This window comes from Amblyomma maculatum, chromosome 4 (genome assembly GCF_055883805.1).
Source record: "Amblyomma maculatum isolate TAMU_Amacu chromosome 4, ASM5588380v1, whole genome shotgun sequence".
Classification (NCBI taxonomy): domain Eukaryota; kingdom Metazoa; phylum Arthropoda; class Arachnida; order Ixodida; family Ixodidae; genus Amblyomma; species Amblyomma maculatum.
The window spans coordinates 176,728,258-176,800,346 of NC_139347.1; the positions used below are offsets into that span (position 1 = coordinate 176,728,258).

The 72,089-nt window shown below is 44.7% G+C and overlaps 1 protein-coding gene and 1 pseudogene across 1 annotated transcript in view; both read left to right on the top strand.

The window, feature by feature from the left end:
• The first annotated feature begins 21,152 nt into the window (after positions 1-21,152).
• On the top strand, positions 21,153-27,699 carry LOC146193540 (uncharacterized; annotated as a pseudogene).
• A 42,512-nt stretch (positions 27,700-70,211) lies between these two features.
• Positions 70,212-72,089, top strand: part of LOC146193541 (ionotropic receptor coreceptor Ir8a-like) — a 7,057-nt gene continuing 5,179 nt past the window's right edge. Inside the window, exon 1 of the mRNA XM_084600575.1 lies at positions 70,212-70,257. Within this exon, the coding sequence (XP_084456701.1) occupies positions 70,237-70,257 (21 nt within the window). The 5' untranslated portion in view covers positions 70,212-70,236. The remainder of the gene's footprint in view (positions 70,258-72,089) is intronic.

The window sequence follows — 72,089 nt, forward strand, 5'->3', positions numbered from 1 at the left end:
GGCAACAGTCGATGTCCGACCCAAGGATGGCTGCTGGATGTCGAAGGAAGTTCGGAATCGGTTCAGCAAGTCGAAGAGCTTGGCGCCTTGATCTGGAGCGAGAGCACTGTCGATGGCTTTGTCAAAGGCAGCAAGAGGCGATGGAGGAGACGAGGAACGAGGTGGGCTAAGGGCACTTATGCTGTTGGAGATTGTGTCGGCACAGGCGGAGAGAAGCGGCGGGACGGTAACAAAATTTTCTGATCGAACAGGGTCGGCCTGCCTAATGCACTCGCCACATTGCAACGTGAGTGGGTAGAACGAATCATTAGTAATGGCTAGTTCAGTGCAGCCGCTTCTTACACTCAGGACGGCGAAGGGCAGGGAAGACAACGTCGTGAGACGAAAAGGGAAGATGGGGTGAAGGGCACTGTACAGTTATTATTAGAGGCACATTTTATAGGCCCAATAGCGGCAGATAAAGGCGGGATATCAGTAGCATCCGCAACGTGGCATTTGGCTTCCCCAAGAATATTAACAGTGGTCGGTGTGGTGCACAGCGGGGAAAGCTCTACTTCGGCACGAGCGCAATAAATTACGGCGCGATTGCGACACAAGAAGTCCCACCCTAAAATAAAGTCATGAGAGCAGTCACGAAGAACGATAAAACTGATGACGTAGAGAACGTCCTGAATGGTGACTCGAGCCGTGCAGGTACCGAGCGGTTTGATGTGCTCAGCAGTGGCGGTGCGCAAAGAAACTCCACAATACGGCAGAACAACTTTTCGTAACGAGCGGCACAGTCGAACGTCAATAACCGACAAAGCAGCACCAGTATCTACAAGCGCAAGAGTACGAACATTTTCAATGGTAACGTCTATTAAATCGTTAGGTGGCGAAGCAGGACTTTCACTGTTCGACGAAAGCGCAGTTCTTGCCTGCGGAGCTGCGTCTAGTGGTTTTCCGGCATTGGCGAGGTAGAACGGCGGCGCATCGGCGACGGAGAGCGACGGCGCGGAGAGGTTGAGCGGTTATCATAGGTTGAGCGGCTGTCATGCGAGAAGTGGTCAAAGTGAGACGAGGGCTGAGGGGGCGCACGGAGAGGGGACGGCGGCTGCGCGTAGTTGACCGGGCTCTGATCGAAAGCGTACGGTGCAGGTCGACGGCGGCACAGGCGTGCAACATGGCCAGGGAGACCACATGCAAAGGAAATCGGCCGATTGTCAGCTGTGCGCCAAGGGCGTAGAATAGGTGGCGCACGACGCTGAATGAAAAATGCCCACTGAGGCGAACCGTACGATGGAAAAGGCGCAGGAGGGGGTGGTTTTGCGGCAACCTCAGCATAAGACAGTTGACTGGGTCCGGGCGTCGGGACAGCGTCGGCATGAATGAGCGGAGCTGTGAGTGGAGCGGCATGAAGAGGTGGTTGTCGAGGGGGCGGAAGTGCTTCGGCAACTTGTTCCTGAATAACCTGGCGTATGTTCGATGCGAGGTGTGAGCTGGATTGCGGAACGTTTGAAATTAATGATAATTGCCGGGCAACTTCTTCCCGTACGAAGTCTTTAATTTCCTGGATAAGTGCCGAGCTGACAGTGCCATCAGACATAGCCGCGATCGTGCCTTCAGGTTGTCGAGGGAAGACGCGTTGGCGACGAAGTTCGTCGTAGCTTTGACGCATCGTCACAACATCACTTACAGTGCGGGGCTCTTTGGCCATGAGGATGTTGAATACGCCTTCATGGATGCCCATCATGATGTGGCGAATCTTCTGAGCTTCAGTCATCGATGCATTTACACGATGGCACAAATCTAAAACGTCTTCGATGTAGCTTGTGAAGGTTTCGCCTGTCTTCTGCACCCGCTCGCGCAAACGGTGTTCAGCGCGAAGCTTCCGGACCGCAGGGCGACCGAAGACATCCACAAAGCGAGATTTGAACGAGGCCCAAGTTGGAATGTCAGCCTCGTGATTTGTGAACCACAACTTTGCGACTTGCGTGAGGTAGAATATCACGTTGTTAAGCTTCAAGATATCATCCCACTTATTGTGGGTGCTTACGCGTTCATACGACGAAAGCCAGTCCTCCACGTCTTGATCGTCGGTACCGCTGAAAACCGGTGGGTCCCGCTGGCGAAGCACCCCGGAGCATGGAATAGAAGGGGCCGAGGTAGCGGGGCCGGTGGTTTTGCTGGAGTCAGTCATTGAGGTAGGAATTCGGAGGCTGCGGAGCTCCAGGGCGAGGAAATGGAATAGAAATCCCCTCCACCAAGTCTTAAGCGGGGATCCAGGCACTGGTAGCGGGCACTGGTAGTGAGCAGGACCGGAGCGGGGGTGGCCTAGCTTGCCGTCAGCTGGTTCGCAAAATCACTTCCTCTTCCTCTTTTTCGGCGAAACGCCCACCTAATCTGAACTTCTTCTTAACACTGCATTTATTTAAGGGTGAATTCGTATCATTTTGCCCTACATATAATATGCAGAATAAATACGTTATAAATATACTAGGAGTACAATACTGCCTAGTTCTTAAAAAATCCTAAATATAAATATTTGGCAGCTTAGTGTATTTTTGTCATATTAAAAAAGTATTGCGTAAAGTTCGGCTTGTTATGCAGGGAGGAAATATGTCCTGAATGTAGACTAATAGTGTACTTTCAATTATTTATTAATAAATTCATAATCTTTGTTTCTTTCATTCAGTCAGTCAGTTCAGGCGTTCAGTCGTGTCCGACTCTTCGTGACCCTATGGACCATGTCACGCCACGCTTTCCGGTCTCTCACTATCTTCTTATCATCACATATTCATTCAGAATTCTTGAATTCTGAATTCAAGAATTATTATTATTATTATTGAATTATTATTATTATTATTATTATTATTATTATTATTATTATTATTATTATTATTATTATTATTATTATTATTATTATTATTATTATTATTATTATTATTATTATTATTATTAATATTGAATTCTTTCATTCAGACAGTATAAAAAAATGTGCCAAAAGTAAATTTCTAGCATGCTTCGAATACACTAACAATTCATCAGAATTACGATGCACTTTTCGAAACAGAAAAGAAAAAAAATATCAGGAGAATGCACCATAAACATACTCATGAATGCTGTAAGAAACGAAAACGACACAAAACTCTTCCTGAGCAGACAAAAAATAAACAAAAAGCTACCATTCACTAATGTTCCTATAAGTTACCTTGCGTGAGGAAATGTAAATGGAAGCTGAAATGATTTTCAAATTGCATGAAGTTCAGTGGTTGGAAAGAAGGGGCTTTATTAATCACGTGCGGTATTTATTTCTGAATTCTGTCGATAGGAAAAGCTCAAATCAGCTATTAAAAACGTGCCACGAGCACGTCCTCTTCCAAGCCGGGAGCGGCAGGGGCGGGACGTCGAAAACGTGGAACAGGAGGATGTGACGTCAATGCCGGAATGGCGGCGGCCAACGCCGGTCCTGCTGTTTGCACGCTTGCTCCGTTCCATCCAGCGGTTTTGTTATCGACATATCAGCACAATCTGCTGCTGGTGAGGTTCGTTTTTTTTTTTTTTTTTTTTTTGTACGCAAGCTTGCCATAAGGCATATTGTAGAAACTCATGTAAATGGTTTTCTGAGAGGAACCGGAGCAGGCTCCCGCTCTTAGCGTTGTCGGTGAGCCATTCAGAAACGTCCTCTTTCCTTGTGGTCAGTTCCACTTCGCGCAGAATTTGTGTCCTTGATGCCCTTGCCCTGCACAAGTCCATAGCAGGTGGCGAACATCCACTTATGCAGCTGGTGTGGAACACTTCGGGCATGTGGTTGGTCCGATGTCTGCTTGCGATTCCCATCGGCATTTTACCGACGGGGTAAGGGCCGCCCCAGCTCTTATCCTTCTAAGGGAAACCTCCTCCAATCTCGTTAAGTTACGAGGGAGTGGGAATGTACACGGGGAATGAGGGCACGTGTACTTTTCCTTAAAGAGGATGCTAAGATGGGAACAGCGGGGGGTGCATTAGTGTTTGGAGGTTCGTTTTCTCCAGTTCGGTCCTTATGTACTAACGATTCCGCGTATTCAAAGGTTCTACGAGGTCGACCAAAGAGAGGCGGCTATTGTCGAGTAGCGCGCTCCGCGCTTCGAACTCTTCCGACGAGGGTGCCTCTTGTATTTTTGCTTAGTTGTAAAATAAAGTTCATTAGATGTTCGAGTTGTATTTCCCTCTGTCATTAAACAAACATTCTGAGTATGGACGTAATTCAACTGGTAATGTATTATAGTTTGCCAGAAATTAAACTTTCAGCGCAGTGGTGGATCTCTGAAATCAAAAAGAAAACTTTCCTGCCTTTAAAATCATCTGTTATGTGCACTGCAGATTTTCGTGCCGACGACGGTAATCCAAAATTGGCAGTGACTGCGGCCACTTCGGATCCTAATTAAATCAGTGCAGTGGTTATCGGGTGCCGCCCTTTCATTGTTCGCGCACTTATTAAGTTAATACCCTTGCAGCACGGCTAACTTCACCGCCGTTTCGCTTAACCGAAGGTACTGAAATTAAAACGCGAATTGCGGGTCACTATTGCTACACAGCCCGTCACCGTTCTCGGCCACGGCAACAATTACCAATTAGGTGGAGCAAACGAAATGCACAATATGGTCGTCATAATGAAGCTGCATTTGCAGTAGTCATTTGTAAAGCAGCGTTTTGAATGCGCTACAACTCGCACGGTCACAGCAGGCTCAAGGATCATCCGAAGGCAGGACAACATGCCTTCACGTGCCGCGCTGGCTGTGTCTCTCGCAAGCCGTACGCGGATTCCTTGCGCTGGCTTCAGAAAAGCGCGCTAAGATTTATTGTTATCCTAAATAATAGGCCCTGGGGTAAAAGAATATCAAATATGCACTGTTATAATGGAGGTTCGCTGAACGGAATTACTTTCTTTCCATTCATTTCTCCGACCACAAAGCCTCTTTCATGACAGCCAAGAACTGTTGTGGATTCTTTCTTGAAGGAATACGTGTGAAAAATAAAAAAAAAAAGTTGTCTGTAATTGTAGATATTTGTCTTGGTCGAAATCGTTGCCTCAGTCTATGAAAAAGGTAAAACAGCTGATGAGCTGCGCTCAAGTGTCGCATTCGGACCCTGCTGTCCGAGTTTATTTCTGAAATTTTTAATCATGATAGTCGTGTTCAGTGAACTTAAAAGTGTTCAAGTTTTGCAAATATGTTTCAGCTTCCCTTTAAAGACGCATAACGTGAGCACTAGGCATCCTGTAACAATGGACGTCATCCCTAGTGGATGTAAATCTGGTGCTACTTATGAGAATTATGTGTCAGGTATTGGTTCGTCACCTATTGTTAGCCCAGCGTTCCGAGTGCTGCCATGCAATTACTCGTTTAATGTAGCATACAACTGTTACTCAAGTTATACATTGCTTGCGACAGAGATTATAGCTTATAAAATAAGTGCGCATTTATAAATATAAATTTTAGTGGCGAGCAATACTCGAAGTGCACTTCACAGGACTTAATTTCATAAGCTAAATATTACATTTTGGATACATTCCCGAGATGCTAAAAATATGTTTTTTTTTTTTCACGTAGTATGCGAAATATGTTCGAAGCGCACTTACAGGTCTAATATTTTTGACATTTTAAAAATACATATTGAGTACCGGCCTCGATATCGAGCAGAGTCGCCAACTTGCGGCTCAGCAGCGAAACCTACTCAGTGTGGATGCGTTTTCGCGTCGCGTGCCAGACCGCAGCGATTTATGCGCGCGCATGCGGCGTGTACAGGAGCGTTTTGTTTGTTTCATGGTTCCTGTGCTCTTTTGTTTACCTATATGCCTGTTGCAAAATAAATATGAAAAGTCTATAACCCCACGCTTCATTAAAAAAATATATATATACTTGTCCGTATCGAGCATGTCATGCTTGGATAAGGACATCATCCATCGCGGTCTTAGCGCTTGAGATCCTTTGACATGCAATGTCTCAAACGAAGTGGTACTGTCGTTACCGCCGTGTCAAAGCAAAACAGGTTGTTGCCGTCAATAAAAGTTAATGCAACGCTCAGAAATCGCATATTCCCGTTTCTGTTTGGAATACCGCAGCTACTAAAACATATGCCACCGCAGACTGCTTCATATAGCAGAATGCAGTTTGAACAGACCACTCTATGCCTACTATGCCGTTTGTATGCACGATAGAGTTGTGTGAGTACTTTTTTTTAATTGCTTTTAAACCTCTGTCGCGGTGTCTCAATGGTAAGGGTGCTCGACTGCCGATTTCGAGAACGGGGGATTCAATCACAACCGTTTCGAAAGGCGTTGCCCTGCTGTGGGATTTGACTGCACAATAAACAATCCCACGTGGTAAATGTGGTTTTAATAATTAAAAAAAAATGAGACAAAAAACAGCCTCTGCAATTATCCGTCATAGCCGATGCCGCTTTCATGCGTTAAACCCGGGCCAATATGCATTTATTTTATTTTATTTTGTTGTGGAAGGCTTCTGTACACCCGTAAAAGTTTTAGTGAGGACATTTAGCTTTAGAGAGAAATGCTCGAATGTTTGGGAAACATATTCCCTGCACCTAATTGTTACCCTAAATATTATATAATACACCTAGATCAATGCTTTTTACTGGTAGCCTATTATAATCATTATAATCCCTTTTCGTCCAAGTGCTGTCTTCCGACAAAACTCGTCATTTCTGACAAGGGGAGTAAAACCGCTTCATGCTGGCTTAAATATCAGTGTTTAGTTCGGGAATAAATACATTTTTATTGTCGCATGATAAGATGACCTCCATTTCTTTTGGAATAGTTTTATATCCGGCATCTGTTTTGGAAGCAATCCTAATATTTTAGTTCGCATAAGATTTAGTCACTGCTAAATAATTAGTGATAAAGAAATTTTCAGCCTGTAAAATTGCTTCCCAGAACATGACAGTGCCCATGCGCAGTTTATAACGATGTCTTCGCAGCGAGTAATTCGTAGCTTGCACTTTAACGTTACTGAAAATTAATCGCTGATAATTGTAAATTCTGTCAAGTGTGTAAAAGTTCGCTCACACGGTAAAATTTATTCGCATTGCAAAACAAAATAATTACAGTACTAATTTACCGCTATATATTAACATCACACACATCAGAAATCCCTTATACTTTCCTCGGTTTCAGGAAATCATTTACAGTTAGTGGCGCATGCATTAATAAACTATCACATTCTATGACAGTGGCCGCAAAAAGCATCTCGGCAAATTCAATCCACTCAGCGCTGTACACGTGAACAATCAGCTTTCCTGTGTGGCGAGGTTTCCTGCATAGTGTCGGCGTGACCTCATTTTTGGGGAATACTTGTGCGTGGTTGTCTAGCCAGAGTTGATGTGCACTCAGTCTAAAGCAACTCGCCATGCAGTACGCTGCCAATGCTACAATTACCCTGCTTAATCCTCGAGTCAAGTACAATATAATGAACCAGGCTTTCTCGATTCAATCTAAATTACTGCAGGTCAGAGCACGAACCTTGTATCTGCGTGGGCTTGACACTCATGCGGTCTCACTCGCATGAGACACGCGCAAACTGTTTAAAAGTCCATAAGAAAAATAAAGCTGTCATTAGGCAGGCCCAAGCATTAGGCGCGTGAGCGCGGTACAGCGCAAGAAAGGTGCAAAGTAAATATAGAAGACTGGTGATTGCGTGCTTTGTTTTCCTAAAATCCGCTCTTAAGAGCGGATTTAGGAAAACAAAGAAGAATTCTTCTGCTGCATTGGCAAAATCCATGGATTTTGTTTCTGCAATATTGCAGAAATACTGCAGAAGACACGTTTTCATCGCCAACAAACCCGCCGTAAACTCGGAACCAGACCTACGCAGCGTGCGTTTCTGCGAGCGCTGCCGGCTGCCGATCCACACTACCGGAGTGACGGTGGCGCCACCTCTAGGTCGATTTCGCGGCGAATAGAGCAAGACTTGAAAGACACTTCAAGAGAATTATTTTATATTTACAAAGCTACATCTCAAATACATTCGCAGTGTGCTAAAATCACATATCTATTTTTCACTCTTGGAAGGATGCTTGAAGCGCACTTTCAGGTCCAGAATTTTCGGCAGGATTAAAAATACATTTCGTACATCGAACAAGACATGAAATGTACTTCAGGGCAATTAATTTTGTATTTACAAAACAATAATTTTAATGCATCGCCAACAGGCTAAAGCGAATATTTAAGTACCTTTCCCTATTTCAAATAAGCTCTAGTGCACTTTCATGTATGTATTTTCGACGTATTTAAAAATATATTTTGAATATTCATAACAAATTTAGCAAACCTATTTCTAATTTATTTTGAGCGCATTCTTGAGTTCATAGTGCGTTTTAAATACATCGCGAATATACCGCGCATGCTCCAAACCTATTATCTATGCTAATGGAAAACTTACCAACATATCAGTAACCTGCCTTTAGCAAAAACGTTTTAGCTTATTTGTTGACATCAGCAGTGGCAAAAGGGCATAATTTGGGAGTGTCCACAATCTCCAGGGATAGGATAAAATATTACAAGTAGAGAAGCCTGGGATACCCTGCTGCGAAGCGCGGACCCTTCGATCCAGCACCGCACCCTCCATCTGGCGGAAGAGGCCGCAACAAGCCAAGGGCTACCTGCCAGCCTCTAATCCGCAGGCGCACGACTTCCCGTCTTCCCCGGCACGCGTGCTGGGGGCGGGGAAGAGGACGCCCATTTCCGCTGGAAATAAAAGTTGTGCAACCAACCAAGGGCCCTGATGAGTTACAATGTATCATATTGGTCATATCAAGCGCGATGACGTCAAACAGGTTTTCTAAAAACTGATGGCACCAGAGAATGGTCTCGAGAATGCGAGGTGGTCACCGAGCCTGCTATAGAGGAAAGAAAAACGCTAACATTTCTGAAAAATCAGAGGTCATCGCTGCCTTCGTCAGCACGCAATATTCACATGACAGCGGTGCGCCGGAAGTGTGGGAGGAATATACGATGGTGCGCTCGCTCAGCGAAACAAGGAATGAAAAATCCAAAAAAATCACAAAATGAAATCGCAATAATCTTAGGTAGGAAAACTTAACAAACACTTTGCTTTGTTTTACACGAAATAATTGAGTGCCTTGTGCCACCGCCGTGAGGGTTCCGAAGCGGTATAATGTGCTGCCTTATGTGAAAGATGTTTAGTGCCATGTTTTGCTATTATTCGCATTGCCATTTGTCTATGAAACGGTCACAACGTCATTGCATCATGACTTTCGAAGGTTATATTTGCCGCCTGATGTTACTATCATATATTCCTTCCATTGCATATGTAGGCTAGCTATAAAAAGTATCTAAGACCGAAAGAATAAAAGTCAATTTAGAGAAACCACGACACTTACCGAAAGCAGAACATACAACCGCCAGAAGGATGTGCGCCTTCATTTTTCCATATGGTGGCAAAAACATGGGCACTTCATTCGCAGCTGCCACCTTTATGCTCCTAAGAACAATGGGAGAGATAAGTGGCTTTTATCAACCGCCACAATATTTCCGCCTTGGGCAGAGAAGATAAACCCAGTTCGTGTTAAAAGGCGTTCATGGACTGATACTTTGTAACTGTTTTCCAAAGAAGACACTTAGTCTTATTAACTATTAATCGCCTATAATTACCTTGTGCGATATAATTTCTATTGATAGAGCAATGATGTTCTTTTGCACAAAAAACCAAAATGAGGTTGGCTAATCAAAACGCGACCATGCTGAATCATACTAAGTTTCACCAGAATAGTGTCACTTGTGCCAGGGGACTAAATAACTTGGTACCTTTGCCATTTGTATAAAAATAAAATGTTTTGTTATGCTCAAATATTTGAATCAAATACATAAACTCTTCTCAGCCGGTGGAGAAACGCAGCTTAGCTTTTTTATTAATGTAGTTTACAAACTCTACTACAGCTATAAAGTAAACACTTAGGAGGGGTGTTTCGCATGTTCTCTGAGTGGTTATGCATTCTTGTAAAATAATTGTATTATACCTCAAAGCTGCCATAAAGATTGATGCATTATTTTGGAATATCTTTATCTCTACGAAATGTACAATAGACACGTCTGAATTCGCCGGATAACAATGGTTTCGTGAACAGTGTTTAATGATATGAAAATTCACAGGATTTATCTCCATTTTAATTTGTGTGCAACAATCCCAGGCATCACGCCAATATAATACCCGTATTATTGTTATCCGTGATCGCTTAATTCTCCCACGACAGTTTCAACGACAAAGCGCTGGAGGCTATCTCCGCAACCTTCAATTCCCATGGTGAGATCTCGCTCTCTACCTTGTGTACTAGGTTTAGGCTCGACAAATTGACCAAGGGCATTCAAAATAGTTTACGGAACCACCTGGAAGTATTTTTCCGTGCGAAAACGCAAGAGTAACGTCCCCTTAAGAATGATTATTTCAAAAAATGGGGCGTGGCAGAAGAGCATGGCCTAGTTTCTGCAAGAAAAGCTGAACCTGCTGAGCATTGTCGACTCTTTTGTAGCTGAAAACTCAGAAGTATTACACTTTCTATCATCCCAGCCCAAAAAGAGCCTCCAGACTTTCTAAATCGATGTCAACGACTTGTAATACTCACTGTCGCATGCCTCTCTGTTTAATATGTTCAGGACAGCATCGGCCACTTCGGTGTTGTTTTCTTCCAGACTGATTCCGGGGTTTCATGCGGTCGCTTTCTGGAACTTTTGCAGTTTTATCTAAAAAATCCCTTTTTGTCTTAGAATCCCGTTTTGTCTACAGAAGGAAGGTGTGTGCATTGGATCCTGTATAGCAACGGTATTTAGTGATCTGTTTTTAGGCTACCATGCTAGAGGCCTCCATCGCTACCTTGAGGGTCCAAAGGTGTTTAAGGTGTTTAAGGTTTTTAGATTTGTTGATGACTTTTTTATTATTTATTGACTGCGACCGAAACTCCCTTAAGCACGACGCTAGGCAGATTTGTGCAGCCTTCCAGAAAAATCGCAGGGCACTAAAACGAACCCATGAACTACCATCTGACGAGGAAATACGCTTTCTTGACATTACCGTTTCAGTCACCGAAAACCACAGTTGCTGAAGCTACGAACATCGTGGAAATAAGCCCCTCTTAGCTTTTCGCTCTGCCCATTCTAAGCTGGTAAAGCGGGGAGTCATTGCAGTTTGCTTTAGAAACGCATTGACAAAATCTTGCCACCACTGCATGCCCAGTTGTTGATTGTAATTGTGTTTGTTGCGCCGCACTTCTGGGTATTATGCCCAGTAGTTTCCACAAACAAGTGAACCGGTTATCCGTCGCGGGCTACCCCGTTACACTTCAAGTCTCGGTAGAAGATCGCACTCTTAGGGAACCTTCCCGCCCGTGAAGAAAACGCACAGAAATCTAGCGAAAGGAAAAAGGCGCCTGTGCTTCCTTACGTGTGAATTGTTTCTAACATCTTAAAAAGTTAGCGACGAAAACAGATGTGACCGTTGTGTTCCCGGCCCCTCATAAGCTAAACAAGATTTGCAAGCTGATGAAACCCAACCCTTCATCCGAACGAGCATGTGGCATTAAATACGAAAACGCGTACCTGAACTGTGTAGATTGCGCTGTATATTGTATCCCTTTATTGTGCTGCAAACAGTATTTTGGATCAAGAAGCTATTAATTGTCTCAACTACCGGCAACGCCAGCACAATAAGGTTGTTGAAAGACAGCGCTCGTTGTGTCGTCTTCTAATCTTGTGCTCCCGTCCACGTTCCGCGCTGTTACCTCAAGATGCATGACAAATATGCCCAAGCTGCTATTCTAAATAACGTTAAGAATTCTTACACCATGCGACTAAACATAGCGGGCCGTCTAGATCTTGTTTCAGAAAATAATTCGCAGTATCGTGTCTGAATATATTTCAGGGTGGACTAATAAACCACGTATCAAGGCAAAGGAGGAAGGCGGGAGTGTCAGAAGCAAGATCTTCCATAGAGGTGTCACCGGATTAACTTTGACTACCTGGGGATATTTAGCGTGCACTGAAATCACGCACCACAGCGACGCTTTTGCGTTTCTTCATCGAACTGAGGCCGCCGCAATCGGGATTGAAGGCGAATGAACGTGTTGTGATGTTAGTGCAGACAGGGCTGGGCAAGATACTTTAGAAAAGTTTCTTCGATACCAATACTGAATACCCTGAACATTTGCATTTTAGATACCCATACAAGATGCATAATCGAAATCGATTTTCGATACAGATACTCGGTACTGTACTGGTGGCGAAATGATTAACGGCGTTAGGCAATTTACCGTGATTTCTGTAATGTTTAGTGCATTCCTAAAGCGTAGTTTTCCAGAAAAGGCAGAAACGAAACCTACAGCGCGGAGTTATTCAAGCTCCTCTGTCAGAGCATCTGGTCTTGTAGGAACTTCACACTGGACTGAAGCCATGGTTTCAGTGAAGTGATCGCTTACACAAGCGGCCCAGCGAAAATTTTATTTAGGCTACCGATCTTTATAAAAACCGAACTGCGGACACTTGGCTGTATATACAAATATATCGGACCCTTTTTCTGTTCCTTTACATTTCATACGACACGTTACTTACCCGCTGGCCCCAGCGTTTTCCTTTGTGCTAAAAGGCACAAATTCGTCCGTTTTAGAGAACTGAGCAGTTAGTCTGCCATTAGTACGATAGCGGACTTTAGAAGCTGTGAATATTGTTCAAAGCTAGACGGAAACGACAAAATTAAAAGGCTGGACGTTTTTATTTGTCCGGAAAGAGCCCGATGTGGGCGCGCTAACATGAGGTAAATGAGAAAGCCTCTCTATATACGCACACCACAGTGTTATAATGAATGAAAATGCCTTTTACCAGCGCCTAAGGCTGAGCCATAGACGCATCTACTCAAGGACACTGAATGTAGTCAGGTAACTCAAGTTTCAATATTGTCGCTTGAGAACTACGGCTGGTTGTACAAAAAAAAAAATAGAAGTACTTTTTTAACCAAGTGGCTAATATGCTGTCAATCAACCGCGTATTTGCATTACAAAAGTAGCGGTTCCCGCCTTTTAGATACAAACACATCTTTAAAAGTTTGTCATGCAAAGTTTGCTAAAAGGTTCGACAAAATAAAGATGCTTGACAGAGCATAATTTGTTATTCAAACTTATGTGCTGAAAATTACATTCATAACTTTCGTGTCGTCTATTGCGTAAAATTTTAGACGTAATATGCTTTCAAGAAAGAAAGTCCAGTTCAAGTCTAGTGCGCTGTTACAATGTTTGATTTTCAAACACTGTAAACTACAAGAACGGCCGACTGCGTTGTGGCCGACTGAGGTCATGGAAGCTCGTGTTCTTGCCGCCACGCAGAGCCGACACGTGGAGCGCAGGGCTTGGAGAAGGGTTTGGTATAATTTACTGCGTTCAACAGTACACCGAGCACACTGCTTGACGAGAATCAGATGCCGCAGAGCCGGACAGTTTGATTTTTTTTTGGTAGGGGAGGGGGGATGGCAAAGGGTGGGAGAGTGGCTAGGGGTACAGGAGTGCGCATATTCCTTAGTGCGTGTTTGCCTTCCTTGCCGTTTGCGCTTTGTTCATTTCTTTCTGTGGGTCCGTTGACGGCTGAGCGGTTTTGTGATACGCACTCAATGCTCACAAGTAAAGATCCGCGTAGATACCTAGCTAACTTTGGCTCTTTTATTCTTAAATAAAGGGAATCTTGAAATGTGGTTGATTCTGAGGGCACGGGGTATTTGTAGGTACGTTAGGCAGTAGTAAAAGCCGAGCTGTCTCTGTGTTTGTACTACCGCCTGAGCTCACGCCCTCAACCCAACGTCTCACAGCAGTTTCAATATTTGCAGTTTTGTTTAGTATCGAGTATCGCTGAAATACATGATACACTAAATAAGTATTTTCGCTACCGATACTTTTGTTTTCAGTACACGACACCTAAAACAGATACACAAAATGTATCTAAAGAAAATATCAAAGATACATGTATCCTCGATACTGCCCATGACTGAGTGCAGTTTAGAGATCCCCAGATGGTGGAAAGTATTGCAGAGTCGTCCGCTACTGCGGCTCCAAATTTTACTTGTTGCAGTCCCGCCCTCTTCCCTTGCCTTGCGGCGCTGGTCACATGTCCGCTCAGACGTGTACCAGGTACTGCGCCTTCCCTTTCCCATAACTCAATCAACCGATTTGTCAAATGAAATGGTGGCATTTTAGCGAGAAATGTGTGAATAAAATAAACATCAAAACCAGCATTGTGCCCTATTTCAACCGAGCTATTTCTGACATTCAGTTCAACACTGTTAGCCTCCTGTAGTATGTTCTCGCGGCCATGGAAGAATTCATGTCGTTCATCCCTAAATTACGACTAATAGTCTTAGTCAAAGAGATCTTATTGGTTGAAGATAACACAGTAATAGTATTAGTATTTATTCCTGATTTTCAAAGGAATTTATTGTTTTCTGTTGTTATTTGTTTTATTGACGTGCTGCTTGCCTAAATTATCAGAAATAATGTGTGCGCAGATATATATGCGCCTGATCACGCCCCCTTGTCCATGGCTAACGTACTGTACCTGACGTTTAATTTACTTCGAAGTACATTTTAACTTAGTATTTTCCAGCACAGCGGAAAGAGTGGCTGAAATATTGTTTGCATTAACATCAACGTTTCTCACAAATTTAGGAGTGAAACTATCTTGATACCTTCATTAGGAATGTGAGCGAATGCAGGCTCCACCCTTCTCAGTAACAGCGGAAAAGTGTGTGTAAAACGTATGAGATGAACTCCAAGAAGCTGCATCAGTTGTCGCATTAAATAAATCATTAATGTGTTAAACACATTCTTGTATATAGTCAACGGTTATTCACTGTTGTGGCGATAAAACACCTATTTTATTTTGAAGACATCAAGACATTTCTTCTTAATGACATAACGCCAGTCACTCGTATAGTACACAATTACCCGCCTGCTACGCGAACTCGCGGGCGGGGTGTCTCACAAAGGCGATAGAGGTACAAGCCTTCTTTATTGAAGGAATCTGTGAACAAATGAAACACATTGGGCAGTATCTTCCTTCTATCTTTCGAGAATAGGTTCCTCGATCAGCGAGGTTGGGCTAGCTGCATTGCTTTCGTACCACTCACGATAGATAATATACATATATACAGGGACCACATTATCCGGGCACTTGTAATATTTCTGAAAAGATTGTACAGGGTAATGAATATTTGGGGGCTGGGATTTAAGAAAATCATATGCAAAATCTACTGCCCCATTCGGGCTGAAATAAAGTTCACAAAGTAGCAAAATATAGTCTACGTTATCTAATAAGTGATTTAACATCGGTACTTGCCTAGATTTCCCGCAATCGAGAAAAAACTGCTCTCGGTGGCGTGCACAATTTTCGCAAAATAGAGTCGAAAAGCTATTTTGACATGATACGTCATCTTTCGAGCGGTGAGACAAGCTCCATCCCGGCCGTTGGTGCGCTTGCCCCGCTGCCCGACAGATGACGCACCATGTCAAAATAGCTTTTCGACTATCTTCTGCGATAATTGTGCACGCCGCCGAGAGCAGTTTTTTCTCGATTTCGGAAAATCTAGGCTGGTACCGATGTTGAATCACTTATCAGATAACGTAGACGATATTTTCCTACTTTGTGAACGTTATTTCAGCTCGAATGGGGTGGTAGATTTTGCATAGGAATGTTGGAAATCCCAGCCCCCAAATATTCAAGACCCTGTACATCCGCAACTTCCGATGCACTATCAAGCGCAACAGGTAGACTTCGAGTGCTCTCCCACTGAATAAAAAACAGATGTAAAGCTCATAGTAGCATCTTATTGTTATCGTATTTGCTTCAAATTATCAGAATATTGACGCTCTAGGCTATGAGAACGTTCCGGCAATAGTAAGATTTAGAACTTAGTGGCAGAAATTGGTTAAGATGCCCAAGTCTATCTTTTTTCTCGGGCGAGTTGTCACTCAGCAGAAGCTGAGATATTCGAATTCAGCACTTTGTGTAGCGTTATTCACGACTGAATACATGATATAATAGGTATGAATTACCTTCCCGAAGCACCTCAGACTATTTATAGATGCCTTTGTAAAAATGCCCTGAAATTTCGACCACCTGGGATTCTTTAACCTACCCTCACATCGCACAGTACACAGGCGCCTTGCTGTTTGTTTCCATGAAAAAGCGGTCGTCACGGCCAAGACTTCATCTCGAATCTTTGTGTTCAGTAGTCTAGCTCCCTAACTCTGAGCCACCGCGGCGACGTTATCACTGACATTCTATCGCAACCAAGGGGGCGAAGGAACAAAGCTAAGCCTATTATTTCGCAATCGAAGTGTTTGTTATGAATTATAGCGTGAACGTTAAGGCAGCCTGTTTTCGATGGCTCTTTAATACATTTTAGAGTGTTACGTACGGTTGTGCCGGTGAGGTTATCACACAGTAGCCAACCGTCAACAGGATTGTGCCAAGGAGTTGGTTGCGTAGCGGCCGTGACCCGTTTCGTGAACGAGGACTGTCAGCTCCCTGGGCGGTAGCGATGAATCCGAGTCTGCGCCGGTCAGATGAAGAAAAGGCTTTATACACTATTTACACGCATTTACACAACCAGATCGGCTCAGGGGCCGAAAGCTAACATAGCCATACGCGATTTTTCTTGCGCAGCGACCGCCGGGGAGAATCCGCCGCGTCCGCTCTCTCAATGGGCGAACTGCTCCCGATGGACGCTAGTGATGAACTCACACTTGGTGTCTCAAACGGAAGCACTTGAGTCTCCTTAACCGAGAAACAAATGACCCTCAAAATAGTCTAGTCCGACGGCAGCATTTCTGCAGGGCCAACGGGAGAGCTTGCTGCGCTCTTGCTTCAAATATGCCGCGGGGCGAGAAGGGGTCCACTTCTAGGGCCACGGCGCCGAGGTGATGCTTAGCTCATGTTCAAACACGTCGCTTCTCTGCCCTTGGCACGGCTCGCCTCCAGTGCACCGGTGGTTCGCAGAGCAGTATTAAGATTTTGTAAAGGAGGTGTTCGCCGCAGAAATTTGGCGTCCAGCTGAATGACTGGCGGCTTTGGCCGGGCACAACAGTACTCAGTACGTAACAGGGGGGGGGGGGGGGGTTATTTCTAGTCCAGGCCCCGAGAGTCCTTAAGGCACGCCAGCTACTGCTTCGTGCTCTTCACACTGCAGTGTCTGCTTCTTCCTTCTCGTGACGCCCCGAAGCACGTGACACTTTCCCCTTCGCTGAAGAAGCCCACAGGGCAAGCAGTTCAAGTAAAGTGCCGGCAATGGAACATTTTTAGAACAGCGACACTCACCAACTGGGTCCTGCGTGATCATCGGCCACTTTCAGCGCGTCTGAATCAAAAATGTAACATTGCACTAATATTTAGATGCTACCTCGGTTGTACTGCTGGCACTTGATACAACTGGCCACATATTGCTGAATGGTTTGACGCATTTTCCGTCTGTAGAATCGTTTCTGTGTGCGGTAAAGCGTCCGGGCGAAACCCAAGTGGACAGAGGTGGCATCGTCATGCATCATTTCACGAACAGGAATGCGGAGATTTCCCAGCACGACCAGAAGAAAGAGCGCACTTCCAGAGTTGAAATTCTTGTAAGGTAGGCCGACTTGAACGCAGAAACGCGCACCTCTTGTAGCATGAGCGGCAGCGAAGAGCGGCGCTGAGAATCAGAAAGCGTTGCTGAAATAGGCGCCAGGTAGTCTTCAAAGTTGTCACTGTCACTACCAGTTGACAAAAGCGGCAAGCGTGAGAGACTGGGTCGGCGTGTTGATGGCCGCTTTTGTATGCCCCAGTGAAGCTGAATTCTTGCAAACACAAAGTCCATTGGGCAAGTCCGTCGCAGAGGCACGGAGATTTGCAAGTCAACAGAGTGAATGATGGTGTGCAACGACGGCAAAAACATTTCCATAAAGGTAGGAATGAAATCGTTGCACCGCGAGAACGACTGCGAGGCACTCTTGTTCTGTAACACTTTTACGAAGTTTCATACCATCTTGCTCAGGGAACGACTAGCATGAGCTGTCAGATGCTCATCGCGTCCATAAGGCTCGGCGAGCAGAGCGCCAACGCCCACGCCGCTAACCTGGCATCGGTGTGAACTTCGATGGGGCAGAAGGGCTGATGTGGCATAGAATATGTCCCGATGTTTGAAGAAATTTGGGAAGGTGGGAGGCAGAATCACAGTCAGCAGTGTAAATGAACATGCCTTTTTGTGCAAAATATACATGAGAGGGTAGGCGATGTCAGCGAGCTGAGCACAAACAGTGAAAGAAGGAATATAATCTTAAAAATCTCCTAAGATCCTTCACCGAGTTCGGTGCTGCAAATTTGAAATTACAGCCTAAATCCTCTGAGGATCCAATCGTACACATTCCGTTTTAACCAAGTAACCAAAGACAATATTCTGGTATTCGCCAAAGTGGCATTTCTTACGTAGAGTTGAGAACGAGGCTTGCTCTCTCAGTGCAGTCAAGGATGATTGCGAGCCGGCTTTTCTGCTCCTAAAAGGTCTTGCAGAAGATCAAAACGTCGCCCAAATAGCACAACCAAATTTCCCACTTGAGTCCTAGCAGAATTGTGTCCATGAATCTTTCAAATGTGACAGGCGCTTTGCAGAATGCAAGGGGAATTAGGTTGAACTCATAAAGACCATCGGGTGTCGGAAATAGTATTTTCTTTTTCGCTCAGACTAATCGGTATCTGACAGTTCCCAGATTTCAAGTGCATCGTCAGTGCGTGGAAGCGGATACACATAATAACGCTATCCCAAATATTTCCCTTTTCGTAGCTCTCTCCACTTTCCTCAATTTACTACAAAACCCATTTCCTTAGCTTCCACGTTTCAGCCCTATAGTTTTGCTACGGCCGCTAAATCCATTGAGCGGCCGTGATTTAGCACTAGTAATAGCGATGTTGTCGTGACGCTGGGGCTAAGTCGACCCGGCCTTCACTTGGTAGCGTGCAGAGACTCCGGGTTCATGAAGGATTGAATCTTCGAATTTGGTGAAATATGTACAAGCAGGTTTAATGGCACTTTGAGAAAACTTATTTACAAGATTATTTACAAGAAAAAGAAGGGTACATCAGCAAAACGGCAAGCGTTAAGAGTTCATAGCGAGAAGCGACTGGATGAGCCGTTTACCCAGGGCTCAGAACGACATTTCGTGCTTTGCAACGTCCTTAAAACCCCCTATGTCCAGCCCCTCTCTGAAGATGCTGACCAACCAAATCCAGGGGACGCCCCTCAGATATCGGCATCCAATCGAACACATCACTGCACTGATGGTCTGAAGCACTGACTGGCCCGGCATTGTTTCGTTGGGCCTGGTCACTTCTTGGCGGGAAAAGTTTGGGAACGGCGAGGAGGTACATTTCTATTCTTCAGCAAAGAATCGATAGGCTGGTTCCGGCAAGTGGATTTCCTTCTCAGAAACCCAAGTGCACGTGCGCGCCGCTTACTGCTCCCAGAATTGTCCCTTTCCGGCAATTGCAAATCTTTCCTGCATTCCCGGGAAATCCTCTAATGGACGTAATCACCTTGCTCCTTTCTTGTCCTGTATGTCAGCGGACGTGTCACTCTGTCGCCTCCTTTGGACAATAAGCATTCCTTACTTGACCATAGCGCTTCTCGACGGGAAGGGTGAACAATTGAACGAAAGCACTTCCGGCTATTTCCCGCAGGGGGACATTTCTTAGTATTTTTCTAGTCGTTCACTTGACAGGGCAAATTTGGCATTTGCAGGGTCTCAACAAAACAAAACAGGCTTACACAAAAGGATTCATGGAATCAGGCTCACTTAGCGCCCTTGTACCAACAGCACATATCCACAGCACTTATCCATGCCCACAGGCGAACAATAGAGCGCGCAAGTGCGGATGATGCACGGACGTAACAATGTGTTGTGCTTTTCTCTTGAGGAATACTGGTGAGCTGGTAATCGCCCTGTGTTTAGTTACCTAATGCGCCCCAACTACAACATGGTTCACTAGTTATTTCTAATGTCCTGCAGATGAGAAGGTGTATGGGTAGATTATGATGAGCAAGGGGTACCTAGTGTGGTGGTCACGGAGAGGGGAAATTTGAAATGAGGGGCTATTTGTTTACAGCTAACCGATTTGCAGGAGGGTCACCCCATTTCTGGCGATGGCGTTCAATTAGACAGGCGCCGAAAAGAAGCTAGCGTTGGAGGATGTCAAGTCAGTACCAATAAATGTAAGAATTTACGCAATGGTTGAAAGCAAAATCAGTTACATTATCTCCTCAAGAAATGGAATGTGAAAGTGACAACCACCCAGGAAGCCACGCTGTCCTCTGGCGAGGATAGGGAAGTAGCTCTCGAGCTTTTTTTCCGAGAATACAATAGTTTTGGTCAGCCATTCTATAGGCTTATGTGGAGGGCGCATGCCGCTCCTGGACAAGACGATGGATATTAGCGCATTGTTTTATTGTGGCTTATATGCTCTGATCTCGCAATTTAAAGTGTTACTTGCGCTTATGACCCTGTAAAGCAGAGTTGTAGAAGGCTATTTCATGTCATTGGTCGACCATTTTTACGCAGATTGTAAAATTATACCCTTGCGAGATTTCAACTGTGTCAGCATGAATGAAGACCGGGGAGTGTTGAGTAAGCTATGTTGTACATGTTGATTTAGCGCTTATTACATCCTCATGGATTCTGGACGAGGAAAAGGACATTGCTCCATTAGAGAGTTTTAGCTGAGCGTTTTTACGGTCAGCGGAGCGGAGCGGGCGAGCGGATACATCAGCGGAGAGGCGCGCGAGAAAAGAGTTTTAGCAGGGCGGATCGCCCATCTTCTCGAGCGGAGTAGAGTCGCTTGCTCTGCTGCTGCAACTCTCGGCCACAATTCGAGTTAGAATGAAAAGAATACCAATTATTCCTGCTAATTATGCGCCAAAACTGTCTAGTAAAGATATATTCTGTGTTTTTAGTTAATTATTTGGTATATTTTGTGTTTTAGATGTACAAAAGAGCAGTCTGTTAAACAGAATATGTTCGTCATTTCTAGTCTAGTCAAGCCGAAACAAAAGTCAGCTGTTTTCTCGCGAATTCGCGAATTGGCGGCTGCTACTGTTGTTTGAATTATGCCGAAGAGCACACTACAGGACCCGCTGCTGCTTCCGCAACTGACCTGGATCGAAGTTGGAGATGGGCAGTGCTTGGAGGTATTTGGCGGACACGACGTGAGCCACTTTCAGTGCGCGGACATTTGAACATTGATACGATAGACGATGGTATCTTTAGGACGTATTTTCGTTTCGAGAAGGAGCATATATGCAGACTTCAGCGGGCTATGTGCATAACCGATAAGGTCGTAACTGCGCAAAGGGTTGCGGTTCCCGGAGATGAAGCCCTCTGCATTACCCTTCGACGGCTGGCACATCCGAACCGGCTATGTAGTCTTGAAGATCTTTTCGGGCGGCATAGTTCAACGATATAATCAGTGACGAAGTTATGCGCCATATCGACGAGCGATTTTTCACTTGCTCGACGATGTAAATAGCCATTCTTGGCTCAGTCTCGAAGCGCCGGAGGAAGTCTCGCAGGTAAGTTGCAATTACAGCAGAATCAATGTCAAGGTTGTGAAAAAAAATTTCTTAACCTAAAATTTATCTTACATTTTGAGGCTGTTCAGCCAAAGGTGCCGCGCTGACAAACTACTGTGGTTTCGCCGATGGTACAGCAAAGGCAATATGCCGACCATCAAGGAATCAGAAACTTTACTTTAGTGGCGACAAGCGGTTTCATGTCTTGAAGCTGTACCGACAGAACGTGCCGCATATCTATTAAGCTAGTGCGCTTTTGGCGAACTGTCGTACATGTTTGTGTGGTGCCCAGGTATCGCATTACTTCGGTCTTGATCCACCAGATCTTGAAACTTACCTTACTCCTCGGTACTTTTACCACTCACAAATATTTCTGAAATGTGTTTTATTTACTCACAAGATGTACAACATTTTACCAGGACAGTTTTCTGGGTATTCATGTCATGCGCGGTTTGCGCTGAAGAAATAAAAAATGTTTGAGCCTGTTCTTTGAACATCCTCTCAACGTTCTCTAGCAGCTTCTCATGTTCTCTGTTATAACGTCTCACCTGCCCTCGTCTAGAGCGAGACGCCGCGCTTCATTTTCAACTTTTATTTTTCAATTTCTTGCGCTTTTCTGCGTAGCGCATAGTCGTTTCTTTCTCGCATGGTGATCAGCTGAAGCTCGATGCTCTGTGACCCTCGGGTGCCTGCAAAAAAAGACAAACAGCTTTATATCAACCTTAAATTCAGTTGAGCTTCTCCACTGGAGCAAAATAGTCACAAATACATGTTTCTACCAGACGCAGTCAGTTGACATGTGACATTCGCGGATAACCGGAACTTTGTATACAGAACGAGTACCACAATATGTACACGTTGTACAAAAATAAAATAGACTGTTATGAGGACAGTAAACAGTTTATCACCCTTGTGTTTCTGCTTGTATGCCATTTTTGTTATGTCTAACAGAGTTCCTCTTGATATGTAGCCTGTGTACTAATTGGCAGAATATTAATGAAGACGTCATTTCTTTCGGTGGGCTTTTAGGATCCTATACAAGCCAGAGTGCAAAGTACAGGTGGAAAGAGAAGTTTCTTGGCCGTGTTAGAGACAATAACGATTGTTTTTGTTTTATCCACCAAGCATGTCAAGCCCACAATGAGGCAGGAAAAAGACAAAGAAACGCATGTTTGGTGATGAGTGTTATGTTAGAGTAATGTGACAGATAAACTAGAATCGGTAATATTCCCGTGAAGCCAGTGGAATAGCTTTTTTTTTAATGAACACAATTTAACTGATCGAGTGCGCAGCTGGGCGCAGCGCCTTTCAATAGAGACTAAAAAAAAAGGGAAAATAGACCTCGGCTGCATCAGCAAGGCGCCTTGAAACATCTGTGGGTATACAAGCCGCGTACATGGTCCTTGCGGTGAAGGCGCTAACGTGTGTGAAAAACCATCTTGGAACAGACACGGCGGCCCGACGAGCGCGCAAACAAAGCTCTCGCCCCATTCAGTGGTTGCTGTGAGGTTTCGAATGTCTCTTCCGAGCGGTGACCGAAACCCAAACAGATGCGCAGCGCCTAATGTTAGGCGATGGGCTTGCCGGTAAAACAGTTCAAACGACAGTTGGTTTGTTCTTAAGTAAGCGAAGGCACTTTCCACACCACAGTAAACGGCAGCCCGCATTCGCGTTTCACGCTTTATAACGCGTAAGTGCTGCTTTTTTTTCCGGCTGCTGTATCATCGAGAAGTACTGTATATTATTTTTATCAGTCATCGAGGCCGGCCGCGCAGCAGCACTGACGGTGATAGACTAGGTTTAAAGACTGCATAATCGTTCTCTCATTTCGCATCAATTCTATTTTAAGCACTGGCATTACACGTTTTAGTTCTGGAAATGTAAAACTCACCTTTTATGGTCCTTGACGTCCTGCTATCACCAGTATATTAGTAAATCCACGCGGTCCTTTGCTCCGCGCAGCGTAAGTTCGCGGCCCATCACATGGTAAGTTCGCGGCCCATCACATCTCCAACTTCAACTCCTTCATGGATCAACTCCCTTCATGGATCACTGCCTTGTCGTGGCGGAGGGGCTTGCGAAACTCGATGAAGTCGTGAGCTCTGCTGTGTAGGGCCACCCAAGAGAGACAGGTCACGGCAGAGAGTTTTAACAAGATGTGACTTTCCACACCACAGTAAACGGCAGCCCGCATTCGCGTTTCACGCTTTATAACGCGTAAGTGCTGCTTTTTTTTCCGGCTGCTGTATCATCGAGAAGTACTGTATATTATTTTTATCAGTCATCGAGGCCGGCCGCGCAGCAGCACTGACGGTGATAGACTAGGTTTAAAGACTGCATAATCGTTCTCTCATTTCGCATCAATTCTATTTTAAGCACTGGCATTACACGTTTTAGTTCTGGAAATGTAAAACTCACCTTTTATGGTCCTTGACGTCCTGCTATCACCAGTATATTAGTAAATCCACGCGGTCCTTTGCTCCGCGCAGCGTAAGTTCGCGGCCCATCACATGGTAAGTTCGCGGCCCATCACATCTCCAACTTCAACTCCTTCATGGATCAACTCCCTTCATGGATCACTGCCTTGTCGTGGCGGAGGGGCTTGCGAAACTCGATGAAGTCGTGAGCTCTGCTGTGTAGGGCCACCCAAGAGAGACAGGTCACGGCAGAGAGTTTTAACAAGATGTGATTCGCTGGAGAAGGTGATGGCAACACACTCCAGTATTTCCTGCCAAGAAAACCCTATGGCCAGTCACAATACCATTACTGATATGGCGCCGGAAGATGATCCCCCAGGTTGTAAGGCGTCCCACATGTTACTGGGGATGAACAAAGGGCGATTCCTAGTACCTCCAGGACGAATGAAGCGGCTGGGCTAAAGCCAAAAGGACGCTCAGTTGTGGATGTGTCGGGAAGCGACCGGACAGTCCGATGTTGAAAGGAGATATATCACATAGCAACATGGAATGTAAGATCTATGACGCAAGGTAAACTGGATGTCGTCATCAGGGAAATGGACAGATTTAACGTTGATATCTTGGGTATCAGCGAGCTCAAGTGGATCGGAATGGGAGAATTTAACTCCGGCGACCATTATGTCTTTTATTGTGGGCACCAATCCAAGAGAAGGAATGGGGTCGCTCTCATAGTAAACAGAAGAATGGGCAAAGCAGTGCTAGGGTACAACCCCAAAAACGACCGAATGATTTCACTTCGGATCCAAGGTCACCCTTTCAAGATAACAATTATCCAAGTCTATGCACCGACCACTACTGCTGAAGAAGCTGACGTTGAGAGATTTTATGCGGGCCTACAATGTCTTTTAGACCGCATTCCATCATCAGACGTCGTTTTTCTCATAGGAGACTGGAATGCTAAGGTCGGGAGAGAAGAAATATCCGGAATTATAGGCAAGTTCGGTCTTGGAGAGCCAAATGAAGCTGGGCAGAGGCTAGTAGAGGTTTGTCAAGAAAACAACCTGACCATAGCGAATACTTATTTTCAACAGCACAAGAGGCGCCTGTACACATGGACTTCACGGGACGGTCTGTACAGGAATCAGATCGATTATATTCTTTGCCGGCAGAGATGGAGAAGCGCTATACAAGCAGTAAAAACAAGGCCTGGGGCCGATTGTGGCACCGATCATCAGCTTCTTGTTGCCAAAATTAAGCTTCGATTGAGGAAAACGGAGAAAACTAAAAGGCCTTTCAGGTATGATCTGGATCAAATTCCATTAGAATATGCTGTGGAAGTGAGGAATCGATTTCAAGAATTAGATCTAGAAGACAGAGAGCCCGAAGAGATGTGGACTGATGTTCGTGATATAATACAAGCAGTTGCTACTAAGGTAGTTCCAAAGCAAAAGAAATGCAAGAAAGCAAACTGGTTATCTGAAGAGGCTTTGAAAATAGCTGAGGAAAGGAGGATGGCACAAGTTATGGGGGGAAGAGAAAGATACAAGGTTCTCAATGCGGATTTTCAGAAAATAGCAAGGAGAGATAAGAATGCCTTCCTTAATATAAAGTGCCAAGCAGTTGAGGACAACAGCCACTTAAGGAACACAAGAGCTCTGTATAAGACAATCAAAGATACCAAAGGAAGCTTCTGTTCTAAGCGTGGCGTGATAAAGGACAAACGAGGCAAGGACCTCACTGAAGCCTCAGAGATAACGACGAGGTGGCAGGAATACACAGCAGAACTGTACAAGAAGGACCCGAATGTGCAAACCCAACATAAGACGGTTATGATTACTGATCTCGAGCCGGGAATCTGAAGAGTGAAGTTGAATGGGCCTTAGCCAGCCTTGCTAAGAACAAAGCTAGCGGAATTGATGGCATTCCAGCTGAGTTGCTTCAAAACCTCAACCATGACGCTGCTAACATTCTGCATATATTATGTCAGAAGATTTGGACAACCCTGCAGTGGCCACAGGATTGGAGGAGGTCAGTTTACATCCCCATTCCAAAGAAAGGCAGTGCCAAAGGTTGTTCCAACTACCGCACGATCGCGCTTATTTCGCATGCTAGGAAGGTGATGTTGAAAATCCTCCAAGGTAGGCTGCAGCAGTATGTGGGTCGGGGGCTTCCGGACATGCAAGCTGGGTTTCGCAAGGGCAGAGGAACTAGAGACCAAATTGCCAACCTTCGCTGGATCATGAAAAAAGCAAGAGAGTTCCAGAAACCCATCTACTTCTGCTTTATTGATTATGCGAAAGCGTTTGACTGCGTAGATCACAGCAGATTGTGGCAAGCTCTCCAAGAGATGGGAGTTGCAATTCACCTCATCTGGCTCCTCAGGAATCTGTATGAAGGACAAGAGGCCACAGTCAGAACTGGGCATGGTCTTACTGATTCGTTTCCGATTGAGAAAGGAGTGAGGCAAGGCTGCATACTGTCGACCTGCCTATTTAACCTATATGCATAGTGCATCATCAGGAAGGCCGGTCTGGACGAGTCTTCAGCTGGAGTGAAGATTGCTGGGAAACGTATCAACAACCTTAGATATGCGGATGATACGACTTTAATAGCAGAAAGTGAAGTGGAACTCAAGAGACTTCTGATGCGCGTGCAAGAAGAGAGTGAGAAGTTTGGGCTTAAACTGAACATTAAAAGACAAAGATCATGGCGTCTTGCCCTATCAAGTCCTGGAGCATCAATGGACAAGAAGTGGAAGCTGTGGCAGATTTTCTCTTCTTGGGCTCCAAGATTACCTCGGAAGGAGACTGCAGCCATGAAATTAGGAGACGCCTGCTTCTGGGAAAGAGAGCAATGGTTAGCCTTGACCGTCTAGTAAAGAGCAGAGACAGTAATCTGCCAACGAAGATCCGTATAACTCGTGCTATGGTCTTTCCAGTTGTGATGTATGATGTGAGAGTTGGACTGTGAAAAAGGCTGACCGCGGAAGAATTGACGCGTTTGAATTGTGATGCTGGCGAAGACTCTTAAGAGTTCCTTGGACTGCCAGAAGATCAAATCAGTCGATATTGTCGACCATAAACCCTGACTGCTCATTGGAGGGTCAAATTCTAAAGTTAAAGCTCAGCTACTTTGGTCATCTGATGAGAAGACAAGAGTCGCTGGAGAAAGATTTGATGTTGGGAAAGGTTGAGGGTTGCCGGAGAAGGGGTAGGCAGCGAACGCGATGGTTAGATGGCATCCTCGAGGCAGTGCAGATGAAGTTATGTGATGTTAGGAAGATAGTGAGGGACCGGAAGGCGTGGCTTGACATGGTCCATCATCATCATCATCATCAGCCTGATTATGCCCACTGCAGGGCGAAGGCCTCTCCCATATTTCTCCACTTAACCCGGTTCTGTGCTAGCTGCATCCACTTGACCCCTGAGAACTTCTTGACATGGTCCATAGGGTCGCGACATGGTCTGACATGGTCCATAGGGTCACGAAGAGTCGGACACGACAGAACGACTGAACTGAACCAACTCCAAACGGCCTCGTCGTTGACACCTCACGCAATAGACACCAGTCTTCCTCAGCTGTGAAACACCTCCGGGCTTTCTTAACTTGTGAAGGGGCCCGAGCTGGGCTCGCCGTCGACAACGGAGCAGCGCCGGTGGCTGTGTTGACGGCTGCCATCTTGATTACCCATACACGCCCGCGCGCTCTTACGCACGCTCGCGCGCTGCCGATCGCTCCGCTAGAGAGGGCTCCCCAGCGGGGCGTAAGCTGCGCGTCGTAAAAACGGTAGCCAGCCCAGCGACGTGCGCATGCGTAGTGGCATCTCTGGCATCTCCGCTCGTCCGCTCCTCTCCGCTGGCCGTAAAAACGCTCAGCTAAATCTCTCTATTTATTCATTTTCATTTTACGCCAGCGCTCAGCTTGGCATGATTTAGGTTTCTTAGGGGTATTATGCATTATTATCGGTTACCTGGTGCGGCCCATATTTTTCAGCGGTCACTACATGATGCCTGTCCAGATAAGAAAGTACGGTCGGTGCGTAACTCTTCGTCGTCAAGAGCTGTAGAAAATGAATAGCTGTCTCCTGTCAGATAGAGTCTATACGCTTGTATCTGCTTGCTTGCAAAACGCGTGGTCGCACATTGATCTCTTCGTTTTTAAAAAGTTGGACTGTTTATACTGGAGACAGAAAATTTGGCCACTGAGACTTCAAAAAGCATCGCATTCCGAATGATGCATCACCTTCGTGTGCTAGGGCGTGCGTTATGTGAGTTACATGAGCTAGAGAGCACTCATCCTGTTACCTTGCAGAATAATCAGTAGTTTTAAATCACACCTCCGCCAATTTTCAACTGGGCGGTACGCAGAGCTTTAATAAGGTCTAGATACGGTATATTTGTACATGAGCAGCCATCTCGAAGTACCCTGAGGGATAAAAAGTAGTGTCCCCTTGTCAAAAAAAGATTAGAATTCAATATGGCGATTTCACCTACAGTGGCGCACCTTCAAAACTAAAGAGCACTGCACAATCTGCAGTGGAGTAACACGAAAGCACGGATGCTGCTGGTTGCTTTTGGTTGCTTAATTCACTGCTAGTTTACCCATTTTAGTCTTCGGTACTTTCATATTACGCGCCAATTCCTTCCTATGCCCTTTTCCGGCTCTACTTCCGGTGGCGTGACACCACATCAGCTACGTCACATTAATTCACTTCTTGTTTATTCATTTTAGCCTTTGTTACTTTCAAATTGCGCTCCAATCCCTTCATATGTCCTTCTTCGGCTTTACTTCCGGTTGCGTGACGTCACATCCTTGAAGTCACAAAAATTTTTTTATTTAACTACTTTAGAGTTTGATGCGTTCAAATGTGGCGCCAAGCCAATCGCTAATGAGACTATTTTCGTCTTTACTTTTTCATCGTTTGCCTCTAATTATATACGTAATTAACCTATTGACTTAAACATTATTTAGGATATAACATTACATCACCCTCTATCAATTGACACCCCTGATTAAACTCTACCACTTCTCAATTGCAACTGCTGCAGACAACGTTTACAATTTTAGCCAGTAATTATAACCTAATAACCTAATGGACCTAATTATTTTTTCTACAGCAACATTACGTCAGCCTCTAACGATTGACATCAGACTTTAACCTCTACCCCTTCTCAATCGCAACTGCTGCGGACACGATTTTGCGGACGCGGCCTGCAGACACGGTCTGCGGACAGAAATCTGGGAACATAGCGAAGTAACGCTTTCGCGTTAATAATAATAATTTGTTCACAGGAAAAGAAAGGCGCAGTACATATCAGACGTGTTCTGTGGACACCTGAACTGCGCCGTAACAGAAGAAAGGAGGGAATGAGAGCAGGAAAAGGGAAAGGGATGCAATTGTGGGCGACTCCAGAATAATTTCGACTACCCAGGAATTTTTATCGTGCACTCACGTGAAAGTTGGTGAAGGGTGGCTGTTCCTGGCCCTATGGCGCTGGGACTGGTACCTCAACGCCGCTTGTGGTGGGGACTAACTAGCCTTCCACCGAATTTTTATCTGTTGTAGGCCGTCATTGCACCCGCCACCGCTTGGGTGGTGGATGACGGCTGTTGCGGCACGCATCTTTCTCTCCCTCTTTTTTCTTTATTTTCTCTCCCGTCCGCACGAGGCAGCGGCGGTGGCTCACCTACAGAGCCATAGCAGGCCCATGCTAGAGTGTACTAGAATTTTGCATTTGTTTTCCTGCTACAGCCACAACAACAAAAACTAGCACAGTAGCCGGGCGTCTCACCATTGCACCATCGCGGCAGGGCCCTTTCAAATCTGAAGTCTGTCTTTGTCTATTATCAGGAGCTCTTTGGGAGTTGTGGGGGCCAAAATAAGATATCAATCACTTGCTTGAAGCCTTTCCTAAACTTGACAATGAGCAGCATGCTGTAGTAGAGGGGAGGTTAAATCTGCTATTGCAGATTTATCCTCGCAGGATGAGAAATCCCCTGGGCCGAATGGCATTACTAGCCAGGTTTACAAGTATTTTTCGCCTTGCCTCGCGCCTGTTCTGTTCTAAATTTTTCTAACATCTTATGATGCTGCTTTTATGCCTAGCACTTTATATTCTATGCCTACAATGTATGCTCATCACAAAGAGAAAATGCAGGAATTGCTTGAGGAGGAGGAGGAGGAAAAACTTTATTTAGTCCTATATTATTTGGCGGTTTTTGGACGTCTTCAGAGATGTCTGCTTGTTGTATCCACAAGAGTCTTCTCCGTCGACTTCGTCCACTTTTTACAATGGTCGGTTGCCCTCAGTCCAGGGCTCCGCTGGCTGCTGCCGCCCGTTGGGCTCGCTGTACCAGACCTTTCTGGTCTTCGCAGCGGTCGCTGGACAGCAGAGTCTCCCATTGCTCCGCACTCGGGTTTCGAATTTTGGGGACCACATCTATGTTTTGACATGCCCATGTGATGTGATACAGTGTTGGTTTTTCATAGCACCACGGACATCTGTCAGCGTATAAGGTAGGGTGCATTTTGTTTAGTATGTGTAGGTTTCGGTATGAACCCGTCTGTAATTGTCTCCATATGACAGTTTCCTCTCTGGTGAGAGAACTGTGCGGTGGGGGATATCGCATTCTTCTTCCTCTATAGTTTTCTAGTATGGCCGAGTATGCCTTGGGTGCTGGCAAAAGTTCCGCGGACCCGTCGGATGCTCGGAAAGTAGTGTATGCTCGAGCTATCCTGTCAGCCTCTTGGTTCCCTGCCACCCCCATGTGCCCCGGTACCCATATAATTTTGTGTCTGGTCTTGTTTTCTTCGTGGTTTTTAAATCTGTCGCTCGCTTCGAGGAGTATACGAAGCGCGTGACGACCAATCCTACCATTCATGAAATTTCGACAGGCTGTTTGAGAGTCCGTGAGTATCGTTAGCGACCGCCCAGCTCTATAGCCCTCCGCCACCGCTAGAGAAATGGCTACTTCCTCGGCCTCTGCTGCTGTGCAGTGTCGGATAGAGGCGCTGGTCACTTCGCGTAGAGACGAATTGACCACCGTGGCCACTGCAATTTTGTTCTGTCCTCCTCTCGAGGACGCGTCTGCATACACAGTCGTGTCTTCAGGAGCGTATGTTTTTTGAATAAAATTGGCCCTTGCTTCTCTTCTACCTTGGTGGAGGTTAGAGTCCATGTTTCTCGGGATTGGAGCTACCTTGAGGGACTTGCGAAGTTCGTCGGGGATCGTTACCGTCCTCGCTATTTCTCGCATCTGCTCACAGTATCCGAGTCTCTGTAAAAGCGTTCTTCCAGTCGTTGTCTGCAGCAGCCTGAGTTTTTGCGACTCAAGCTGCGCCTCGCGTAGTTCTTCGAATGTGTTTTGCAATCCAAGCGCCATGAGCTTTTCTGTAGACGTGTTGCGCGGTAATCGGAGCGCCGTCTTATACGCTTTGCGTAGCAGGGCATCAGCTTGTTGTATTTCACTCTTGTTGAGGCACTGGTAGGGCAGGCTGTACATAATTCGGCTCACTACCAGGTTTCTAACTAGTTTTAGTGTGTCCTCTTCGCGCATGCCATGCCGCCTGTTGGTGATGCGGGTGATCATGCGTGTCACTTGTAGCGTTGTAGTTTTGAGCATGGTAAAAGTGTGACTACTGCGTTGGTTCGATTGAACCCACATACCTAATATTCTTATTTTTGTCTTTTCAGGGATGGGCATTCCTTCCAGGTAGATGTTGAGTTTCAGGCTCTCACTGGTTGGGACGGTCCGGTTTTGTTTGCCTCTCCACACTCGAAGCAGTTCCGATTTCTCGGTCGAGCATGCGAGTCCTCTTTCTCCGAGATATTTCTGTACACAGGAGGCCGCTTCCTGTAGTTTTCCTTCCTTCTCCCCGAGGGAACCGGTGTTCGTCCAGACTGTTATGTCGTCTGCATACATGGCGTGCCTGATGCCTTCGATCTTCTCTAGTTTTCGTGCTAGACCTATCATAGCTATATTGAAGAGGATAGGTGAGATGACTGATCCTTGTGGTGTTCCTTTGTTTGGCGCGTGAATTTTGTTCGATCGAAGGTCTCCCATGCCGATGGTGGCAGTTCTATCTGACAGGAAGGCTTTGACGTACCCGTGGATTCTGCGTCCGCAGTTCAGGTCGTCTAGACCTCTAAGGATCGCTTCGTGACTGACGTTATCAAATGCTCCCTTGATGTCAAGGGCCATTATGACATTTTCACCTGTTCGGGGTACGTTGCGGAGCACATCTTCTTGTATTTGAAGCAGCACGTCCTGCGTCGAGAGTTTTGCTCTGAAGCCGAACATGGTATGGGGTACATGTTCATTATCTTCCATGAAATTTTGCAGTCTTTGCAGCACCACCCGCTCGTAAAGCTTGCCGAGGCACGACGTGAGCGATATTGGCCTGAGATTTTCAATTTGGAGCTGTTTGCCAGGTTTAGGTATCATAATTACTTCGGCGTGTTTCCACTCTTCGGGAACCGTCTCCGCCTCCCAGTGTTTGTTTAGAAAACTTACGAGCTCTTGTATGAGGTCGTCACTCAGGTTTCGGATCAGGGCATTGTCGATTCTGTCGGCTCCTGCTGCCGTGTTTCTGGTCGTATTCCTTATGGCCGCATAAACTTCTTCCACAGTTATTGGGCGGTCGAGTCTCTCGTTTTCGGCTCCGCGATAGTTTCCTTGGTATCGTGAGGGGTTGCGATCACCGAAACATTTTTTTCGTGCCTTCTCTAAAAGGTCGGTGTCCGAGCCCTTGAAGGAGTGGATGAATCTGTGGATGCTTTTATTGTTTTCTGATTTTGTTTTGGTCGGATCGATTAGTGCTCTTAGGAGATTCCAGGTTCTGGCCGTACCTAAGGTTCCCTTAAGCGAGTCGCTGAATTGTTCCCAATTTTGTCTCGCGAGTTGCGCTGCGTATTCTTCAGCTTTTGCCGTAACTTCTGCTATCTTTAGTTTTAGTTTCCTGTTGTGTTTTTGCTTCCGCCATCTTTTGGTGAGACAGCGTCTGGCTTCCCATAGTCGCAGAAGGTGCCCGTCTACTTCGGGCGTTGTTGTTGTTCGTCTTACACTTTTTGTGCATTTGTCTCGCGTTTCTGTCAACATGCCGCTCCAGTCTTCTAGTGATTGAATGCCGCCTTCAGATTTTTTGCAAGCCCCGCGGAACGCGTTCCAGTCCGTGAGTTTTGCTTGTCCGATCCGGCATCTTACCCTTTCCGATGCTATTCGCGTCCGGAGGATAAAATGATCGCTACCTAGGTTTTCCATCATGTTTTCCCACTGTGACTCCTTGCTCTTCCTTACGAACGTGAGGTCCGGGCAAGTGTCCGTGCTCACACTATTACCGATTCTCGTTGGGGTCGCGGGATCTGTGATTAGCTTACAGCCAAAATATTCGGCTACGTCCGCTAATGTTCTTCCCTTGATATCTTGTTTCCGGTATCCCCAACTCGTGTCCATGGCGTTGAAATCTCCCACGATAATGAGTGCATTTTCTTTGGCCAGCTTGTGCGCTCCGTGGAAGAGTTCGAAGAATTTGGCTTTTCTTTGTCTTGGCGGGCTGTACACGTTTAGTACGAATGTGCTCCTTTCCTTTCGCTTTTTCGGAATGATTTCGACAAGCGCGTGCTCGATGTCCGTGTCGGCGATGGTATCGTGCCTGATTGCGGTGATGGCTTTGATGACTAGAACGGCTGCTTTACCTCCGTTTTGGCTCTCGTAAACATCGTACCCCTGTAGAGAGGGCCTGGTTCCAGTCTCTTGGAGCGCAATCACATCGGGGGGTGTGAGCTGTGTGTTTATGTATTGTTTTAGTAGGGCCTGTTTTTTGCGGTAGCCTCTGCAGTTCCATTGCCAAATTTCTAAGTTTTCTTGGTCTTGCTGACGCGTCTTGGTCATGTTTACGTGTTCGTGCTATTGCCTTGTTCGACAGCGAACGCCGTTAACGCTGGACGGTTGTACGCTCTTTCCCTAATGTTTTCGTTATGTCTGTTTTCGAAAAGCACTTTTGATTTCTGAGATCTGCCCCTGAAATTGTGCTTGCATCTGTTGCATTTGAGATTGGATTTGCCGCATCATATCCTGCATCATCTGCTGCATCATCTGTTGCATTCGTGATTCAAGTTCTCCATTGTTGGATGCTTGTGGCTGTTTTGGAAAGGCTCTAGTGATTTCAAGCTCCCGCTGTTGTGCCTTTAGTGTTTTTGTTAGTTCCTCGACCTTGCGTTCGAGCTCATTTTGTTTGAGTCGAGCGAGTTCAAGCTCGCGTCTGAGTGCATCACTGCTCGCGTCTTTAGCTTCTTTGACAGGAATATTTTTGTTGTTTGTATTGTTTGTGTTACTATTTTCTACCGAGTGCGGATCAATGGTAGATGCCCAGCTTACCTTGCTGCCGCCTTTCTGGGAAAGCTTCGTTTTCTGCTTTTCTTCTTTGTTCCCCTCCTGTGAACCGGCCGGCGACAGAGGTGGGAAGGAATTGGACCTTGATCGGCTCCTTGAGGTCTCTCCTTCTGAGCTGAACCATCGCTTGCGTGGTCGCCCGCGTTGGCCACTGCGCCCTCTTTCCCCACTGGGCTTTGGTCTTGCTTTTTTCAGTCTCTCGGGGCACTCTTTGGATCCGGTGCGATGTGCCTCACCGCATATTAGGCACTTGAGCTCACACACATGGTCTTTCGTCGGATTTTTATCTCCGCACAGTCCGCACACAATAATGTCCGGTGTGGGGCACACGTCGGAGCGGTGTCCTTGCTGGAAACAGACGTAGCACACTTGCCTCGTGGGGCGGTACTGGTAGCACGGTAGTTCACCTCCGTAGTATATTACGAATTTCGGCAAGATCGGGCCGTCGAACGTGATCACGGCGGTCTTGGATTTTCCAAGCATCCTTGCCTGGAGAATGGTTACTCCTTGAGTTCTGACTCGTAGGTGTGCTTTCAGCTCTTCGGGAGACGTACCTGGGTCAACACCGTGAATTACGCCGCGAAAGACGTCCTCCGGAGCTGCCACGTAAGCGTTGACCTCGTACGACTTTCCGGCGAACTTAAGGCGGGTAATGCGCCGCACCAGGTGAGCCGTTTCTTCATGTGGGGTGCTAACGATAATGATATTTGATCCTGTGCGAAGCCTTACAAGTATGTCCTCGTCCTTGCATTGTTGGCCGCACGCCATGATAACGGCGCGCGCTACTTGGTGTGTGGTGAGTGATTTCACCATGAGTCCTTTCTTGGGTCGAAAAATTATTTTGATGTCATTTTTGGGGAGTGGCGGCAGTCTTCGCCTAGGCCTCCTCTGCTCCACCTCTCCGGTCTTGTTGCAGCCGGTCGCATTACCCTGTGATTTTCGATCATGAGGTTGGGCGTCCGGGCCGGTTCCCGTGCCTTTCCGTTGTCCTTGTCTCTGAAGTTTTTTTTTCTGGCGCTTGGATTGAACAAGCTCCCAACTGGCATCGTTGTTGTACCCGACGCGCTCCGATGAGGAATCTGACGGCATTCCGTCTTCGCTTCCTGACTCGGCGTCTCCAAAGTCGTCTTCATCCATCCCTTGGAATTCGTCAAGGAGGGCATTTGGTGGTTGTGGCGACGCACTTGGGGCTTGGCTTGGCCCTGCCATATGGTCTCCCTTTGAAGAAGAGTCGGTGCTAGGCGCCGCCGTGGTCAATAAGCCTAGCGTCCCATTCTCTCCCGATGTCGTGCTGGGCGTCCCGTCAGGGTTAGCGGGCTGGCGCCCGCTTTGGAACTTTCAAGTCCGGTAAAGATCCGAAAAAATGGTCCTACCGCTTGAAATATGGCATCCAGGGGATCCAGCACTTGATGTCTTCCAGTTCCGAATGAAATCCGGTGGCGAAAAAGCGTTGGTCCGGTGAAATCGGTCAAAATTTGCGGAGCTGAAGTGACGCGTGTCCGCCTGCTTCAACCGCCATGAAGCTGTCAGGAATTGCTTGAAATGTGCTGAAAGGTATCCTGTGCAATGTAGATTGCAAAATTTTCGCTAAGGTTCGTTGTGGCCGTATTCAGCTAAAAGTCAGCAACTTAACAGAAATGTGCCAGCTTAGTGTCATTACCGGCCGCACTATAAAAACCTATAAAAACGTGGCACGTTGTCTAGTCTAGTGGAGACAGTACGTGAAGAAACTCACCATGTAGCTCTAATTCAGATTTGCCTTGCATGCAAATATTGTGATATTTTGCTTGGGGCATAGGCTCTGTTATAAGGAGTACCATAAGGTAATTTTTAACTAAGGGCTAACGTAGCCGATTGCACGGAAATCATCGTTTGGCTGGGTGTTCATTGTAGCCCTTGCAGTTGGCCCTCTTTTGAACCCTTGCCATTGCCACGAAATACTCCACACTGTGGCAACTATAGTAAAGACGGAAGCGTTTCGCTAGGGCGCATAGCCGCAGGGTAGCAAACCAACAACTACTACCACAAAAATATATACTGTTATGGCTTGAACGGTACTTCCCAAAACCGATACCAGTAACAGTAACAGTGATGTTCCCAAGTGCAACCGAACGGTGTCGCGTGTCAATGTCACGCAGTGTGAATATATCCACACTAACCATCGTCGATGACGTGTACACTGTGGAAGTAGAACTTGCAGCCCTTTTAAAAGCCGCTCAGTGGGTCCAACAAACATTTCCTAAATATGACTGCAAACACATAATCTATCTCTTCACGAACTCGTCTCGCGCGTATGAAGTGTGCAGACAAGTAACCTTGAGTCCGTCAACGCGCCTTAAAATAACTGGTGATTTATTAGCGACATTTCACGACCTTAATCTCAAGCTTAACATTAGAAAGACTATTTATTGGGTGCCTGAAAACGAAGTCATTGAAGGGAACGAGTTGGCCAACTATGAGGCTCTAGCAGCAGTACGCAAAGTATCAACTGCTTCGAAATCACTTTCCTTAGTACCGTAGGGCAGTACCGTTGGGTAGAGCGGAGGTTTCCGCGTATCGTGTAAGGTAATCCGTAGCAATAATGACCCACGGGTTACCGGAGTGTGAAAGGGGAAATGGTCCCAGCATGTCCATGCTAACCTGCTGGAAAGGCCCCGATGGTGGGTCTACTGGCTTCAAGAATCAGGTTGGTTTGGTCGGTGGCACCTTACGATGCTGACAGCTGCGACAAGTTTTTACATAGTGTGAAACGTCTGAGTTAGGACGAGGCCAGTAGTACTTGCAAGTGTGCGGGTGACTCCCAAATGTCCAGAAATTGGTTCATCGTGGCAAGATTGTAAAATTTCATCACGTAGACACATAGGTACAATAATCAGATACGGCGTTTGACTGCCGGGAACATTTGTTTTATGAGAACACCATCACGCACACATAAGGATGACAGAACACGCTTCAAAGCTCTCGGAGCGCTTGTACATGCACCTTTAGATAGTCCATGATGTGACGAAGTTCGGGATCTGCAGATTGCCTTTCAGCGAGGCACTCTGCGCTGATGGCATTTAACAGTATACGGCATCATCAGGTATTTCATCTTTAGGGAGATCTACAGAGGCACGCGAGAGGCAGTCGGCGTCCGAAGGCTGGCGGCCAGACTAGTACGTGACAGTTATGTCGCATTCCTGCAGTCGGAGACTCCATCTTACAAGACGGGTTGAAGGGTCCTTTAGGGTCGCAAGCCAACATAGAGCATAATGGTCAGTAACTACTTTGAACGGTTTCCTATAAAGGCATGGCCGGAATTTCGAGGTCACCCACACAGTGACTAGATATTCTTTCTCTGTTGCAGAATATTTCGATTCCGCTTTAGACAGACAGCCACTGGCGTAAGCGATCACACGTTCTTGGCGGCCCTGGATGCAAACTAGAACGGCACCCAGGCCTACTTTGCTTGCATCGGTGTAAAGCGCTGTGTCGGCGTTTTCTTCAAAATGAGCCAATATGGGACGTACTTCTAGGTGGCGTTGAAGCTCGTGGAATGCTTGTACCTGTGGTGTGTCCCAAGTGAAAGGCGTATCTGTCTTCGTCAGACGTGTTTGTGGCTCGGCGAGTCGAGCGACAGTTTTGATATAGCACCGGTAGTAAGCACATAAGCCAAGAAATCGTCGAACAGCTTTCTGGTCTTGGGGCGGAGGGAAGTTGGCAATAGTTGCCGTTTTCTCGGGATCAGGCAGGACAACCAGCGTGGCTTACGACGTGCCCCAAGAACTTAAACTCGGTGTATGCAAAATGACACTTCTCGTTCTTTAAAGTAAGGCAAGTGGATGTTGGCTTGCAAAACAGTTTCAAGGCGCCGGAGGGGCCCCTCGAACTTTGGAGCGAAGACCACAACGTCATGAAGGTAAAGAAGACATGTCTGCCACTTGAGATTTGCAAGTACGATGTTCATAAGCCGTTGGAAAGCAGCCGGTGCAGAGCAGAGACCAAACGCCTAGAGCCCATCCGGAGTAATAAAAGCCGTTTTCTCTCGGTCCTTCTCATCTACTTTTATTTGCCAGTGTCCCAATTTCAGGTCCATTGAAGAGAAACATTTTGCGGAGGAGTCGATCCAGCGCATCGTCGATACGTGGTAGGGGATAGACGTCTTTGTTTGCAAGCTTGTTTAGCCGGCGGTAATCCACACAAAACATCAGCGTACCATCCCTTTTCCTCACAAGAACGACTGCTGCTGCCTACGGACTCCGCGAGGGCTGGATGACATCGTCTCGAAGCATCTGTTTCACTTGGCGGGTGATAGCGGAGCGTTCAGTCGGAGGCACTCGGCAAGGTTACTGTCTGAGAGGTGGCACGGTATTATCCGTAATATTGCGATGCTTGGCGAGATCGTTTCTGCCAACACGTGAATTGGAGAAGGTCGCCCGACAGCACTGGAGGAGCTCGTTCACTTGGCGACGCTGCAGTTGAGAAAGCGCAGGGTTAATATCTAAATATAAAATGGGTGGAAGGCCCCGCACTACGAGAAAATTGCAGAGGCTCGAATTCGGGATAAAGACCTCGAAACCGTCGGGTGGGTAGGCGTAATATCGATGGTAGGCGATCTCTGAGGGCTGGAGTCTCGGCTGGTTGGAGGTGTTCGGAGCATGGGTTGCGTTACCCAGCACTTGCCACCAGATGTCAAGGTGTGAAGTTTGGTCAGAAGTCACTGCGGGACACATAAAATTAGCAGACCAGCTTCAACAGGAGAACTTCGGTTTCTTCGCCTCGAGGAGGCACGCGCTTGCGATCAGCTCAGAAGGAAAACAAAGACTTCACCGTGTCAATATATTATCGATTTCTGTTTTCGCCTTATTTCTTTCCTGAAATGAAGTAGCACTGGTGCAGAAGTAGCAGAGAATATCTCTTGTAATTAACAGCTTGTCATCCCTCTACCTTCTCCAAAAAATGAAATCAGACCTTTTCTTTGGATGCTTGTGTGGAGTTTTCTCACCACAGTTATGCACTGTACCAATCTCAGAATCACAGCCACCGGAATACAGGTTTGTGTAGCAATTGCGCATTGTGATGAAAGGATAAGTTAAGCACAACATCGGAGAGATACCAAAAAAAAAGTCGCTTATGCATCTAGTATTTCTGTCTTGCATTGAATAAAAGCACTCTAGGCCTCTTAAGCACGTTTGGGCTGGATGGAAACCGATAAACCGATTTCCAAAAAGGCTATTTTAAAAGTAATTTGTTTAGCCTGTTTTATTAAAAGGTTATCAAACAATCAAATTTTTGTGCCAACAAACACCAACATAGAACGCATTTAAAACCGGAAAGAATTTATTTTGTTACAATACAGCATTGTGCTAACGCTACGATGTGCCGGATATAAGAACGTCTTAGCAGCAACAGTCGTTTAGGTTTTTGAGGCTCATCCCGCGATTAATTATCTTCCTTATACAAACCTAACCAAGCAGCACATAACAGTATTTTACTATTGACCTAAAGACTAACGTCGGTTAGAGGGAGTTTACCCCTTGAAGAGCCATGCTAATTATCTTAATTTAATGTCAGCTATTGTAAAAGCCACGTTTGCCGTCGCTGGAAATTTACTGATTTTATAATTCTACATGAACACCCGCTTTTTTTTAGCTGAATGGATCCTCCCGCGAATAAATATCTTCCTGGTGCAAACCAACCAAGCGGCTCATAACTGTATTCTATTTATAATCTAAATACCTGTGTTGATCAGGGGGAGTTCATCACTGGAACAATCACACTAATTATCTTGAGAATAATCTGAGCTTATGTTCAAGCCAAGGTTGCTGTCGTTGGCATGTACTGGTTCTATTAATTCTATATGAAGAACCCCGTTTTGGTGCTGAATGACTTACAAAATGAGTGCAGTGGATTGGGAACTCTAGAGAGCACATGCACATTTGCTTGCAGCTTAAAACTAAAGAAGTAAATTTGCTGTTAACTTTCAGGAACTTCTACATTCTATATTACGTTTATATATGCACATATGTCGCAGCAACAGCATAGCAGGAATTTCAGCAATGAAAAAAAAATAAGGGAGCACGCACTTAGTAAAGTATCGGAAAAAAGTAGCTTACAAACTCGTGTGTCTCAGGAGTGGAAGGACACTCATTGCTGCACTGCTGCATTTACATAGCCATTCATTTGCAGGCAATAATTTTGTTCTGTGTGCGACACTTGGTATTGATATCGCGGTTCGCGACAATTGATCTGAAAGTTTTGAACTCTCTCATGATGTCCGGCAAAACGTTTGCGTGTTCTCTATAATATAAAACAAATTAATTTTTGCTGGCATTTGGGTAATTTCAAATAACCTCAAAGCAGAAAACTTTGTAAGGTACCTTGTGGTTTAGAGACACTACTCGTTAATAGACACCATTAATGCGTCGTTTGATGATAATATTTGCAGCTACATTTTGGCATTTCGTCAGCCTCCACAAATCATGCCTCTTAGACAGGCTTAGGCTCAAGCACTCTTCGTGGGGGTATGCCTCAACTGCGTCTCAGTGGAGGTAACTGGAAAGATGGCTTCATGGATACTCGCTCATAAATCATGACTGAACGCAGGCACCATCCAGATTGTGAACTGTTCCGCGCCGCATGCGACTGTCATCTCATAATGCACCTCTGTTATCGAGACGAGCACAGTGGGAAAGTCTCGACGATAGGAGGCCGTCCCGAAGTTGCAACCACATGCAGTGCAGCATGCAGTAAAGCATATATCATGATCATGTTATGGCGTAACTCGTTCCCTGCTGTGTCCCAGTGTTCCATCAATTACACCACATAGCAATAAAAAAGCGACACGGTAAAGCGACATAGAGGCCTACGCAATTTAGTTAATTTCGAAATGTGAATGAAAACACAAAAAAATAAATGTTAATAGGATTCAAGCCAGACCTTCTGCACCCAATTCCATCGCCTGAGCGTAGGTGTGTATGGTTTTGAAATAAACGGGGATATATGTTTTTGCTGGGTGATTGTAAATTGCTGCAGCTCTTATGATCTAAAAATGAACAAAAGGCAATAGGTAATGAAGCTGCTGAAAAGACAAATCAATATAGATGTAAAACATTGTTTGAGTAAAGAAAGGGACAGGCAAATTCCTTATATATTCTTTGGGACCGTAGCTGTTTACTGCCTTCCTATAGCACTCACCATGACACATTTTCGGCGGCAGAGCACAGTCTTCAGTGCCCAGTATTGAACATTCCCTGCCCAGAGTAGCACTCAAAAATCGATGGCCACGCATATAAGCAGAGCCTTCTATCTGATATATAATATGAAATCCCGTTAAATTGATGTTTGTCAACACCTCGCAGTTCCCGCGTTTCTTGCACTTTTTAATAACGAATAAAGCCATTTTCCCTTTTGGCTTGCTTACTTGCAGTAAAGTGCATATATTAGCTTTGTTCTATACACGTTTTCGTCATGCAAAATATTATCGCATTGACGCTGCTTGGTTTGGAAGTGCTATATAGCCCGAGAAAATATGGTGGCGCTGAACACTTAGGCTACTGGAATGTGCAGGAAGTGATCTACTTCCACTTCAAGCCATGAAACAAGCTGAAATATACATGTTTTGAATTTTCAGGCAATCATATGGTGCTGTACAAAGTAAAGCATGAAATGTATGCGAAGAGGTGATACTTTGTTCAACATGTGCTCACATTGCCAGTGAAATTCTCCCTGGCACTCTTGGGCTTCTTTCCAATAGGTATCGCTTCAATAAACTGGGTCACATGGCACGATTATGGAATGTACCAATCGTGTATGTCGTTCGTCAACCAAGACTACTTGGTTTATTGTCACAATGCTTCAGATTAATGTGTACATTTTACCTGCGTAATTAGATATTGGTTCCCTTGAAGTTGGCTATTGACGAATTGAGGTCGGGTACACGGCAGTCTTTTGGAACCCTGTTTTGTCTCACGGTGCACGTATCATCATAGCCTACTTCCCTGAGATGCCAGAGTAGCGGTATAATATTGCATAAATTTTCTAGGTAGAATAAATGTGAAAAAAATATTCGTTTCTGCCATAAGTTCTGCCATCATTTGTAATGAAGCCGGAGCTTGCAAAATCATGTTCAATAGTTAGCAGATGTTTACAGGTTTCTCAGCTTTCTATGATGGACTTCAAGGCTTGAAACGCATTTACCTGTGTTGTCTTTACATTTAATCACAACATATTAGCCAACTCTTTCATTCAATGTTAATTTACTAATAACCTTTTGAAATGCGCACAAAGGGAACATACAGGTAAAAGTGTGAGGCGCAAGACCACCTTTATGAAAACCCGGTTACTGGGTTAACTGTGTTAGCACTACATGGCGTTTCTGGGAGTTCTTGTTTATATTATTTTTATTTATTTTTAAAAGTAGTCATGTTATTTTATATTGTTGCATGGTTTTTCTAGCCTGGGGGCGCGTTTTTTTTCCCTGAAACGAGGGCCTTCCTATACAGGACATTCCCGTATCAGATCTCCGCGCGGTTTCACTCTGGACTTCCTTGGCCACTACAGGAATTTACTGAAATAGCCTCCAATCGTTATCCAAGATCGTGTGCAATAAACCTGCATACAATTTCCTGTACAGATTTTATACAGGATTTGTCAGTAGTGAACTCAAGGTTTCATCTACAAGCAAGTATTTATTTTCGTTTAAAATATATTGTTAAGGTTTATTTACTTAGTGCAACTCCACCTTAGCCCTGTGTTCACAATAGGTTCAAGTATATTATTCATAAAATAAACTAGTACTCATAAAACTCAACCTAAGACCCACGAATAAGCCCTGACAGTTCTAACTTCCAGCTCAATTAATTTGACTGCAAGATTAGTAGTGTAAATTATGCATCCCACTGTGCACCTTCCTAAATAATGTTCCTTGAAAATAGCTCTCCTATGAGATGTTTGGACGTAGCTCCGCGATGGGAAAACTAGAAGCAATAAACCCTCCCTGAAATAAAACCTAACAACAATTGGGCAGACTGTGCAGACCATGCAATCCAGTATGGGGAAAAATGAAGGTGGTAAAGAATTGGTAGCTTTAATAGAAAGTAACTACGCGAGGATATATTTTGTGTCTTGATCTGGTAATGTGCATTGTCTAGGCATAGATTGAGGAAAGTTTTGATAGGCTGCGTTTTACGAAGCAACCGATGCATTTGCACTCATATCAAAATAGGGGATGAAAAATGGCAGCACAGGCCTGATTGGAAATTGTAATACATCTAAGAGCGATAAGCATATCCTAATTCATGTTCACAGGAAATAATACTATTGAGAATTATTCTTCTAGAAATCACTCATTGGAAGCGGTGCGACGTACCATAAATGTCCACATATGTATATACTACTTGGTATGCCTGCTGCTTACTTCTGGATCGAACTGCTTCGATGGTACCGCTATACAGACGACTGTGTAAATTCTAGGTTAAAATGAATGAGCAGCTCAGGTCTGAGATTCCGGGAGGACCGCTACGATTTTCCATTCGCTAGCACTATGTTACGAAAAAACCACTTAGCCAAAACCAGCGCTGACACCAGTTAAAAAGATTTTGCTAAACTCTCCTCTGAAACCGAGCGTAGCTGCCAATCGAAATCTCTACTTGAAAATATAACCCCTAAAAGAACTCTGATCTATAGCGACAGTGTGGCAAGGATGGTCACCTTATATGCTTTCTGTTCTCCGTTCAGATTACGTTTAATGCCGCAATCGACATTTCAATGCAGCGCAAACATTAAATGAAACCCATATCCCGCCATTGGATGTGTGCGAATCCATCATTATAACGTGTCTGATCAACCGCCTGGAACGTAATTATAAAACACCCACTTTAGCGGTGTCATGTTTACTTCCCAGTCTCATGAACAGCCTGAAAGACTCTAGCGAAGGTTGAAAGAAATTGCGTGGTGAGATTGCGCATTTAAACGTCATTGAGAAATTAAATGATACTAAAAAAGCGCTTTTCTCGACTGCCACACTGCAATACGTCGACTGGCTCTATCGAAATCTGGACGGTGAGATACGCTGTCCAAGAGTCAAAATAGTAAAAATCTGATTAAAATCCATATCACTTAGCAATATCCCGGAATCTGTCGTTGCGTACATCCAGTGAGGTCGAAGCTATGCATATACATTCGTCTAAGTGCGACATGCTATTAATATCTTGGTAGTGCTACTCAGCTACTTTGGTCATCTGATGAGACGAGAGGAGTCGCTGGAGAAAGATTTGATGTTGAGAAAGGTTGACGGTCGCCGGATAAGGGGTAGGCAGCGAACGCGATGGTTAGATGGCATCCTCGAGGCACTGCAGATGAAGTTATGTGATGTTAGGAAGATAGTGAGAGACCGGAAAGCGTGGCGTGACATGGTCCATAGGGTCACGAAGAGTCGGACACGACTGAACGACTGAACTGAACTGAAGTGCTTCACAATCTCCAGTAGCAGCATATAGTTTCAGGTGCGAACAGTAGGTTATAAAATAAAAACTGAATCACCAAAAGAGTGACCGACAAGACCAAGGCCTACACAGGTGGCATTAATTATTGCTTCGGTTTAAACAACACCGTAAATGCTTTAGAATACTGCACGGTAGATGCCGTTCAGCGGGCTGCATTTCTTCACACTTCGGGAAGCAAATATTGCTCATCGTGAATATACACAACTGTTAATATATCCTTCTTTCAAGTATGGGTCTGTCCGACCTCAACATTCCAAATGGGCAAGTTAACGCAAATCTTTGCGTAAGCAATTGTCTAATTCTTAAAGCTATCTGGAATATTCAAAATACATTCTATTCAGCATAATTGCAAGTTCTTTTTGTGTTATATTTTTGAAATTGGTTTTCCCATTCACAGCGCTCATGTAACACCAACTTAAAATAAATTGAAATACATGAAAGGAAAGGCGTGGCATCTTTCACACTTCCTCCGCGGACATCTGAACCTGGCTCTAAGGTGGCGGTTGAGCTTGACCCCCGCTCTACGTTTTGTAAGCAATAGCGGTGGAAGCAGTCATAACCCAGCATTGACAACCATTCAGAAGTACCTCCTCTTAGCTCTTCTCGTAGAATTCGCAGAGTGCTTCACCGCCGTTTCCATGGTCGATCGCACTGCTGTTGCCAAGCACCTCACCAAACCCTGGGAGGCCACATTATCTGTATGCCAAATTCTTTGCTGTCTCCTAAGAAACAGGAAAGCCATTTACGCCCAAGTGGACGGAATGTTTGCGGTCGATGTGATCCAGCCTGCTTCCAGCTCATGACCGTCGCCAGTGGTACTTGTGAAAAATAAAATTTGGCTGTGGCTTAGCTTGGTTAAGCCTGGTAAATGCGAAGCAATACGTGGTTCTGCTATTGTACCGCGTGTGGCGATGCTCTGGTTATGCTTATGCTAGTATGGCTACCATCGGTTTGATTCCGGGTAGCTTGGGTGAGAGATTTCTCTCGTGTTTTCTTCAAACGTTCCTCTCGTTGCTCGGATGTTTCTTCAGCATGCCATTTTTTCGCTTTTCATTCTGCCTCTCTCGATACACAATTTCCTTCTAGAGTCGCTGCTGCCGCTGTTCCGGAGTTTCTTGGGCACGTCGCCCCCGTTTGGCTGCGTTCCGGCATTCCGAACTAGTAGTGCTGGAACAAGATGCATATTCCACACTGTCGGCCAAACTTATAACTTCCTCACTTGATTCTGCCATTGATTCTGCTGCCGAAGACGCTGAGTGTTTTTTTCGCCTAGCTGCATCTTGAGCTTGTCGCTTGGAAAGCCGTTCTTCTCGTTCTTCTTCTGTCTCCGTAGCTCGCTGATGCTTCCTCTTTGCAACCTGCCGAAGCGTATAGGCTGGAGGTGGCATCTCATGGGCTTGACGAGAAGAGCGGGAGTCATGCAGCGGCCGTGGCTATGCGCCGCGCAAGGCAACGGCGTGTGATGGGGCCCCGTTTTTAAGCAGATGGTATGACGTCACATAGCGCACAGCGTCCCTGGTGAGAGGAGCGGGAGTCAGGCCGCGGTCGTGGCTATGCGCCGCGCAAGGGGACGGCGTAAGATGGGGCCCCGTTTTTACACAGATGGTATGACGTCACGCAGCGAGGTCACGCGGAAGGTCAAGCGTGGCTATGCGACCGCGGCATGGCACGGGCTGAGGTGGTAGCTAAAGTAGTATTGCTTCGCAATAAAAATGGCAACATGCGATTCTGTGTCGATTACCGAAAACTGAATAATTGACCAAAATTATGTTGATATAATCGCCAGGACTGATGATTCCCTCAACTGGCTATGTGACACCAAGTCCTTTAAACTAGGTCTCAAAAGTGGGCATTGGCAGATAGATGCGGATACAAGAGACCGAGAGAAGAAAGCGGTTGGGACGCCTGGTTATCTGGACCAGTTTAGGAGGCTCCATTTTGGTCTTTGCTCTGCGTCGGCCAGGTTTCAACGTATAATGGACACTTTTATCAGTACTAAAGTGGAAGATTTGCCTGGTTTACCTTGACAATCTTATGCTTTTGTCGCCTACCCTAGCACCCGTGCAACTTGGAATTTTGGCTAAAAAAGTCAAATGTGCACAACCCGCAATCAAGAATCAGAAATTGTATTTTGGTTTCAGAGAACTTCACTTTCTATGCCACGTTTTCAGTGCGCAAGGCCTCCGTTTCGATTTATGAATTTATTTATTTGTTTATACAGTTGGTTAAAAGCTGCTCCAAGAACCTGCTTCTTGGGGCAGTTTTAACAAGGTTTGGTTTGGTTTGTGGGGTTTAACGTCCCAAAGCGACTTAGGCTATGAGAGAAGCCGTAGTGGAGGACGCCGGACATTCTGACCACCTGGGGTTCTTTAATGTGCGCTAACATTGCACAACTCACGACCACCTTGTTTTTCCCCTCCATCGAAAAGCGGCCGCCGAGCACGGGATTCGATCCGGCGTCCTTGGGAACAGTAGTCGAGCGCCGTAACCACTGCGCTACCCCGGCTGTAATACAATCGAAGGTATCACAATGCAGAACGAATTGGAAATTCTTGTGAAGGATACAGGTTGTAGCCGTGTTTCCAAAAAAAAAATAAATTCTTCCACTAGAACAATAACAAAAAAAAAACAAGACATGAAAAGGGAGTGCTCCACATATGAATAAACATTCCAACAAGACTGCCGCCGCGTCTAGGTTTTCACGTCTAATCCTCTAAAGGGCACCTGGCCAATTTCTGGGCCTTGGCTGGTACGTCCGACGCTTCATACACAATCAATTCAGGATAGTCGAACCGTTGATAGCACTACTGGTAAATGATGCCATTTCTGTTTGGAAAGAACTAAGAAGAAGCCTTCCAGAAGCCCTGAGGCCGCCGAGAAACACGTTCATTTCATGGTAACGCTGCACCCGACGGACGCACTAAGCCAGGAGCATTGGTCTTAGGATGGTGCTTATCGAGTTGGAGAACAGATTATAGCGATTTGTCGTTTACAGGAGCCGAAGACGGTCGCGATCCGTGGCGGACTGTTCAACGACAGAGAAGGGGTGTCCTACTAATGTGTGGGTCATCTGAAATCTTACGCTATTCTATATTCTTAGCAAACAGTATTCGTTATGTTGGATGGCAAACTGTAAATACCCGTCCTGTCTGCTGGCTGAGTTCTTACTGATGAATATGACGACGCTGTTTACAAGTCGGGATGTAAACACTAAACTGGAGACTCACGAGCACCGGTGACCTCCGCTTCCCAGGAAATCACCGACAATTTTAAGGCGAAACCCTTAATTGCCTCATCGTTGTCGTGGACAAAATGTGTCCTGCTTTTGAGGCGGCTCTGATTGGTCTAGACGGGATGACGTCATCAGTCGCCAAATTCGAAGCGACCAACCAGAAGTCCTATGCCCAATCACCATTGAATCGATACATAAAAAATAAACTAATAAACCTTGTCTCCCCCCGCGGAATCCAACCTCCATCCCTTGGATCCCCGCCTAGCGCTTTACCACTGCACCACGCCTAGCATTCGTTCTTTTTTCTTTTTTGCGTGGCTTTGGCACACGCGATAACACGAAACTCCGATCAAAAACTAAAAGACACACAAGGCAATACACCTGAATGAACGTCATGATCAGCCAGTGTTGGAGTGGGCTCGTCGCTTTAAAACTCTCGCAGCAACAAAGGCTATACCCTTGAGAGCCATTCGGGAGGTTCCGCTGCCACTTTTTGGATAGCCAAAAACCACTCCATACTCTCTCGAAAGTAAATTCGAGAAGGTCTGGCATCCATGTCACAGTGATAGGCCGCCATTTTGGAGCGCCGTATACAGTGGAGGCCCATAGGCATAATTACGTCAAATGGAACCCCATCCTCATTCTCTATGTTTAAATATCGAATGCGGTGCGAGTCTAGTGAAAACTCCTTCTTTATATCCCGGTGTAATACATCCCAGAAATATATCCCTTCCCAACAATGTAAAAACCATGATCTATTGCTTCCGACTGCTTACAGATTAAACAATGGGACCCCCACAGAAAAAAAAAGCCCCTTTGCTCGAAAAAGGACTTTACTAGTAATCCTCCGGTGTGTGATTTATAAAGCGGTCTTAGCTCCTGGCGGAACTTGCATTTTCTTTACTCTCTTTAACGCATCTGTGCCAGGGTCGTGACTGTATGTGGCCCTGTACAGAGTTATGGAAAGACATTATCACACAGACATCACAGACATTATCAAACTTTTTTTTTGTTGGGGCTGTAGGAAGAAGGAAAAGAAAATGCACGGGCCTGCTACTGGCTCTGCTGCCTGATTAATTTATAGGAAGGGAAAAGGCGCGTTAACTGTCTCCCTTATTTTTGTGGACACCGCAACCGCGCCGTAAGGGAAGGGAGCAAGGTGGGAGGAAAAGTGGAGAGAGAGAAAGAGGAGCCGTAGTGGAGGGCTACGGAGTAATTTCGACCAGCTGGGGATCTTTAACGTGCGCTGACATCGCACAGCACACAGACGCCTCTTCGTTTCGCCTCCATCGAAACGCAGCCGCAGAGGTCGCGTGCGAACCCGGGTATTCCGGCACAGTATACCTCAACCACGCCGTAAGAGAAGGGAGGAAGATGGGAGTGAAAGTGGAAAGAGAGAAAGAGGAGCCGTAGTGGAGGGCTACGGAGTAATTTCGACCACCTGGGGATCTTTAACGTGCGCTGACATCGCACAGCACACGGACGCCTCTTCGTTTCGCCTCCATCGAAACGCAGCCGCCGAGGTCGGGTTCGAACCCGGGTATCCCGGCACAGTATACCTCAACCACGCCGTAAGAGAAGGGAGGAAGATGGGAGTGAAAGTGGAAAGAGAGAACGAGGAGCCGTAGTGGAGGGCTACGGAGTAATTTCGACCACCTGGGGGTCTTTAACATGCACTGACATCGCACAGCACACGGACGCCTCTTCGTTTCGCCTCCATCGAAACGCAGCCGCCGAGGTCGGGTTCGAACCTGGGTATTCCGGCACAGTATACCTCAACCACGCCGCAAGAGAAGGGAGGAAGATGGGAGTGAAAGTGGAAAGAGAGAAAGAGGAGCCGTAGTGGAGGGCTACGGAGTAATTTCGCCCACCTGGGGATCTTTAACGTGTGCTGACATCGCACAGCACATGGACCCCTCTTCGTTTCGCCTCCATCGAAACTCAGCCGCCGAGATCGGGTTCGAACCGGGGTACTCCGGTTTCGAACCCGATTTCGGCGGCCTCGTGCGGACAGAAGAGGAAATAAAGAAAGGAAAAAGAAGAGGGAGAGAAAGACGCGCGCCGCAGCAACAGCCATCGCCCACCACCGAAGCAGTGGCGGGTGCAATGACGGCCTACAACAGATAAAATTCGGTGGCTGGCTAGCCCCTGCCGCAATCGGCGTTGACCTACCGTCCCAGCTCCGTTGGGGCAGGAGCGGCCACCCTTCACCACCTCCCTCTCGTTACACCAAATATTTCATTGAGAAACGCGCTGAAAGAAACCTAAACACTCTCGATGGCCTCCCTGCAATACTCACATATTCCTCACGCTACTTCTTTGGTGAAGACAACAAACTCAGGCAGCTGGCGCTGCGATATTTTTTTTTTGCGGTGCCACGCCCAGGATCGTGAAACGCTCTTCATAATTCCCATTGACTACAATGAGGATGATACCAAGGTTCCGCGAGGGGCAAATACTGCGCCTTTCCTTTCGTGTAGACGACTTATAGAACGCAGGTGAACTTTAATGCGTTCTTATGAAATGCTGGTTATTTTCGACAAGGGGCGCGCGATGTACCATAACGGCAAGTTTTACCGCACAATGCGAATAATGCATATACGAAGCCGACCTAACCAGGCGTCCAGTCCAGGCGTCCGTGCCGCCTTTCATTTGCCGCTTCCTCGAACGCCGCACCACACAGCAAACAAAATCTGACCCAGATGTCTAGGAGGCGTTAGCGCAGCAGGCATAAGCGGCGTTTGAATTTGACTTACAGGATAGAAAAGGCGCAGTACCTGTCACAGCTCTCCGCGGACATATGTACCACTCCGTAAAGAAAGGGAGTAATGTAAAACAGTAGCCCCTTTACTCGAAGCCATACGAAGAGGGGGCCGTGTGCTGTGCGATGTCAGCGCACGGTAAAGATCCGCAGGTGGTCGAAAATACTCCGTAGCCCTCCACTACGGCTCCTCTTTCTATCTTTCCACTTTCCCTCCCACCTTCCTCCCTTTCCTTACGGCGCGGTTGAGGCGTCCACAGAAAACAAGTGAGGCAGTTACCGCGCCTTTCTCTTCCTATAAATCAATCAGGTTACTCGAAGCCATATTCACCGCCACATTCGCAACATGCGTAGCAGAACGCTGCACTCAGGCTTTCGCCTTTCAGCGCTTCAGTCGCTAAAGTGTCTCGTAATGTATCCTTTTTAGACCTTTATTCAAGCTCATAGGGCTGACCTTCAACAGACAGTTATAAATAGACTGCATTGAAAAGCCAGTTTGACCCTTATGGCCTTGTCTGATAAGCATGAGTCGCTAGAGGCAATGTTCAACTGCTCTCTGATGAATTTCTAGACCAAGAAAAGTCAGCAGACGTTGGTGGTGGTTCTTGGGGTTTAACGTCCCAAAGCGACTAATTCTATTAGAGACGCCGTATAGTGGAGGACTCCGGAAATTTCGACCACCTGGGGTTCTTTAACGTACACTGACATCGCACAGCACACGGGCGCCTTGCTTTCAGCCTCCAACGAAAAGCGGCCGCTGAGGCCGGGATTCGATCCCCCGTCCGTGGCAACAGTAGTCGAGCGCCGTAACCACTGCGCCACCCCGGTGGGGTCTAAAAACAAAAGTGACGAAACGAGTCGAACAATTTGATAAGGCTCAATGGCCTAGAGAAATTTCACGATTCAGTTGAAATGTACCCGACCTGAAGTGGCACAGCTGTCGCCTGAACGCTGAAATTCGCGGGATTCCAGACACCGATAATGAGGATTTGCAAAAGTTAACGACCTAAGCTCGAGCAGTATCCTGAAAAATTACGCTCAATTGAGATAACAGCCATACACAGGTTTCCCGCTAAGCAGGGTAAAGCACGGGGTGTAATTGTGCGCTTCTAAAAACTTGATGTTCGCGATTGTTGGCTGGCAAAATATAGGCACTGCAAATGTGAGAGAATGGCATGCTTATCTACGAAAACATAACACAATTCTCTCATAATATTCTATCCCTACCAAGGAATGCGCTAAGGAATCCACTTACGCGCTCCTTTCGTACATGAATGGAATGATACTGGTAAGAAAACAGCCCGCTGCACGAGCAGCTGTCATTCATCACGAGGACGATCGCGCCGGCCTGAAGTGAGAGCATACACCTTTGTTATATGTTTATAAAATGTGCCACCGCTCGTGAAGACATTCGCTCAAAAAAAGTATCAGCCCAAGTTTACCGTGTTTGTTCTTTTACTTATTTATTTACTTAACCATACTTCAGGTCAATGCTCAGACCCCGAGCAGGAGGGGCATTATAACAATAAGACGGTAAAATGAGGCTCTAAAACAAAAGCAACAAATCTGGAGACCACAAATTCACTTCCGCCATCTCAGCGAGTAAAGGGGGCACAAATCCCGAACACCAACGGGATGAGTAAAAAACAAAAGTACAAAAGTAAAATTAGGCTATATATACAACAAATAGCTAGACTGGGAATTTATGTCCGGTTATGATTATAACAAAAATAAAACAAAAATATGCAAAAATCTAGAATACAATGCAAATCAATGCGCCTGTGCATGCAAAAAAAAAGGAGTCCAGTTCTGTTACAAAACTGTTTGATTCAAATACGATCGGTGGCAATTCCTTCCATTCTTTCACTGTTTTAGTGACAAAAAACTGTTCTTACAGGAGTTTGTTTCTGAAAAAAAAAATCGCAGGAAGTGTATGTAGATTAGTATACCTTAATAGCGTTGTGGTAGCTTGCCGAATATAATTTGGAATGTTTGGCAATTTTTTCCGAAAATAAAATGTATGTAGGAGCAGAAGTGTACTTATTTTCAGACATATTTGCAACGTTGAAATTTGGTGTTGCTTGAGTGGAGAAGTAGAATCTAGTGTTTCCGTATATTTCCGTATATAAACCCTTACCGCTTTTCTTTGAATACGCATCCGTTTTTTTTTTTATGTCCTTCTTAGTGCGGAGTTCCTAGAGTACCGACGCATATTGCAGTTTGGACCTTATGAATGTATTATATGCTAGATGTAATGTAACCACAGGTTCACTTTAAAAAAAGCACAACTTTTGAAAAACAATGACGAATGTCTGAGATATATGTAGACCCTGCCAGATTATTTGTAAGAGCCACTCCTGGGTACTTGTACTCATGAAGTTCGCAAATCGTACTGCTGCAAAGCCTATAAGTGAATGTACTGGGATGTCTTTTTCTGGTCATGCGTAGAACAGGTTTTGCCCAGTTAAACTCCATGTTCCCCTTTTTACACCAGCCATGAATTGCGTAGATCACGAGATCTCCCTAAAAACAACAGAGTCGCCTGCAAAATAGTCTGATTGAAATGCCATTCGGTAGAACGTCTATTAAATCATTATTACAAATTAGGAACAACAGTAATCCCAGTACAGTTCCCTGGCGAGCTCCACAAGTAACTAATAGCATAGTGAATAAAGAATTTTGCACTTGAACAAATTATTGTGTTTTTAAAATACGCAGCAATCCAGCGTTTTATGTCGTGCGGAAGACCACTGCTCCGCAACTTAATAAAGAGTTTACCATGATGCACTGTATCAAAGGGCTTAATAAATGTAAAAACAAAACATTGAGCTGACCAGACACGTCAAGATTACTAAAAAAATCATACTCTGTGACTGTCGAGAGACATTTTCTCAAATCGTGCAAGTAAATGGAGAGGGCCTGATTGCATATATCATCCTACCTTCTTGCGGTAAGCGGTCAATCGGTCGGTCTGCAGTGCTAAAGTGAAGAAATTCGCGCATATAAATATATTAAGAAGTTGTACAGTGGCGGCAAAGAGGCTTTGTATTCTAAGGTGTGCGCTTGTGTGCCATTTATCAATAAGTGATGCACCTTGAGCAGACCAACAGATTAATCACACCCGCGAAATAGCCGAGGCTGCGTACATCGGTGCTTTGCAGGATAAATGTTTTAGAAGTGTGTTTCACTGCTTGAAAATGAGTTGACAGTAAAAAAGAGTGTATATCTATATTTCGTCTGTGTTCATCTTTCTTTGTTCAAACGCTGCTTGTTTCTTCTATTTCATGGTTTTCAGGGCCTAGGCCGCGGTGGATGCTCGCGTGCAACTTTCGTTAGGGTTGTGCAAGATTCTTTGTGTCAGACAATAGCGTCTGTGTTTTCTACCTCGTTCTCTGTCCATCATCCAGCTTTACGCTACCGTCTTATGTCATAGAAATTCCAAGCTTGGGTCGTTTAATATTTCTCACGAATTCCTCCTTGGTAGAAAAATGCGACATCAAAATCATTGCAAACTGCTATATTCCGGTACTACCACTATAACGTTACTGAGGTGGGTAATGAGCTCTAGAAAGAAATTCGCAAAACTACTAATCTGCTGGAAATTAAAAAAAGACACTTTCTCAAAAAGCATGACTACAGCACATTGAAAAATAAGATTTGATTGCTTTATGCCACAATCTTTGTATGTCTCTAGAGGCAGCCATGAAGTACCGAATGCCAGACAAAATATATGTATTCAGGAATTGAAAATTTTCAACATGTTGGTACTTGGTACGTAGCTGCCTTTCAATAAATTAGCAAACGTATATATAATTATTAATTAACCAACGCCTTTCTGCGGTAAAGCCAACAGAGTGTGGGATTTACGGGCAGTGAATGCGTACGCATTAGCAATACTGTTTTGCTTTTGTTGCTTGTCTCAAGCCGATTTATCGAGGATGAGCGCGCAACTCCCTGCTTTACAGGTTTCTTTCGTGGTTGGACGTGACGTTTGGTTTAGGTGCTACCAGTGTAGATCTTTTGCGTATTGCAAATGCTTGAGCATTTGCAGCGCCTCCTTCGTTCGCAGTGGCAGACGTAGAACCTCATTTGATACCTCGTCTACCGCCAAGGTGGGATCTGTGTAATACCGCTCTGACGTTTTCACTCTTCTACATTATCTTAACCCAAGGGTATCGCAAATAGCATATCCCTCTTGTTAACCTTGTGCTGATAATGCATTTAACCAGTTCTTTCTTAATATCTCTAATGCTGTTAATCAAAGCTCCACTGTATCTACGCGCAATAAAAAATATTCAGCTCCGATTAATCCCTGGATGTCTTCCAGCCTATTAAACAGTTTAAGGAAAAAAGATAACCTCTACAAAAAGAGCAAAAAACAACCATTCAACTTGAGACTTCTAGCACGCTATAAGAATTATTCTAATATATTAAGCATGCTCCTCACAACAGCTAAGAAAAAATACTATGAAAGAGAGTTAAATCTAGCCGGAAATGACGTTAACAAGAAGTGGAAAATTATTAAAGCATTCCTAAATAGAACCACCACAAAAGTTCCCATATCTGCAATTTCTTCAGGCGAGATAACATTTAGCAACCCGGTAGACATTGCTGAAGCGTTTAGTGACTCATTTGATTTACCATCAGGTAATTCTAACATTGCTACAAGTTATACATTACAACGATCTCCCCATAGCATTTTCCTTTTTCCTGTGTCACCTGACGAGATCTGCAAAATAATACACAATCTGAAGGACACCAGTCCAGGTCTGGATAATATACATTCTTCTCACATAAAGATGATTGCTCATCTCATTTGCGATGTCCTCGCTCACATTATTAACCTGGTGTTCAAATCCGGAATTTTTCCTACTGCGCTGAAAAAGACTAAGCTCATTCCTATCTTCAAAAAGGGAGATAAGCATAACATTTCAAATTACCGCCCTATAGCTATTCTGTCATTTTTCAGTAAAATCATCGAAAAAGCCATTGTTGTCCGACTAAATAGCTATTTATCGAAATTTGACATTCTCTCGCCTAACCAATTTGGTTTTAGATTAGGATTCTCTACTGAATTAGCTGTGATCGCTCTCACTGATCAAATTAAATCAATCATTGATGCGGGTAACATCGCTGGTGCATTATTCATCGATCTCTCCAAAGCATTTGATTCCCTTAACCATACTATTTTATTCAATAAGCTTGACGCTATCGGAATAACTGGGCCTGCCCTTACTCTAATCAAAAGCTATTTATTCGAAAGAAAACAAGCGGTATTCATATCGGAGACATATTCATAATACAAGACCACAAACATTGGAGTTCCGCAAGGTTCACTTCTTGGTCCTCTCTTATTTTTATTGTACATTAATGACCTCCCTGTGCGCCTTAATAATTCTAACTGTTTTCTTTATGCAGATGACACCACCATCTTAACATCGGGTTCACACATAAACACTGTGGTTGAAAAACTGAATGCTGATGCAGACACTGTATTAAGCTGGTGCCGGGATAATATGCTGTCCATTAATGCATCCAAATCTAGTTTTATAGTTTTCAGCTCATCTCATAAAATTATCTGCGAAACCCCGTTTGTTAACATCGGCTCTAATTCTATCTTTGCTTCTGATCATGTGTCATTTTTAGGTGTGGAACTTGATAAACATCTAAAATTTCGGACTCACATCACATCTATTTCTCGTAAAATGGCTTATGGCATTAGAGTGCTAATTAAAGTTCGGCCGTATTTTGATATTCCCACGCTCATTTCTCTATATTACTCGTTCATCCACACTCACATCCAGTACTGCATTTCATCTTGGGGAAACACGTACCCTTCGCACTTATCTTCCCTGCAAATTATCCAAAATCAAGCTATACGCATTATTACTTGTAGTCACCGATCAGAAAATGCCCTTCGTTTGCTCCAATCACACAATATTCTTTCTGTAATGAAAATAATCGACTACAGTTTATGTATCCTAATGTACAAATCTGTTAGAGAGCTACTTCCATTCTCACTAACCACCAATGATCAAATTCCGCGTCGTACGGACACACGTTTCGCCATCAACAACAACTTCTTGCTGCCTAAACCAAACACCAATTATGGGAAACAATCAGTCCGATTCTCTGCTACCACTCTTTGGAATTCATTACCTACAACTATCAAACAATCATTAACTATTTTTGCCTTTAAATCCGCTCTTCGTCAGTTTTTGTTATCACACTTATCGTAATTTTCAAGGTAATCTGTTCATGTGTTATCCTTTATATCTTTTTTTATGAATTGTTTCCTATGTTTTCTTTATGTGATTAGGTGTTTATTCTTTGTTATTACATCAATAGCGTCTGTACTAATTCATGTTTCATTCGCCCCAACCCACTGATGCGAAATATTGTATAATTTCTGCAACTGCTCAATATGTATTTCTTTTCAATAATCATCATAGGAGGTCCCGTTCCGCAGTCCTTGACTTTGGGACCTCCTTCTGTATTCATGTTTTGTTAACCTTTGAAATACAATAAACTTCAAACTTCAAACTTCAAACCAGAGAACAGTCAATCTGACGTCGCCTGCACACACGAACGCTGCCGACACCGGTTCTACTTTCAAAATTTAGGCCGGTGTCACCCATATACACTTCGTGCTCCCACCCGAAGGCTACCCTTATCCCGCCACGTGTCAACGAGCGCGTACTGAATAGTCATCTTCGAGACGTCACCTTCCGGAATTGTGCCTTCGCTGAAGCGCCTGCGCGAACTTTCTGCTTGCAGCCTTAAAAGCCATCGCCTCTTGTACCCCAGCTTCATTGCAGCAGTGGTTGCGGTCATCGAATCTACCGCTAAGCATCTTTTACTGTTCACCCAGGTTGGTGCCTTTACTCTCTTGTTCTTTAGTCAACCTAGACTTGCAACCACTGCTGCTGCTAACTCTGTTTGCGTCGCTGTGTACTTTATGCACCTTTTTTCACGATGCCAACCAATGCCGAACTAGCAAAAAAAATAGAGAACTTGGAAGCTATGTTTGAGGCCAGGATGAGTGAACTAGTTAATCAACTGGTTGCAAAGGTAACTATTAAGCTTCAGGAATCTGGAGTTGACATGAGTGGATTGAATAAGGAAGTTTCTAACATGGATTCTAGCCTCGCGCTCTTGAATGATATGGTGGGAAAAGTTCAGGACACTCAAGCTGAACTTCGGGCTGCTAACAAAGCTCTCAAACTCGAAAACGAAATGCTTAAAAATCGCATCGCTAATCAAGATCAGTATTCCAGAATCAATAACATAGAAATCAAAGGTGTCCCGTGCACACAGGGCGAAGACTGCGCTACAATTGTGGCGACAATTGGAGAGATAATTAGCTGCCCTGTTGACACTTCTGACTTGGATATCGTTCACCGGGTCCCTGCACAGTCAGGGCAGAACATTATTGCTAGATTCATTTCCCGCTCCAAAAGAAATGACTTCTTGGAAAGGGCTCGCAAGGCACGGCTTGACACTGGTAGCATTGGTTTCTCAGGGGAAGTAAAGGATCCAATATACGTAAATGACCACCTCACCATGGAAAACAAAAAACTTCTCACTAAGGCACGCGCACTCAAGAAAGAAAAGGGATGGCTGTATCTCTGGACGAAAAACTGTCAAATTTTGGCACGTAAGTCAGAGAATAGCCATGTCTTCCGTATTAAATCCGAGTCCGATCTGTCGATCTTCACCTAAGATTGTGTACTTTTTTTCTGCCCATCTCGTTCATTAGGATGGCCTCGTACTTCACGCCTTCAAACCTAAAATCTTACCTTTCCCCTTCTTGTAGATCTTTAATTCATTTTAATGCACGAAGTCTAAGAAAACATTCGGACGACATTGCTAACTTTTTATCAGCTACTCAACACCAGTTCTCCGTTATCTGCGTCAGCGAGACTTGGCTGTCCGAAACTGATAAAGAACTATACTCGTTACCTTCTTACAGCGCAGAATACTGCCATCGTAACGACAACGCTCATGGTGGCACAGCAATCTTTATTTCCTCTAGCTATCATTATCGCCGCCGACTTGATCTAGCTCTTGCAGTGATAAACTGTGAATCTGTATGGATTGAACCGGATGAATCTTTCTTTTCACGAGATAAAAAAAATTTAATCATTGGTTGCGTATACCGATCACCCTCATCTCCTGTCAAAGATTTCTGTTCAGCTTTACACTCAGTCTTAAGCGCGTTATCTATGGAACGCAAAAATGTAATTATAATGGGTGACATCAACATTAACACATTAGACCCCAACTGCCCTTCACATAAAAATTACTTGGATGTTTTAAACATTCATGGTTTTGAAAATCTTATTACCATTCCGACTCGCGTTTCGGCGAGTGGTTCAAGCTCACTTATAGATCACGCCTTATCCAACCTAATAACCGCCCCCGACGCAGGTGTCATAGAGGCTGATTTAACTGATCACTGCCCTATTTTCATTCAGCTGGATAACTATGTTACCCAGGCTAGGCATACACTCCGCATTAAAAAAACACTGAGTGCTGCATTATTCCTTGAACGGATTGCCAGTGTTGACTGGTCAGTAATCAAGGCCATTGAAGACGCTGATAATGCATTTAACCAGTTCTTTCTTAATATCTCTAATGCTGTTAATCAAAGCTCCACTGTATCTACGCGCAATAAAAAATATTCAGCTCCGATTAATCCCTGGATGTCTTCCAGCCTATTAAACAGTTTAAGGAAAAAAGATAACCTCTACAAAAAGAGCAAAAAACAACCATTCAACTTGAGACTTCTAGCACGCTATAAGAATTATTCTAATATATTAAGCATGCTCCTCTCAACAGCTAAGAAAAAATACTATGAAAGAGAGTTAAATCTAGCCGGAAATGACGTTAACAAGAAGTGGAAAATTATTAAAGCATTCCTAAATAGAACCACCACAAAAGTTCCCATATCTGCAATTTCTTCAGGCGAGAAAACATTTAGCAACCCGGTAGACATTGCTGAAGCGTTTAGTGACTCATTTGATTTACCATCAGGTAATTCTAACATTGCTATAGTTATACATTACAACGATCTCCCCATAGCATTTTCCTTTTTCCTGTGTCACCTGACGAGATCTGCAAAATAATACACAATCTGAAGGACACCAGTCCAGGTCTGGATAATATACATTCTTCTCACATAAAGATGATTACTCATCTCATTTGCGATGTCCTCGCTCACATTATTAACCTGGTGTTCAAATCCGGAATTTTTCCTACTGCGCTGAAAAAGACTAAGCTCATTCCTATCTTCAAAAAGGGAGATAAGCATAACATTTCAAATTACCGCCCTATAGCTATTCTGTCATTTTTCAGTAAAATCATCGAAAAAGCCATTGTTGTCCGACTAAATAGCTATTTATCGAAATTTGACATTCTCTCGCCTAACCAATTTGGTTTTAGATTAGGATTCTCTACTGAATTAGCTGTGATCGCTCTCACTGATCAAATTAAATCCGTCATTGATGCGGGTAACATCGCTGGTGCATTATTCATCGATCTCTCCAAAGCATTTGATTCCCTTAACCACACTATTTTATTCAATAAGCTTGACGCTATCGGAATAACTGGGCCTGCCCTTACTCTAATCAAAAGCTATTTATTCGAAAGAAAACAAGCGGTATTCATATCGGAGACATATTCAAAATACAAGACCACAAACATTGGAGTTCCGCAAGGTTCACTTCTTGGTCCTCTCTTATTTTTATTGTACATTAATGACCTCCCTGTGCGCCTTAATAATTCTAACTGTTTTCTTTATGCAGATGACACCACCATCTTAACATCGGGTTCACACATAAACACTGTGGTTGAAAAACTGAATGCTGATGCAGACACTGTATTGAGCTGGTGCCGGGATAATATGCTGTCCATTAATGCATCCAAATCTAGTTTTATAGTTTTCAGCTCATCTCATAAAATTATCTGCGAAACTCCGTTTGTTAACATCGGCTCTAATTCTATCTTTGCTTCTGATCATGTGTCATTTTTAGGTGTGGAACTTGATAAACATCTAAAATTTCGGACTCACATCACATCTATTTCTCGTAAAATGGCTTATGGCATTAGAGTGCTAATTAAAGTTCGGCCGTATTTTGATATTCCCACGCTCATTTCTCTATATTACTCGTTCATCCACACTCACATTCAGTACTGCATTTCATCTTGGGGAAACACGTACCCTTCGCACTTATCTTCCCTGCAATTTATCCAAAATCAAGCTATACGCATTATTACTTGCAGTCACCGCTTAGAAAATGCCCTTCGTTTGCTCCAATCACACAATATTCTTTCTGTAAAGAAAATAATCGACTACAGTTTATGTATCCTAATGTACAAATCTGTTAGAGAGCTACTTCCATTCTCACTAACCACCAATGATCAAATTCCGCGTCGTACGGACACACGTTTCGCCATCAACAACAACTTCTTGCTGCCTAAACCAAACACTAATTATGGGAAACAATCAGTCCGATTCTCTGCTACCACTCTTTGGAATTCATTACCTACAACTATCAAACAATCATTAACTATTTTTGCCTTTAAATCCGCTCTTCGTCAGTTTTTGTTATCACACTTATCGTAATTTTCAAGGTAATCTGTTCATGTGTTATCCTTTATATCTTTTTTATGAATTGTTTCCTATGTTTTCTTTATGTGATTAGGTGTTTATTCTTTGTTATTACATCAATAGCGTCTGTACTAATTCATGTTTCATTCGCCCCAACCCACTGATGCGAAATATTGTATAATTTCTGCAACTGCTCAATATGTATTTCTTTTCAATAATCATCATAGGAGGTCCCGTTCCGCAGTCCTTGACTTTGGGACCTCCTTCTGTATTCATGTTTTGTTAACCTTTGAAATACAATAAACTTCAAACTTCAAACTTCAAACTTCAAACATCGCCGAATTTTCAGTATGTAATTTTATTCATCACGAATCATCTGCTATGCCTGGTACTTCCCTTACAAAAATGTCTATGATCACTTTATGCGATGTCTTTATGCGATGCCGGCGTGATATATGCTCGTAAGAGTTGCTGCACTTTTAATCTGGTTCCACATAGGTTCCAGTTGTACGTGGAACTTTTAGATTCGTCCCACTTATAAGCGAAACATTTTTAAAATTTCCACCTATTACTGGAATCTATGTGGAACCAGATTAAGAGTGCAGCCAGCTGTAACTTGCTCCTGTCCAGCCAAACTAGATTAAGCTATCTTATTTGCCTTTTCATCTAACGTTGACATATGTGTATAAATAACTGAAAACAACCAACTCTATTGTGCGCTTGGAGAAGTAGTAGTGACCACTGCATAAATATTCAGAGCAATGTACACCGACCTCACGCTGTCTATGCTTCGCTCGTTGCATTTGATTTCCAAAACTATGATGTTTACGCAGATACGCATCTCTATGAAAGTGCATGTCCATTTTGAAAGCGAGCGACTTAAATGAAATCAAATAAATCAACCGGGACATCAATTACGCCTTTGACATCAGCGTTATAAAATAGACCTAGAGACTTCAAGCCAGAATTAATCATATTCGTCGAAATGGGGTGGCTCGTGGTCCATTCATAATCCTAGTTCGAAAGCCTCCAAAATCGACCTAGCAGGACCTTATTAGAAACAACATTTACTTTCACTATTTCCAGTGAATCGGTGCTTCCCCCACTTAGTTGAAGGACCGGAGTGAGTAATGTCTTCCTGCACACTGAGACATCTGCTATATAAGCAGTGGGATTCCATGTGGAGCTCCATGCTTGATAAGCTCGCTCTTCGCTGACAAGCCTCAAGCAGGAGAGACGGACCACAATGCGTTGCCATCTGCGTGTCGGCGTCCTTCCGGTAAGCAAAGAGAACGTGAAATAATTTGAACCGATTTACTCAATAATAAAAAAAAAATATGTAGCACAAAGAGAGAGTAACCGATGATGGTCGCTGAGGGTAATAAAATGGATTCCAAGGGAAGGAAAGCCTAGCAGGGAGCGGCCGAAAGTCATGTGGGCGGATGTGGTTAAGAAGTTCGCGGGGGGAAGTGGATGCAGCTATCACAAGACCGGGATAATTGGAGGAATATGAGAAAGGCCTTCGTCTTGAAGTGGGTATAATACAGCTGATGATGATGATGATTAAATAGGTAAACATGACCTATCTCTGATATCTAAACTTCATATTTTAAAGTATGATCTAGATATTTTCAAAGCATGTCGCGAGCGTCTGTGCGAAAAGAGGGTTCTCACATACTTTACACTTTTGTGCTTAGCTAAAATCATAGCTAGAACATTCGCTTCGTGACTACCCGTAGTTATTGTTTCAGAGAATATACGCCTCGATTTTCGAGCATTAGGAAAAAGAATTACACGTGTGGCGGCAAGCTTTACATCAGGCTGAAGCTGTCTAATTATGCTGCTTCAACAAAACAACAGTGGGCACGACGATATGACCCAGTTCTTTTCGATTGTTTATTGAAGCAATCGGGAACCAACTATCTTGCATAAAGATGCTCAGGCATACGAACTAACCAGCATCCTTGTCTATTATTTAAAATAGTCTTTCAGCGATAGTTCGCAATGTCTAAAACGTACTCATGACATTTTATTTCCACAGCAATGTTAAGATCTGGAAGGGCACTACTTAGGTTTCAATGAGAACCAGCATTTTTTAAAAACACCATATATTGTTAACATATTGTTAAAGGGTTAACACTATATGCTGTGAGATGATCGCACATACAAAACTGTGCTTTTGACTTGCTTTGCGTAAACCTGAAGACCAATAAGGCTCTTTCCACACATACAGCAGATGCGATAAACGCATTAGCATTGTCAACCCAATCGAGTGCAAGTAACCCGGAGTCACGGTTCCAGTAACATCCTGCACGGGCCGTGGGGGCTTAGCGTGTACTTTTGAGAATGCGTATTATTGCTACTCCGAATTTCGCGATATATGAGAGTTTATTGCTTCAATAGCTTCACCTTTAACATATGAGAACGAAGCATGCGGCACGCCGGATCAATAGTGGCGTCACTAATCAAGTGAAGGTAATGGCGAGCATTGTTTTGGAGTAGGAAATTATTCTGGCAATTGCATACCTGATGATAAGGTTGCTTTGTTGTCTGAGTAATCTGTAATAATTATCACACGAGTGAATTGAACTCTTTTAATCGCTTCCTGTCTTGCAGATACGATGGACACACAATAGCTAGGCCTTGAATTTTTTCACTTTAGATTTTCACACAGGCTAAAAATTTTTAAAAAGCAGTTACTTTTAACACAGCGTTGTTCCAATATAATGGGGAGCATTTATTCCACGTTTACCTGTTTTCTTTACCTGTTAGGTTGCTTCATATCACATGCACATTTTGTGGCAAAAATAAAAGCCGCTACTACTGAAGGTATGCGGTAATAAAACAACTCCTGCGAACTACAAACGAAGCACTAAACACAACTGAAATGAACGCGACAGCATTAGGCCCTATTATGTACAAAGTCAAGCACTGGCGGCATTCTCATTATCAGCAATGAGGGCGAAAATACCCGGGCTTGACTCTGACACGTGGTAGCTGGCAGGTGGCATGGCCGTGCGCTGAATGGCTGGCGGGTTGCGTGACGTCGGCAGACCATGTGACATGACAAGAGCGCTGCCATTTCGTACTTCTTTTTTGAGACTGCAATTAGGGACGTGAACCTTCCCCTCCGGAATCCTTGACGAGGAGCTATACACGCCAATCCTAAGCTAGTTTAAATCAGAGCTTTGTAGGTGCCTACGTGGTGTCGCCTTTCAGATATATACTGTTTAGCCTACAACAGTCCGCTAAGAAATTTGTGCGGTCTAATGCAGGCCCATTTTAAAGAACCAGTGACTGAGTTAGTACGAAGGAATGTATACGCAAACGGGGATCCAGAAATCGCTTCACTGGTGGCAGCTAAAAATGATATCGCGTCATATCCTTGAAGGTCGCTGAGTTGAGCTCGAAAACATCGAGGAAGGCTGAAGATCAGTAGTCACCTGCGTTCTAACTGAACCAAACTTACTCTTTCTTTCTGATAACACTCGCTCGGTCGTGTACGTGTATACAAAGCTATAAGCGAAAGCCAGCGCCAACTGCCCAACAATGCGTCACACAAAGTAACTCTATAACCCCCTCCCCCCCCCCCCCCCCCCCCCCCCCCCTAAGGTGGTGAAGTGGTTAGGGCGCTCGGCTCCTGTGTCCAAGGATGTGGGTATGAATCCTAGCCGCGGCGGCCGCTTTTCGATAGAAGCGAAAGGCAAGGCACCCGTGTGCTGCGCTATGTCAATTCACGTTAAAGAATTACAGATGGTCGAAATTTCGGAGTCCTAAAATGCAGCGTCTCGCATGGCCTGAGTAGTACCAGGATGTTAAGCCTCGCAAACCAAACCAATTCTTTGCTCTCCTCCACTGGCTACTTGTCTCTATCGTTGTTTACGAGATGCGCGTGCTCCCCTCGGTGGTCGTCGCACTATGAATGCTCGTCGCGATAGTCAGCGGTAAGTTTGAATTCGGTGACAGAACATAGATATATAACAAGACAAACCTCCGCAGGTGACGAGTGTGGCAGCACATGCGAGTGGCTATGATGATTTGAAATAAATATCAGCGCCTCTTGCGCTGCAAAGGAACGAACTGATAAAGGCACATGTCGTGAACAAAAAGCACAAGGTCTTCAAGATCTTTTGAGCGCTACAAGCAAAATTGATAAGGCTGCATACATACAAAGCAAAATTACTGATAAAAATGTTAAATAATTTTGCTGAAAGCCGCGAAATATAATTGAATTATTCCTCTCAGAAAGTAAAAGTATTTGCATTATATCAGAATTCCTTCTGCTGAGTAATGCAATTACTTTTAAACTACTTTCCTATTTTCAACCTTACAAAGACTATTCACACATGTCTACAAACCAAACAAATATCTCCAGACCTCAGTAACGCCCCGTATCATTCTTTCTTCACCCTGCTGAATTTCATCCCAGATGGCCGTTCACTGCCTGTTTCGTTCTGTACACGCTGCTAACAATATAACACATCGGCAGAAAGAACAAGAAAAGGTTGGTCGGTCGGTCTGGGTCGGTCTCGGTCGGTCGGTCGGTCGGTCGGTAGATAGGGTTGGTTGGTTTTCGAAATTTCGACCACCTGGGGTTCTTTAACGTGCACTGACATTGCACAGCACGGGGGCGCCTTGCTTTTCGCCTCCATGGAAAAGCGGCCGCCGAGGCCGGGATTCGAAAAAAGAAACATAGGCAAAGGCTGCTTACTTTCATTGCGCTCAAGGAAGTATCAAGCGGCAAACCCAGCGCCTTGCTCACCCTGAGCTGTCTTCATCATTTATAGCCTGCGAATCAGATTATTTTTTTCTTCCTTGTTTTTAGGAATCAACTTGAGCAGTTTCCGCTAAGTAATGTTCGCGTCATTGACATTTCCGCATGTCTCTACCCCTAGCTGCCCCAAACAGCGCTCTTCGCCCTGTGGCGACAAGTGTAACCAGGCATCACTGTGCCTTCGCCGATTTAACAGTGTGTCACTACGCGCTTCTAACTGCATCTCGTTTTGCCATCAGTTGTTCTGACCTGCGCTTGCCGAGCATTGTTTCGACTTTGGCACCACTCTACAATGTTGTGTACTGAAAGAGAAGTGGTGCACTTCAGCACAAGTCGTTTAGAAAGTAATGAATAACCTTTGCTGGCGGAAAACCTGCCCTAAATTAAATATTTACATGGAAATTACCACATTGGAGACGCAACTTGTTACATTACAAAAATACTGGGAAAAATAGTGAAGCTACCGTAATTTCATTATTGTACTTAATTACTCCTGATAACAGTGCCAATGCCTTCTTTGATTCCGGCATTATTCGAAAACAAAATCATGGTCTACACGTGTCTGGCTGCATACCAGCTGTAGTAGGTAGCACGCGATAAATAAAGATTACTATGACCACGGCAATATGCAGACATGTCGCGAGGGTTTAGAGCACTGCCAAGCGCAACGCACCGTCATTTTACCCCTAAACGCCACAAGCGCACACCTCTCAACTAGCAGCAATGGAGACTCGGGCGGCACGAAATTGCCTTCGCCGCTCGGGAGGCGGCGTTGACCACTTCAATGAATCAGTCACTGAGAATTGCAGGTACCGCAGTTTTTTCTACGCCACACGAAGCTTATTGGCTAGTTTTAATCAATACTCGCTTGAACAGCTGACTCAGCAACTCGGCGCACCGGTGCATGCTCACGAGGCCTGCGAATGCACCACTCGTGTTGCATCAAAAAGCGCATTCCTTTTCGCACTGGGCGCTGTCTTGCTTTCGCGTGTCACGGGGCTAGGACCCCGTTGTTGTTGCATAGGCTTGTTAGGTGGTAGTGCTGCGTGTGTTAGCCAAGAGATGGGCTGTAGGCTTCGTTGAAGTTCGCTCACGTTCTATCTACGGTTCGGTTTCGCGTTATCCGCCTGTTCTGGTGACGAGGTCACCGTGGAACGCCGGAAGCCATAGCTAAATAAACATTAATATCCTCGCGTCAATCTCACATTTGTTTTTCAGTTACCGCTTGTTTGCAACGTCAGGCTCGTAAACAACCAAACTCACGTGACTGGAATTACGGACATCTTGCTATCGTCTGTGAGAAAGAACTTGAACTGTTCGTAAGTACCTATCAACCGTACCTATCAGCCGGAAAGTTCCTTTAGCCACAACAAGCTAGACACCTGCTAAGAGAACCAAAAACTGTGTAATTTAACGGACAGAACAGTCTACGAGTCCAAAGCGAACGTAGGCGATATTTGTTTTTGTGTTGTTGGTAACGACAAGAGTTAGTCTTACGATGATGTTAAGGGATAAAGAATACTAAATGCAAAGGGGAAGGAAAAACAACGTGCCGCTTCGCATTTAGTATTCTTTATCCCTAAGCATCATCATGAGACTAACTCTTGTCGATACCAATAACGAAATACAGAAAAACGTATCGCCAACGTTCGCCTTGAACTCGTAGACTGGTCGCTCCTTTAAATTCTATAATAACGCACCCCTCAGTTCCCCCTAAGGTCCCCTTCAATACTCTGCTTAATAACTGTAAGAAATAAGCTCAGAAAGCTGGATGTCACAAATCCTACGCAACGACGACGTGACTCGAGCACGTTAACTTCGCTCCGGGAAATGACCTGGCATTTGGTTGCACACTTTTATTCTCCATGCTGGTAAACGTTTACGCGAGACGACAACTATAATAGCATGCGCATCAATTTCTGGTTCCGTGTGGCTCATGTGGTTCCGTGGCTCATGAGCAACAAAGAACACCACATATCAAGATGCCTATCGTCGTAAACAATTCGTGCAAACCCTGCAAGGAATTTATTGTGAAATAGAGCGCAATATATTTCGCTTCTCGACCAAAAACCTTTATCACGTACACTCAGCTGTCTAAAGGTCTCCTCCAGTGGCTACTAATCAATGTCGTAATGGCTCAAAATCAATTTGTTTATTGGCCGTTTATGACTATGACGTCCCTTAGGAGACATATATGAAATGTCTGAGGAAAGAGTAACAAGTTACCAGTGCATCCTTTTATATACATGTAATTTAGTTGTTGATTAGAATATATGTTTTTTTGGTAGAGGAATTTGCGTGAGTCATAATGACTCTAGCTACTGGCCGCGTTCTGCGGCTCGGCTGCAGCCTCAAAATGGTAGGCGGTAAATGTACTGCAAATGTCGAAAAAAATATATTTCATGTTGTGAAGCGATGTCTATTGTAAAACAAGGCAGCATTTGTTACATGACTGCTGAAAAAACTAATACATGACAATAATCCGTAATCAGTATTCCGAACGACTAGTTTTGCTTTTAGTGCAATTTGTTAAAAAATACAAACGATTGAGCTTCACAAGTAACCTATATAGCTTTTTCATTTTCCTTGCATTACCTTCAGTTTTAAACGTTGTGGAGGGCAGGACCCGCTAGGAGGCGTTGCATTCTACTTCCACGCGGTTGAAGAATAAACAGGCATACATGGTTTTACTGTACGGGTGGACAGACTGTTTGGTTGGTTGGTTTGTGGGGTTTAACGTCCCAAAGCGACTCAGGTTATGAGAGACGCCGTAGTAGAGGACTCCAGAAATTTCGACCACCTGGGTTTCTTTAACGTGCACTGACATCGCACAGCACACGGGCGCCTTGCTTTACGCCTCTATCGAAAAGTTGCCGCCGAAGCCTGGATTCGATCCCGCGTCCTGTTTGCGAATGGGCCACCTGTTAGCCATCCTAGTAACATAACAATGCTCATTTCATTGTGACCCTCACGTAAGTACTTGATTCCACCGCTATAGGCACACAGCTGGCGGCCAAGGCCGGAGAAAATTTGAAACCGCTAGCGTTATCAGGCGTCATACATCCTTTAAGGGCAAAGAAATCACGTGAGCGACGCTGACTTATGTTTCCTACTTGCAGATATTTGCAGCAACTCCACGCATTGCTTCCATATTTAACTGCGCATCGATAGCGTATGAGTACAATTCAGTTTCTGGAGGACAACTATTATGACAAGAAAGCCGGAGTATATATATATATATATATATATATATATATATATATATAGGATGCGAGAACATTTAACGTACTTGGCCGCTTAAAAAATTATAGAGCGAAGTGTACGCTTCATTTAAAGAAACATTTTATTGGACTCGGCATTTGGGCCAGACGCTGGCCTTCATTCGCACTCCTGATGAAGGCCAGCTTCTGGTCGAAACGTCGAGGCCAATACAATGTTTCTTTAAATGAAGCGTACACTTCGCTCTCTCTCTCTCTCTATATATATATATATATATATATATATATTTGCGAAAATACATTCTTGGCTGCGGTCCGGTCTTTTTACCCCGGTCGAACCGCCGACGAAGAATAAACGAAGTTAAATGAAGCTTTAATGATCTTCGCTATATATATATAGTAGCAACTTAATTCTCAGCTTGAGAAGTCGTATTTTTCGCTTTCATGGAGTTATGAAGGTCAGTGTAAGACGATAGTTGAGCTCACGTATTTCTTTTAACTCTTTTTAACCAGGAGTTGGTATAATTAAAGGAAAAAATTAAAAAAAAACGCAATAATCTGTCTTTGAATATTGAAGCCGGTAAATATTGCTGACTGTTCAGCTTGCGCTTCGGCGTCGGTGGGAAACAAGGTGTTCTGATTTTCGCGTCCTCTCACAGCTACAACTACCATCTGCCATCAGTTCTTACTTTCGGAAACGTGGCGCCGAACGGCACGTGGAGTGCGGGACTGATGGCCGACATCGCCAATAATGTGAGTCAGTTTTTTGTCATCCGTGTTCCTAATTTCTGATGCCCGAATGGCAATATGAATGGCGCGACTGGCCTTGGTATTGCTCTGAAAGCTGAAATATTACTTCATACCTGTTGACACAATTTTATAACATGACAATACCTCAAGGCTAAAGCAAAGGCAACAAATTACCCGATTACGGCAACTACTAGATTTGGCAAATGACAATGATGATATCTGTTTCAAAACAATAATGCGGAAATGAGAACCATTGCGAATTGCGCGTTCAGCCCCTTAATATGAGATCGTTCTGTGTTTTGCTCCGGTTCTGACGTCTGCACCGTTCGTTTTTCTTTTTTTTTTTTGGTATTTAATATTATTTATTGCTTCATGTTTAAATTTTTAGTCTCATACTTTTACTTTTCACTTTATTATTTTCAACACTTTGCAGTTCATTACATATATAGCACCTTTTCATTAATTAATTTCTCGGGTGAGAGTATCACGTGACTGGGACCACTATCTGGGCTCGCATTATGCGACCAAAGTCGATCTTCAGATTTCGTGCCTCGTGTGGTTTTAGCCTAAATAAACAAACCTCAGTGCACATGCTGACGTAGGTGTTTCTAGCAGCCTTGCGTCCCACCACACTGTTGTACAGCGCCCACTTTTGGTATTAGTCTGATGCGACGCTTAGTTAACTAACTACTGCGGCATTCCATTTGCATCCATAAAGTTAAGCACAGATGGACGAAAAGCTCTAAATTAGGTGGGAGAAAATGGTGAAGTTGATTGGATTTCATGGTAGAGGATGTCCGACATGAAGCAATTCAAAATGAGCATCTAGAACGTTCAGAAAACGATATAGAGGAGCAACGTGACTATGAAAACAGATTTTCAGCGTATCCTACGTGCGTACTCGTGATAAATTGTTCCTAACCCCAGCTTCGCGTTCTTGACATCGTTCATCATCTCAAAGGTACTCTGAGGCGATTACAATAGCAACGACCTCGGCCCTTACCTTGAACTCTTGAACTCTTGAACGGCCTTGAACTCTTTATCTCATAGAGTGCTTGGTTGGTTGGTTTGTGGGGTTTAACGTCCCAATGCGACTCAGACTATGAGAGACGCCGTAGTGGAGGACTCCGGAAATTTCCACCACCTGGGGTTCTTTAACGTGCACTGACATCGCACAGCACACGGGCACCTTGCTTTTCGCCTCCATCGGAAAGCGGCCGCCGAGGCCGGGATTCGATCCCGCGTCTTTGGGAACGGTAGTCGAGCGCCGTAATCACTGCGCCACCCCGGCGGGGCTCGTAGAGTGCACCCTGTGCTGAGGAAATAATTTTTTAAAATATAGCAGTGGCTATAAGGCGCCCGTTAGGAGCAACAGGGTGCACTCTATAATGCGCCCGGCATAGAGTGCACTCTGGTGCTCCTAACGGGCGCAATATAGCCAGTGCTTTATTTTAAAATTTTAATTCCTCAGCACAGCCTTAGCCTATCTATCTTGGACAGCTGGCTGACCAATTATCTATTGTACTCAAGGTGAATATGTGCGATAAATATTCATCCCATTTCCTTCTCAGCGTTGCCTAGGACAGTTGGCGACACTGGTTGTTTACCTAATGCCCCCTAAGAAAACATATCACCCAATTCAACTTCTCTAGTGGCGCACACTTGACTGAACGGTAAGCTGAAGCAAACGGAACAGAATAAAGATATAGGTTGGTAGCTCCGAATCATGGATTACCATAACAATTGTTTAGGTCATCAATGTGAATTAATGCAGAACATAGCTTGCATGTCTTTCCACGAACTGTGGCCTCAAGAGCTGAGTATACAGGACCATT